The following is a 72,089-nucleotide window of genomic DNA, read 5'->3' as shown; positions in this document are numbered from 1 at the left end:
TCTATACAAAACTGTATGAAAGCCATGTGAGTAGGTCTTTTCATTGTAAACCGCGAACTTCTATAAGTTTCTTTTCCTTTATGACTCAGTAACTGTCATATTCAATTTTGTAATAATTATTCAGAAACCTCACAATGATCAGCATTCGTTATGTGTACTAAACACAAATCGTCGAGTTCATCACAGACACACTGAACAGAGATGTCAACAGTTGAGCCAACAGACCTGACGCCTCTTCATTTCATGAAAGAATTGGGGATGAGCTAGTCACAAAAAAAATTAAGAGGATCGCAACAAGCTGGTTCATCAATCATGGTTATACAACAATTGTTCATATTTTGATCACCTTTAACTCGGTTTAGCCCACCCTTACAACCAGGCACATTCGATCAGTTTATTTCCTTATTTCTAGGAAATACTCCTGACACATCTTGATAAATAAGGTCGGCAGAAGTAATAAAAGCAACTGGATTAGAAGAAGAAGAAAAAAAAATCCTAAAAATTATAGAGTGTATGATGCAGACATTTCCTCACATGAGAATCGCACGCAAGAGTGGAGGAGGAGGAGAATTCTCTTGGGGAGGGAGTTGCATCGGTTTTATCTGACGCTCCCCCTCCCGATGTCCACCTCCCCGGTCCTCCCCGAGACATGTGCGAGGGCATTGAGCGTGATCCATGGATGGAAGCTGCAATCCGTTGTGAGCGCTTATGTCAGCAGGGAAGAGCACCATCAGATCCCGGCAGTACCTCCGCCAGATGGCGTCTTGCCGCCATCATTTCTGACGTCCCGCGAGGTGGCGCACTTGCTTCCATCACTTCTGACGTCTGTCCGCGCCTGGCGGTTTGAACGACAGGCTCGCACGCGAACAGGTCCTTATTCAACGGCATCGAGGCTGACAGGAAACACATGCCGATGCATTGCCATGACTACCACTTACCTCTGACAAAATTTAATCTATCGAGCGCAAAAATATCTTTTGGTGATTGAACAAAATTAATGGCGGTGTATTTTTTGTTTGTTGCCGCTAGCATGAATGTTTCTATTTATGTAATTTACAATAATCTCTCATTACTTCATTATATCGCTCTGTCATTTATTAATTAATTTTTTTTATTTTATCGCCGCGCAGCTGATATGAAAATGAGTTTAGGGAGCATCAACATCGCCGGCGCCATGTAAAGCGCAGTGCTTGTAAATATTTAAGTTGTTTAAAGAGGTGTGATTCGATCTGTCTTTTGAACCCTTTGATGACCCCCGGAACGATTTGTTGACAAGTGAAATAAAGTGTAAACTGTCGGTCACACCAAGTCTGTATTGAAGATCAACAGTCCTGGAACACACACTAATGGTTGTAGTTGAGTTCCAGCTCTGTGTTGTTATTTCTACAAATGCTATGCACGTGCTAATGTGTATTGTAATATTGTAACACACATTGAAACACCACCCGAGTGCCAGAACTGGGTTTTCTACCTTAAAGCCCATTTCCCAGATACTTGCTTGATATGTAAATTGTTGCTTAAAACAAGCGTTGGGCCGTGAACTTGCATCTATATGTAAATTAGCCGCCGATGAATAATAATGTTTGCCACCTGCTGTCTTTCTTCAGAGACTGTCGTCAGCCAGCCATTCGACCATTTAAAGCAAATTACTATCAGACCCCGCTCAGTCCCTTTTCTTCCACCTCTACTACAATACTTTAATGATTCAGTTGTGGGCGCAAAACATCTGAATACAGGTTTGGTTTATTGTTGCTTTGCTGCTTGAACATAATAAACCTGTAAAAAGAATTTCCGGAGTCATCTTTGTGAAAATCACATCGACTTCCAAAGAGTGGGTAATGATCGCCGACATCTGCTTAGGAAATTAGTGTTTTACGCCGAGTAACTAAGGCTATATCACGGCAAGGAAACCAGCAATCTACGTAGAAGCCACAAAAAGAGAAAAAACAGCGTGCCAGAGACGAGATCTGAACCCAAGACCACTAATTCTCAGAGTATTGATGAAGGCTCTGACCCTTGCGCCACCGGGCGCCCCACACGAACTGGGGAGCGGAAGGAAGGATGAGACAGTTCAGATAATAAATGATGAACAAAACTGACAGTTGGGTGATGTCAGATGTGATTGGTACCGGCGAAGGAATCATTGTGACTTCAAAGCTGTTATTGTTCAGCAATGAGTTCGAGGCTGAGCGGAAGTCCATTGACCATCTTATCGCATCGGTCCAAGGTCATCGCAACCGTGATGTCACTGGAGGAGAGGTGTAGAAACGATTACGAGTCACGTGACTAAAGATTTTCGATCGTTAGCGAGTTCCCGATGGTCATTTGTTTGAAAAAGCTGAACAAGAACTGCAGGCGGGAATAACTCCAGGAGGTTTCGGATCCTATTTGTCTCCTGGGAGGGATCGCAGAATCTGCGTGTGACGTACGAGCTAACCGTCCATCATGACAGTTGGATGGTCAGTGTAACTCTCACTTCAACACTGGACCGTCGTGCCACTCTGGTTGATTATATTTAACTTATTTTGATTATTTCTCTATCAGTTCGAGAGGCAGTCAGATGTTGAGATTTTCTGCTGCCGACTTGAATGGGACCCGGACGTTGACTGATGCGCTAACAGTTCATTGCTCCATCCAGACCCGGATGTGATATTAGGTGTCACGTGGGATTAACTTGTTGACGCTTTCTGTGAACCAGATGTGGGGTCAGCTTTGTGCAGGTCTTAGGCCTCAGGTTGTTGTAGTGTTGTCTTTTACTCCCACTCAAAGCGGCAGACTGCAGGTTTTTGTTTTTGTTTGGTTTTTTTTTGTTGTTGTTTGTTTGGTTTTTTGTTTGTTTGTTTTGTGTTGTTGTTGTTGTTTGTTGTTGTTTTTTGTTTGTTTTTGTTTTCTTTTGGTATTTTGTTTTTTTGTTTGTTTTTTTGCCTTCTGGTTTGATGTACCTGGACAGGAATCAGGCTGCTGTTTCATCATCTGTTTCGAGCTCAGGCAACGAAGCAAAAACATCCGTAGCTAAAAGCTGTGATGACAGATCGTTTCCACATTATGAAGCTTCTTAAAACTTTCCTAAACTAATTCAGGAAAAGCTCCTTTAAACATGAATGCACCTCCGGAGTTTTGTGTACGCTTACAATCTTTCCTTTATTTCGAAAGTGTGCTCACTAAACATAATTTTTCCTCCTATGAAGTATCAGCAAAAAAGATTTGACAACTTGAGAAATAACAAGACAGGTCAGATCCACTTTCTGGCTTTTTTCAAGGGTGAGGGTTATTTTTTTTAAATTCAGCAGTGCGCAGAAGCATGAGTAACGAGGCTGAAAGACGGATAAGAAGACCTAGGATCCAGTTGAAAGCAAGGGCTTCTTGTCAGCTTGTCCTTCAAAGCTATTTAGTTTAGGACCGTTAAAGTGCGAGGCTGAAGGAGTCGCTTTACGACAAGAGCAGAAGGACTCCAAACGCACTTAAGCCGAGCAGTTGCAACAAAGGAGGCCTCAGATAAATGTGTTCCTTCACTCACCATGGCCCTCGACTCTAGACATTGCAATAACCGTCTCCTCTCTTTGCATTCGGATCACGCAGACTCGATGATAGGGAAACTTTGTTTCTTCAAACATGATCTTGTGGGAGGAAAGGGGCTCGGCAAGTCTGCACCGACCTTTAAAAAAATAATGTATTTGTGATGCTGACGGAATGTCTGGACAGAATCTGTTTTACATTCAATGTCTGGCTTTGAAAACATTATGTCGTTATTACGAAGCTGTAAACTGGAATTTACATCCAAACGATTTAGAAATATCGTGCGGTCAATCTCGGTTATTGAAACTAGATGAAACTCGAAAACGTTGACATCCTGGTCTTAAAAGCTTTTTTCATCCGTCATATAATATAAAAATGGCATTTAAAAACTTTGCCAAACATCGCCCCATAGGTGAAGAACGATAAGACCGGCTACAATCATAAAGCCACAGTGAAACAGTTATCAGAATCGGGGATCAAACGGCAACATCTACTTTCTTGCAACATCAAGCAGATCGCAACGACTGGTGCAGATGTGAAATGTCAGAGGAGAGAAAAGATTGTCTTTTTAAAGGATAAGAGTTGGGTGACATAAGTTTTAAAAAAAAAGAAACCTGTGGGTGGAGAGGGCGACCTCTAGCGTCAAAGAAAAAAAAAAATCGACGAGCATCAACCCCAGTCGCCGGCCTTGGAATCTTGGCTCCGAGAGTTATTGCTCCTGGTCAATATCACGGCGCCGGGGATGGGGAGGAGGAGGAGGAATCGAAATGCATCAGTATTACCTATCTGTTCGATGGGAACTCAAGAACAAGGAGGAGGAGAAGGAGGAGGATTTTTCGAGCCCAAGCGGCAGCACCCCCAAAACAAGGGGACTTAACGTAAGTGTGCCGACAAGAGCAAATTGACAAATGACGGCAGAGCATTTAAAGTAATGGCGGACCCATCTGTGTCGCCAGAAAAATCAATACCAGGGAAGAGAGGAGGGAAGAGAAGACAAAATAGATAATGGAAAAGCTTAGAGGTGTGCAGACAAGAAGAAGAAAAGAAGAAGGGGAGGGGAAAAAAAAGTAGAGCAAGTGGCAGTGGGGAGAGATCTTCGGTGGAGTCGTCGTCGGTAACCCCGAGGAGTCGACGATCGACGATCACCCGCCAGAGAGTCGCCTCGCTTGTGGCCTTGACCTCTCTTCGCTCGCATCTCTTGTCAGGGACTCCGCCCACCTACTGAGTTGTCTCCTCCGGTTGTGCAACGTGCAGACGCCACCCCGTGTGTGCTGTGTGCGTGCGTGTTCGTCAAGTGCGTTTGCTGCCTACCCGTTTTTTTTAAAAGCCTGGATGATGCTTGGTAAAGATTATATAAATGATATATATATAAATAATTATACGAGCGCTGTATTGTTACATTAGGTATCTATTGTCCGTAACCTTTCATAGGAGAGTTTTTAAATGGTTGTTGTTGTTTGTTTGGTTGTTTGTTTTTTTTTGTAAGCACAACAAAGTGCGTGTATGGTGTACATGCCGGCATATCTTTGCCTGATTACCAGAATTATCTTCTCTAATAACAATAAGTACGGCAATTTCTACTCGGTCATATTGTTGTTTCTATGAAAGTGTTCGTAGGAACTCCCAGCTTCTCCTCTTGCTTTTATTTTTCTCTATCTCTCACTCTGATGTCCGACGAGTTATGTAGCCTCTCTTTCTCTTGCTGTCGCCCACTCTAACACATCCCCCCCTCTCTCTCTCTCTTTCTCTCTCTTTCTCTCTCTCTCTCAGTAAACAGCTTTGTCCTGCTCGAGCTGAATTGTTCATTCTAATGTTTGCAGACGACCTGGTGCTTTTATCAAGCGCACCAGCTTGACTCCACAACCAGATAAATTGCCTCGCTAACTCATGCCACAAGCTTGAATAAGAAATCAATTGCAAAAAAAAAACTAAGGTAGTTGTCTGGAAAGGTGGGGTTTGGGGGAAAGACTGAAAAGTGGTTTTTAGGAGAAAGTATCCTAGAAGTAGTCAACAGCTGAGATTTTACATTCACGGCAACTATGAAATTGTTTCAAGGGACTAAGCAGTTAGTGGTCAAAGGTACAAATGCCACCTTTCACACAGAGCCTTAAAAATATAGACAATATGAGTAGACAGACTTTTTAATGCTGTAGTACAACCAACTCTCTTTTATGCATCCATAGCATGGAAATTGCTCCTTGTTGTAAAAGTAAATCTTTACGGGTATAAGAAGTATCTCAATGTCCCAATCCATCCACCATCAGGTATGATATATGGGGACATAGACAGAGTAGTAATATGGGTGTGGGTATGAATGTATACTATGTAATATATCGTTAAATCATAGAGAAGAAAACATAAAATGTTCCTCTCTGTTTTCAAACTGATGGATGCCACTCAGCAAACATGAGGCACAGAAAAAACGTCCATGTTGAAGTCACTATCCCACGTATACATCTCCTCTCCCACTCCCACACTCCATTATACTCCCTTATCTTCTACCCACTCCTGTAAATGACTTACGCCTACCTTCATTCATTCATAACCCAGTCCTCTCTATTTTCCTCGTGTTTTTGCGAGATTTATTCACAAATCCAATGTAAGTTGCTCCCTGCCTGTACTTCCAACGGTACACAGGCCTGACACAAAGAAGGTGCAATCCTCTCTTGCCCTCCTCCATCCTGCACACAAGAGGTTTGAAAGTTCCTGGGCTGCTGCTGACAGCTGGACGGAAACGGAATCCTCAGCATCTGGTTGTTTCTTCTCTTATCAAGCTTCACCTTCCTACGGTTTTGTGTTGGCTGTCAGAGCCACGGTTGCAAACTACTTCCTGTCGTCCGTTCGTGTGAAATGTTTCTCTGAGAGAAGAAGGTTCGAAGGACGAGCACACGATTCTTTGCCTGCTTCCGAACGCTGAATCTTCAATTTCGAATAGAAAAAAAAGAATTATTTTAGCCAAGTTCAAGCTTAAAGTGCCTTACAAATACTGACACGTAGACAAGTGCACGGATACACGATGGATGGCTGGATGGTTTGATGAATAGGTTTCCAGATGTAAATAGTTGGGTAGAAGAAGATACGTAGAATTCCTCAATGCTGTATTTAAATAAATCTGGTTTATTCGTGTAAACTTATGTTTATGGCAGTTAGGACACCAGTGACCTGAACATTCACTGAGAGACCCAATGATATTGAGGTCCACGTCTTCCATCTTCCAGATGCTGAAGTTTCATGTTTGCAGCAAACTCGCGGTCAACTTACCCTCCTGTTCTTCGTCTCCAGTCGAGGGCAAAAAGGCAACACCACGAGGATTGACGACGGGACTAGCCTATGGGAAAATTGTTCTAATCCAGGAAACGAAACCTATTTAGTGATCGGGTTGATCCCCATTTGCAACGGCTTAGTCTCCCTTTGCTTGGCGTCCCTGATTCTAGGTCTGTGGCAGCCCCATCAACGATGTCACAGTAGGAATTTGTTCGGATTTCGCTCTTTTGCCTGTAATCATCATCGTTATAAATGTCATATCCTTTAACAGCTGGCTCCGCCATCTCATTGTACTTAAGATAAAGTCACAGAAAATGAAAACATAATGCAAGCGAAACAAACAGTATTGTCGATTTTTTTTCTTTGATGTGAACCACCATTAGAAACCTTAGAACAGAGGAGATAGACAGACTGCGGGTTAATGCACGGCCACCATAGTCCATGGCTTAGCCAAAGGCAATAGGAATAATTCTCATATTGGCGAGGATCGGTCAGAATGTCCAGACTGATGATTGCTGCTGCCGCTGTTGGCATCCTGTGGATGTCTGTCATGCAGCCGCCATCTTTGGCAACGGCGGATGCCAAGCACTTAGAGCTGTTCCTCTCTTGGAACTTCTATTCCTTTAATGCTTTTTGCCTTATTGTTGCATTTGTTGGTAACCGTACAGAAACTCATGACCAAAACTTTTAATATTCAACTAGTACCTGCAGCCCAAGTATTCTAATGTCATCGCATCCTCCTGTGGGACATCACCACAGACAGGAACTTCAACAGACCTCTGAACTGAATTATAAATGATTTACCTCCAAATACTAACACAACTGTCGTTCTTGTCATTTGTCTGGGTTTGATATTCGATGTACAAAACAATATTTGCACTACATCTGTGCAAGAACAAAATAAGCAGTAAATGTTTATACAAGACAAAATAAGCGCTATAGCTCTATACATGAGGTAGTTTATTACTACAACCCTAAACAAAATGAAAATTTTAGCTTAAGTTCAATAGGATTGAGAATAGTCTTTAACATTTAAAGGCTATCAAGGTTTTTGTGTAAATATTCTGGTTGATAAAATTTTGAGTCCAGACATTTTCTATTTGCTTTTCTACCTTTCAGGCTGCTTATATTGATTCTTTTCGACAATTGACTTTAATTCTTTCAATTACTTTTCAATGAAGGCAAAAGCGATTATATTTTTTAAGAACCTCATTTTCAGGGCCGCAAGCAGTGGAGAGAATGTGCTTACATGAAGCGAGGTTGGCGAGTGCAGACTTTGAGCAATGAGTCTCGTGCTGAGACCATCATGAGCTTCTATCAGACCTTGTACAGGATTATTCCATTTGTCATTGCAACACTATGCGAGCTCGACAATTAACAGAAAAATAAACTTTTATTGTTCACATGCTGTAAGAATTGGTAGACCTACTTCACTAGATGAAGTGGCATGGAGTTCAGAGTGGCATGGTGTGACAAGCATTCATAGTACTGCAAGCTTACAAATCCTATTGTCTGGGTCTAGGGTCTATCGATAAATAAAGAATTTACATCTTGAGAGAGTGAGAGAAGAAAGAGAACATAAAAAGTTGAATTTTATTTCGTGGGCAGTTGGGAAATCAATAACATGGAGTAAAAAATACAAGCCAGTAAAATCATTACAATCCAATTACATTAAAAAAAATTAAAGTAACTTAATCAAAAAAATAATTAACAGCATCTGGGAACTTCCTTATTTCAACGCGAGAGATAGATCGAGAGGGACAGAAAGAGAGAGGGAGAGGCGAACAACGGCAAACAACAAACACGCGCACACGTGATCGTTGACTGGTTTCCGATCATTTCCGGTGACCTTGAACCCCTTAAGACGCTTTATCAATAATCAATCACCGTGATCGATGGCTGCTCTCGCAGCTCGGCAGCTTGAGTCTAAAGCTTGCGACAGCATTTCTACCCCAAACACCCGGGCGGCTAATTGAGGGTGGCAGTGCGTGCCTGGCTCCTGAGACTCCGGGCTGTCAACGCACCGACATGCGTGCGTGTTCCTGCGCATGCGCGTGCGCGTGCGCTCACCCGTAGTTGTGATTCCGCGACTGTAATCAATGTATGTCATCCATCAAACTGTTACTGCGCTTTTGTGTTACCTCAGACCTCATCAGCAGCCCAGCATCGAAAATTTTGAAGCAGGTGTCGAAAGAGAAAGGACTAGCGTCGAGCCAATGAAAGACGCGCTTACTAACCGTCACGTGACACCAGTGTACGTCAGGACTACGTGATGACACGCCAGACGTTGACAGGAAGGACACGAGTTCAAAATATTTTCGTTCAGAAGAAAAGAGTGGACGAATTCTGTTGTCACACCAGTGAAAGTCAACTTTCTCTTCAGACAATCTCTGTGCCGGTCAATGAATTCTCACAAGAAGCAGACGACACGTAAACGACTCTCCCCCTTACAGACTCCCACACACACATGCGCATGCCAGAGATTTCACATAAAAACATTGCACGATTCGTATCCACTTCACTGAGTTTTCCCCCTTCACATCACAGGTGATGGATGCACAGCTACATCAACCGCAACAAGCTGTCTGTAGTTTATATCAGTCAGGTGGAGGGAGGTTTTGGGATGAGGTTGGAATTCCCCATCTTGCATCAACACCAGGCAGAAAAAGTTCGGACAGCCTTGCCATCCCACCCGTGCTACCCCAGTGTGGAGTCGCCATGTTTAGTTCAGTAACCTTGTCAAACAGTGACGTCACTCAGCCTCGTGCGTAAACAACCGGAAGACAACAGTCTGGGTTGTTTGGTGACGTGTAGCTTCGGCCGATAAACAGAAGCCTTACCTTGTTTTTGTTTAAACAAAAGCTTCGAGGGGTTTCGCCGGGTGGGAGATGAGGTGATGGAGGGCCAGGTGATGGCGAGGTGGGGAAGACTTTGTCTCGGTGGAAGGGTGGCGGGAGGTAGTTGGAGGTACGCCGAGACACGATAACAGAATTTGAGGCATGGCAGGAGAGGGGATGGGCTGTGCGATAGAAACGTGTGTACAAACACACGCACCATGGGTAAGTCTGATGTGAATTCCACTAAAACAAGAAAGGTAGGTTGTTTGAAACATTCCGATTCTGTGTTCGCGCTGTAAATTTTTCTCCCTCTCTCTCACATACACACACACACACACATACACACAAGCACACATACACACACCTTTCGACATGGACTACATGCATTCGCACTTAGTACTGAAAAGCAAAACTCATCTACGCATGCACACACATACACTTACACGCAAGTAAACACACCTTCACACACATTCATGCTCGCGAAAGTTTTGAAAACACAAACCAGCTAAAGAAAACATGAACAAGAGATGAACATCACTTACCTGATGTTTGTTGACGAACGGTCAGCAGTTTGTACTTTGACAAAAGCTCACCTGCAGAAAAAAAAAAAAACTACCAAGGGACACCACTCAAGCCAGCCTCATCCAACAGACTGCAGTGAGGTGACAGGGGAAGGTAATACTAGGTATGCCTCGTGGTCCAAACAGGGAATGTTCCAGAAAGATACAAGTTAAAGACATCGGAAAAAGCACATTCTCAGCCAAAGTATCTTGTCCCTTATCTTCTGCTCGCACGCAGGTCCAGGCTGCTTGGGCCGTGCGGCAAGAGTGAGAAGACTGCAGCACGTGCTGATTAAAGCGTCAGGTACGCACGCGCCTTGCTCTCTTCCGCACCCGTGGACCCCTTCCTTCTTCCCATTGACCCACCCCGCCACCTACCCCACCCACAAGTCTTCGCCAGCCGGCCAGACATCGACAGACTCTGCAACCAGCCGCCTGGCATCCCAACAACAACTGGCCTTGAGCGGCTAGGTACGCAGGACTTCGCTGAAGATCCTCTGCATCAGAAGGTGAGGGGTGGGGATGCACTGTTCAGCCCTCGTTTGTTGCTCGAGAGCCGGCGATGATATACTTACCTGGCAGCTGACTGCCACGTCACAGGCGCTCCTGTTAGTCTCAAGGTTTACGGCCACGCTGATGGCCGATCCCTTACCAGAAAATCAAGGGAGACCAACTTTACTGCTAAAAGGGTATCTCTCGACCAAAAGCATTCTAGGGGAATGTATGACACAAAGCAATCTCAGACTACTTTCATGAACAATAATGAAGAGATAGCCCGGATGTCAGGATGCTCCAGGTTTGTTTATGCGAGAACGCAGACTGTTTATTTCATATCACACAAAGCCTTAAGTACAAAATAAATACTACCCACGCTATCATCAGATGTTTGATTTATAAAACTTAACACTTAATGGTGTTTGGATTTAGTCTGATGCACTTAGTAAGGACATGATGGTTTGGTCTGATTCTTTGCTTTGAAAAAAAGGGCATCGCAATATTCTCGGATTACAAGATCACTTTAAATACATTTTGTACTGTAGATTGCAAGAACTCTCACCCATGCTAAAAAAAAATGCAAATTCTGTATTTACAAGTTGAAAGAACTGCTAGACCTTCCACAAGCAGTTGATCTACGATTATGTCTCTGTTGACTAATTCTTATAATTTATTTACATAGTGTCGTTGTTCATTGTTGTCGTTGTTAATTAGTTTATTGTTTTAAACCGGACAACGAAATATGATCGGTTGATTCCTATTATCTATAACATCGAATTTTTTCCTCGTGTAGTCTTTTGTACTTCTTATTTCACACTCGTCCATTTTGTTTCACTGAATGACTTCGCGGACTCTTTATTGCTCAGAACATAGAATGAAAGGAATTTGCTAACTTCTGGTTTGTTGCCATGCCAACCTTTATCTAAGACGAACTAGATCGGTTTTGCCCTCTCGAGCAAATGGTTGGGAGGTTTGGGGAAATGTAATGAATGCTGATAAATGGTGCTGCCCTGCCGACAGAAAGATGAAAGAGAACAAGATCCGAGTTAGAAGGAGGAGAAAAAAGATTTTTCGGCGAACATAAGAGAGAAGCTTTGGTGCATCTGAAACTGTATAATCATTGTCTCGGATTTATATCCAGTTATGACCTCTGTTCTGTACAAGTTAGGAATCCATGCAAGTTAGTCTCAGAAAATAAAAAAGCGACCTGGCTTCTTACAAGGGTTTTGGACATTTTCCTGAAAGTGGTGTTGTGTGTTGAATATAAGGTTTTATTCATAAACTACGATGCCAAAGCAGGGGGAGGAAACAGTGAAGATATGTGCTGATATGCTGTGTTTCAACTGATTGCTTACTACTGACAATTATTGATGTTCTGACCATGATGATCAAACTCGGCGAAGGAAGACGTGTCAGAAGGCAAAGCGTCCAGCAATCAAGAGCAACATCACATGCTTTCCACCAGCTTCAAGTCACGTGGGTTCACGAATAAGTTTCACAATTATTATTTTTATTTATGAACTTCATTTCTTCTTTTTCTATGTGACACAACCAGAGACCCATATAAAGAGAAAGTCGGAGAGCTGATGTATTGCTAATCGTTGTCTATAACCCACATCCAGCAAAAGACTGAGCAAACAAACCTAATAAAAGAGAAAATGTTGGAGAAACATGAAAGCATCGTATGCTACCTAACACCCATAACACCCTACAATAGCCGACATACAAACATTATTCTATGAAAGTTACCAAAGTTCTCCAGACGTGTTTCCTGCGTGTCCATCACTTGCGAGAGTGTTTGCTTGTACTCGTCAGCCTCTCGGTTTTCACGTGCTGGTGTTGCTCATAAAAAGCATTCCGCACACTAAAATGTTTCTGGGAAAAGCATTTTAAGGGCAATAAAATGTCTCGTAAAAGTTACACCGCACTAGTTCTGGTTGTGATGCTTTGTGGGATTGCTTGGTGTTCGTGCTTGTGCTTTGGACGCAGCAGGTCATGCGTCTGTCGCAGCAGGTCATGCGTCTGTCGCAGCAGGTCATGCGTCTGTCGCACGGCATATTCCAGGGTGGGTTGATACCGAAGCAAGATACATCGACAGTGTAATAACTCTATCGCAAGACAAACCTCCCACGAGCAACATTTCTTACACTAGGGGTAGTCCAACAAACCGCCATCACTATCACGCGCATGCGCACGCACAAACACGCGCACGTGACCGGACTTTGAATCACAAAACAGTTCTAAAGGATTGCTGGCATCAGAATAACGGTGAAGTATAGATTTCTAGTGTTTACTCTTCACAATCTGGAAATGTGAATTCATGAAACATTTTTCGTGTCTAAACAATTTGTCAACCAAACACTCGCTCGTCACGGATATCGTGTCAACGTGTGTTTGTCGTGCTCAGAGATACATGAACACGGACATGTGAGTAAATGCTGAAATTTCGGAGCTTGGAAAAACTTGTTCCTTGCTGGAAAAGTTTTTGGTTCAAACAGTAAAAGGCTTGTCGTCGCATTTACCGTTAAACCTCCGGAATCTCTTTCTTCTCAGACGCTTAGAGGGACAATGATATGGTGTCAATACTGTTAAGCCTTAGGACAGGGTTACTGTAGACACTTTGGTATGTATGATGACCAGAGCATCAAAGGTACAGACTGAGTTGATGGCCTATCTTTTGTATCCACGATCCCCAAGACGAACTGTTGACCCTCAGGTCACGTGACTGATCCCCGGTGAGGAAGTCGTGGACAATTCTTGTTGAGGAATGGCGGCACTTCTTCACATGGAAGTCTGTCGATTCAGCTTGATTCTAGCGCATAAAAGATGCTCCTAGTGACGATCGTGTTATAATTCCTTTCTGAAAGGCAAGAAAATATCTCCATGACGATGACAAATGTGTGTATTTCGTTCTAAGACCGAGTAAAAGACGATTTTGCAGGAGAAGCCGTCTGTCAATGACCCTTTAATGTTCACTTTTATACATCGATTCTTTAATGGATGCAAAAATAAAACTTTCCATGCACGTGACGAACATGCACTTGGCAGGGTTGGTTAGGTCCGCACTGACAGGACCGGAAGTCTGCTTTCTTGACTGCACTTACCTGGTGAGCACTATCCTACTGAGGCAAAGCAACACAAATGGTTTTAATGTGTTTCTTTTATTTGGCACTGAAGTGAACTTACTTTTCTCGATAAAATATTTACGTTTCTGAAGTTTCAAATTATTTCAAGTCTAATCACAAACTGTCCTTAGGAACCTGGCTCTATTTTGGACAAGGAATTCTTTGAACACAGAGAAGAAAGATTTGCTGATTAATTGACAGTCTTAGAATACAGAAAAATAAAAACATACTGAGGTGATTTGGCTTTGAAAGACAAGTTAGTACCTGATGTAAATTCTCTTATCTTAATGTTGTGTGTGATGGCGCCACCTGGTCAGAGGAGGACAATTGCAGGCGGTCTTCAGTAACCATCGACGTCACACTTTACACAGGTGTCTGTAAACAGCCTGAAAAAAATTAAAAGTTTATAAAAGTTAGCCTTCCAAACAGATCTGGTCTGTGCGTGTTTGTGTGTCACTAGATGGCACTGTGTCCTAACATTTCTGTCTCTTTTTTTTTTTTTTTTTTTTTTTTTTTTGAGTGTGTCTCATTTATTGGCAATATTACAATACATAACCTAGCATTACCATCTAATTCATTTCCTTAGTTTTCTATGTAGTAAAGTATTTTTTATTTTTTTTTTTTTTTTTTTAACATTTAAGATACATTTTTTCCATTAACACATTACATTACATGACAACATCATCCAAATCATATTCCTGAATTATAACGAGCATACATAACAATATCACAAACATTAAATAGTGCCAGACATTTTTGCCCCAACATTTTTGTGCAGGACTCTGATTTAAAGTAATTTCAATATACTATCTAGTATCTAACAATTAAACTAGCTTTCTTTTTAACATATATAAACATTTATTCCTCATTTACCTATTAATCATATGGCATATTCTATGTTTAAGCCATTCACTCCATTGCACTATACCATATATAACAATATAAAAGACATATAAGGTAGTGTATATCAACATGTATGAAAGTCTAGTCACTGCTTAAGTTTTGGTCAACAAGTTGCATATAAGGTAGCCAAAGTTGTACAACTTTTTCTTCTTTCATTTCCAGGCGTGCATTAAAAATTTCAATTTTATATCTATATTGCAGTATCTGAATGAATGGTTGCAACTGAGGTGTGGTTTTTTTGAATCTGCAAGAGTATATGTATAATTTAGCAAGTAATAAGATTAAGTCCAGTACATCATCTGTCTTAAAGTTATTACTGCATCCAAATAAAACCAGGTGTTCACTTAATATCATCCTTGTCATAATCCCACATTTTGTTGACACATAATTTTGAAAATTTGCCAGAAATCTTGAACACATTTACATTCCAAAAATATGTTGAATGTTTTCTTTTTCACATCTACAATAGTTACAAAAATCATCAATTTCTAGACCATATTAAATAAAGCTATTTTGTCCCCAATATTCTATGCAAGACTCTGATTTGGAGCCATTTTAATTTAATATCTTTAATCTTGGCTACTTTCCTGAAGATATGTGCCAATCTACATTCTATTTAGTCTTGTATCCCATTTTGAGCAACAGTTAGGCACATGTGTATTAGTTACCATGTTATCATAGTACAGTCTTGCACCTTTCTGTACAGATGAATACACTAAGAGTTTTTATTTGAATCATAGGCAAGCGGTGATGGATCAGTTGCATTCTCTCTGTCTTGATGCATATATTCCTTTATGGCATCTATGCAACCATTTAGAGAGACAAAATTAATGTTTACATCATATATCCTTTAACATCTTGACATGATAGAAAATTTCCTCTTTCATCCCGCAAGTGTTTAATTAAATATATCCCTTTGTTTACCCAACTTCTATACAGAAATGGTTTATTCCCAATCTTAATTTTATTGTTACAAAAAATAGGCTCTGATATAATCTCTTCATATGTTTTACACACAACACTTTCTCCCAAATATCTATACGCTTTTAAAACATCCGTCCAGAAACTATTTACAGTTACAAAAGAGCCAACTGCTGCGGCCAAGTTTGTCTAGGTAATTTAACATTTTATGTGAGGACATAATAATCATTTCCAGCTATGACTGGTTTTCTTTATGTTCCGCAACCATGTTAGTTTTAAGAGCATTCATATAAGTTCTAACATCAGGTATGTCAATCCCCCCTTATATACTTTTTTTAATAGACACTTTTCTGCTAATTTATCCTTTTTACCCCACACAAACTGAAATATAGATTTTTGAATGTTGTTAACAATATGATCTGGGGGATTTGGCAGCAATAACACAAGTGTGTTAACTTTGACAAGATTAGGACTTGAGTATTGCTACTCTTCCTAATGGAGTTAACTGTCTTTTCAGCCAAATCTTGTACAATGTTCTAATTTCGGCTAGCTTACTATCATAATTTAACTTTATACATGCTTTTAGATTATTAGTAAACCAAATACCAAGAATTTGAACTCTCCTGGGTTTCCACTGCATCTGTAAATGGGGTAAATACTTAGCTGTTGAATTTGCTTTGCTTCCCAGCCATATTGCACTTGATTTTTCAGTGTTCAGAACTAAACCAGATATTTTTTCGAACAATTTTAATGTATTCATTGATTCTTCAAAAGACTGTCTATCACCCTCTAAAGTCAATTCTGTGTCATCTGCATATTGTACAATTTTAGTTTCGCTATTTTGGATTTTATACCTTTATGTATGTATTTTTTCTAATCATAATAGCTAGAATTTCTACACATAAGATGAATATATAAGGCGAAATTGGGTCCCCTGACGGCATCCTCTTCTAACATAGAACCATTCAGACAATGTGCCATTAACTGACACACTAGACTTGATATTTGTGTAGAAAGTGCTTATCCACTTACAAAACTGTGAACTAAAACCAAAAAAAATTCAAAACTTTCAGCATGAAGCTCCAGCTGATACTATCGAACGCTTTTTCAAAATCAAGACATACCAACAAACCTGGTTCTTTATTTTTATCCAAATTGTTCAATCAAATCGTATATCAGCCTAACATTATCCCCTAAGTATCTCCCGCGGACAAAACCAGATTGGTCTCATGAATTAGGGATGATAAAACTTTTTTCATTCTGTTTGCAATGCATGTTGAGCCAATCTTATATACCACATTTAGTAAAGTAATTGGTCTCCAGTTTTTAATTTGGTCTCTAGTTTATCTACTTTGGAATGCATATGATTACACCTTCTTTTTGTGTAGAGGATAATTCACCCTTACTAAAAACCTTCATTTAGAGATCTAAACAATGAAAGGTCCAGTTGTTTCCAAAAGACCTTAAAGAATTCCACAGTGAATCCATCACTCCCTGGGCTTTTCCCATTACCCATATTTTAACTGCCTGGCTCGCTTCTTCTAAAGTGATATTTCCATCCAACAAATTGAGTTCAAGTTGTGTAAGTTTTTGGTATATCTTCTTGGATATTAGTAAAGCTAAAGTCCTGAACCGCTCTCTCTGCGTACAGGTTGGAAAAAATTCTCGCACTTCTGCTCTTATTTCTTCAGTTTTTCTAATACTTTCCCATTTTGCTTCTGTAATTTCGAATTTGCTTACTTACATAATTACGTTTTCCAGTGAACAGAAATAATTACTTACTTTCTCTCCATCTGCTATCCACTTTGCCCTGGAGCGAATCAGTACACCCTCCATTCTTTTTTCTCTTAAACTAATGAGTTCACTTTTATTCTTTTCAAGTTCAAGGACTTCTTCTTCTTTTAACTTATCTTTAATTTCTAACGTGTAATTTCTTTTTCTAATATTTTTTCTTTATCATTATTTCTTTTCTTTTCTTGCTAGAGTAGGTCATTGTTTTCATTCTAATTTTCATTAGCATAGTATCTAGAAATGTTTGATCAGACACTACAAACTGTATTTCCATTGGGTGAATATTTGCTAAATTCTCCCTGTCATATGGGAACACTGAGTACTCTTCTGTCACTTCTTTAATGACAGTGTTTATTTGGGTTAGATAGTCTTTGTCCTTCAGATGTGAAGAGTTTAGCTTCCATAGATTAAATTCCTTTCCTCTTGTTCTGTAGCTAATGACAAAGTAATCAGTGAATGGTCCGTACGGTAGCCCGGAGTAATATTTGCATCCATGACAAATTTGAGAGTGAATCTGACATAAGGAAAAAATCTAATCTACTCTGTTGGAATGGTCTTTTCCTACGCCAAGTATATCTTAGTGCTTCTGGGTTTAGTTCACGCCATATGTCTACAAGATCCATGTTTGTCATCATCTTATCAACTTGTTCTTGCCCTTTAATATTATTTTTATGTTTGTAATTATGACAGTCAAGTTGAAAGTTCAAAACAATGTTCCAATCTCCTCCAATAACAATATTTTCTACTCCTATCTGTTTAACATATTCTTCTAACTGAGAGTAGAATTTTGGTCGTCTTTATTTGGCCCATAAACACTACAATTAAAAACTCTTTCTCTAATGTTTTATCATGCCATCACATAATTTCCTCCATTATCTTTATAGACTTTTTAATTGAAAATTCAAAGTTATTATTAAATAGAATTGCTACCCCCCTGGAGGAAGAAGTAAATGATGCAAATATGCAGGAGTGACCCCATTCTGCGGCAATCATTTTTTCCTGTTTATGTTCGAAATGTGTGTCCTGTAACAGGTAGATTGAATAAGACTTATTCCGTAAATAATGAAACACATCTCCTTTTTCGCATGTCCCTATCCCTGACAATTCATTGATGCAAAAGTGAGTTGTAAGTCTGTACTCATATTGGAATGAATAGAAAGGTACAATTAGCAGCAGCTAGAGCTAATAGGTACTTAAACAATATAAGCTCCCTTTTTGTACTTTTTGTTCTGCCTCTACTAACTGTTTCTGCAAACCTGCTCTAAAATTCATATTATGATTAGAAGGTGTAAAATAATACAGTATACAGCAGTGGCTAAATATATTTACCAAAAGTGACAGCATATAATGCAACAAGGATGAAATATGAATATTAGTGAGTAAACTTATAATAAAAAAGCATACCCATAAAGACATATGTGGGGCAAGCCCAGCACGACAAAAAACCAGCTTGACAAGAACTCAGACAAAAAGCACAAAAACATAGCAAAAATATAAACAAAAAATAAACAAACAAGCACAATAAACAGACAGTTCCTTATTATTGGTTGGCATATCTTATCATAGTCACCGTTAATTGCCATAGGCGGTGATCATGTTTGCTGGCACTGGTGGTGGAAATTTCTAAAATATTGGAAGAATCTAATACAAATAGCTTCAGGTTTGAGTACATGCGTTTTTACAAATCATGTCTACAACATTGGTTGGACAAATTTTAACAATTAATCGTTATATGTGTCTGGGTGTGTGCATACCTTCCCCAGTAGAATATTTCACAAGGAATAGCCACATTTTAACCATATATCATTGGAAGCAAGGAAAGGGAATCAGAGGAAATCTGAAGGCGTATCTCAAGGGTGTGCACATTACTGTTGATGCACTTACCAGTAAGCTGGTGTTGAGAAATAGAATTGTTTTTTGCACAAGTAATATCCTTTATATACACACTTGCTCATCCCCTGCACACCTCAGTCACTTCATTCACGGTTTGTTGATCTGGTTGGGGCGAACCTGCTTCCGCGGCTGATGTAGGTGTAGTTGGGGTAGAATGGCTGGATCTTGAGAGCTGAGAGGGAGGTGTTGATAGTCCCCGCTGAGCTTTTTCTTTATGGGTCGACTGCTGATGAATTTGCGGCCGGTGAACATGCTGTCTCTGAAGGGTATCCTGAGGGAAGCGTTGCGGGTTGCCCTCGCTCCTCCTTTGGTGTTGACTTCTTTGTTCGTTGTGTAACTCAGTTAGCTTCCTGTCTATGGGACTCGTGTCTCCACTTTTTATTTCTACCACACTGGAATCTCGAAGTTTTGCAAACAGCCTACCTCCTGCTGCCGACCATGCGTCAACCACTCCTTCTTGTTGTTTGAGACGATTAAGTCTTTGGATGTTTAAATGTGTTAGGTCCTCTGATATTACGATTCCTGATCCCTTCAATCTGCAGCGCGCTTTGATGACTTGTTCCTGTCTTTCCTGGAGACAAATTTTACTATCACCGGTCTCGTTTGCCTTGCTGGAGTCTCCCCACTCTATGCAGCGCTGAGATATTGTGAGTGTTGATGTCTGGCAGACAAGAGTAATGTTGACAACTTTAAGGAATTTTTGCTCACAATCCCAACTTGTTTCCTCCCTTCCATTATCCGGGAGGCCATGTATCCTCACAGAGTCTCTTCGCGAGTATTGTTCTAGATTGTTTATTTCTTCTTGCTGCTCTTTTGTCAGTGAGGTTAGCCCAGTGATTTCTTCTTTCATTTCTAACATTTGCATTTGAAAGATTTCTATTATTTTTTTAAATCATCATTTCTTTCCTTAGATCGAAGATAGTACTCGACAGGAACTCATTTTGTTGTCTATATGTTCTTTCAGTGAGCGATGTCCGTCCTCCACTTGCTTGCACAAAACTTCTGTAACTTTTTGTAACTTCCCCAGTCGGTCTGCTATTTCACTGTTTGTGATGTTGGCAGCGGGGAAAACTTGGGTCAGGAGGGTTTGTCGGTCACTCGACTGAGATCGACATGTTTGACTGACACTGTTTGCCCTCTCTCGTTGTCTTCTCTCTCTTCCTTCGAATTCTCCAGTTTTCTGAGCAGACGTGTTCACAATACTTTCGTTAGGGCTGGTTACCTGTTTTCTTTTTTATCATCGTTTATCTTTTTGGACCCATTAGTCTTTCGTACAAACAAATAATTTTAAACCACAGGAGTAAGAAACCCCACAGGGTAACCCCACACTGCTCTGCAGCGCTCTACTGAGTGATCACAATTCGCCGCCAATTTCACTGTCTTCACCCAGCTTCTACTTTTTTTTTACAATAATGTCACTGAAACAATATTATCCATGGGATTTTCTTAGACACAATCTACAGACTTGTATCCCAGATGTGCTGATCCACCAACACAGGCCATAAGAAGATTTTGTTTAGGTAAATAAATGCATTCTTTTACACCGAGGTACAGACGCGTCCTACCTCGACCATGATCATCGCTCACCCCCAACATTTCTGTCTCTAACTGTGGCCGAGTTCTCTCATTTTTGTGGTGGATGGTTGGATGGACAGATAGACAGTGTGTCATGTCACTAGACGTGGGCTAGTTCTCTCTTCTTTTGTAGACAGACAATGAAACTCGTTCTTAAAAATGCAAGCCTATTGTCGGCGCTAATTAATTAAAACTTTTTGCTTTGACAGGGTTTGAACCTGATAGGAGACTTTGGAACAGTGGAACCTGTCGCATACCCTCCACATCGCGGCATTGCATCTATCATTTGCTTGACATGCTTAGGAGGGAATCATGGTCCTGAATTTTTTTATTCCACTCGTGGCAGATAGACATGGCTTAATGGTTCGAAGAACAAATTCAAAACCAACTTCCGCGTGGTGTTAAGATTCCGAAAAGCCTCCCTCACGTGCAGCCAGTTAATATCCACCAACAAGCCTCGTGTTGAAAGACTGTCAACATCCACAAGCCCTCGGTTGGCTCGTCCGCATGTGCCACGTGTAAACAACGCCGACGACTGAGTTCGTGAACTTTGTGCAAGAAATTAGCGAGAATAGCGTGTTGACCTTATTTTGCCCTCACTTGGCCGGAGCAGGATTCTGGGAAAAACAGCGGCAGTCGATGGTAGTCCAACTAGCTCAATCTTCCAGAAAAGTCGAGCTTAGCCATGCTTTCAGACAAGAAGTGGATCGTTTTTGTGGATCATTAAAGACTATCCTGGGATCCCTCTGGAGGTGGGAGAGCTGTGTGAGTGGCTACATTAGTACAGCTTGAGACACACCCTGGGGATGTTCTATGTAATCAGAGACCTCACCCTGACAAAACTCTCTTGCACTTGGCTTTCACACAATTTATTTATTTATGTGTTTACACTTTGTATTGATCCGTTAAGTCGAAAGTTAAATTATTTGTATGCATTTTATATTTATTGAGTTTCGTAAAACACAGACATTAAGGGAAGTTGATGAGAAAATGAGGTGAGTATGTAACTTAGTGTAGCGGCGCTCTTTTACTTCGTCTACTCTTTCTTAGAACTATCTTTAAAATTATTTACTGTTTGTGTAAACTGTTGTGCTAGACCACGTGATACTTTTGTAATGAACTATACTAGCAGACATAGTGTATCTAACCATCTCTACTGAAAATCACATTGTGAAAATGCTGGAGTTAGGCAGCATGTAGGTAGGTGTTGTGTGTAAGCCAGCGCCATGCTGCCCACGTGATTTTCTCGCGAGAAAAATAGAACTCGACGCGTCACTGTTGTGGACGTTGTAGGTGACGTCACGCGGGGGATTTAAATTCGGTTTCCCGTTACCGTTTTCTCATTACCGTGGCGAGAGGTTGGGAGATCGGAGGTTGTTCTCGTGTGATCAAGCCTCGACAAGAAACATTTCTGACTCAACTTTTTGTGATTAGTTGCGCTCTCCTCCAGCCCTCCTCCAACTCTCCTCCAGCTCACTGAGCGTGGGCCATGAATGGAAGGTTCCTGGATGCTCTGCAAAACTGACATTGTGTCTTGTTTATACACCAGAATGCTCTAAATAGTGATAAAGAGAGATGGAATTTTTATTTGCTTATTACGAGATTTTCGTGTTTACATTTCTCACATAAATTTTATTGATGACAACATACGCACTGGACCACTTTTTTGCACCAAAAGTTGCGGTTTAACCAACACAAACCCAGACTGTTCAGGCTTCAGAAATATTTGGGTTAGATGTTCACTCTTCCAGCAGTCAGGGTTCTGTTGATATTGTGGTACAAGATAAAGCTTTAGTGACATTGATGCAACATGCGATCATTTCTAACAATTCTTCTTCTGGTGCTACTATTACTAGGTCGTTGTCATTCATCTTCGTCGTCTTTTCTCTTTCACTCCCGCCCCCGTCCTCTATTTCATTGACGATGTCGTTGTTTATCTTGCTGCTTTTCATACCAAACATTCATCATTCAAAGACCACGACACTTGATTATCGGTTCAATACTGTATTTGAGAACCTAGCACTGCCTGCCTTTACCACTCCTTTAACCCCCGCCTGCTCACCCGTCTCTCTCTCCCCTTGATGTATGCCCCGCTCCCTCACTCAGTCTCCAGGTTTTACTCTCTCACTCGTACACTTCAAGTCGTTATTCATGGTTTGGTTGAATGCTGAAAGCGACACATAATCACAGATTATTGCTCCTTAATAACATGGCGACTTTAATCTTTGTTCTATAATATGTAAAAACATCGTGTTGGCATGTCTGATGTACTTACAAACATTCCCTCCTCCCCAACTGCTGCAGGCGTCTGGACGTTGTTTATGTCTGGAAACACGACTCCTGCTCTATCTCAGGTGGCTGACGGGTAGCCGTCGAAAATCTGCGACTATTCCAGCAGCAGGCTACCTGAGTCCTCAACCTGAGGGCTACCCGCAGACCAGCCACCCAGTCCCCACCCGTGAAAGATCCCCACCATGCTACATCGTCACGTGGTCCTGTCCTGTTGCCCTTGTTAGCCATCAACGGACTGATACGTCACTTGTGTAAGGATGACATTGAAGGGTGGTCTCCCCTTGACGTGCGGGGGCTGAGAGGAAGGGGAGGCAAACTACTCTGCAAACCAGCTGAAGGCAGATGCGATTGGCAACCCTTCTCATCTTGCCGATCATCGTCTGGCGAATCGAGGCAGACACGGCAAGACGAAGGGCATCGTCAGACGAGGAGGCAGATAAATCGATGGCGATCTTCGGTTGGAGGGTAGAACGAGCTCCAAGTAATACCCAAAGTGATTTCAGCACCATCCGACCTTTCTAACCTCTTCCTTTTGCTAGTCGTTCGTCTGCAGTCTGGTCGTGATCTCGAGACAGGTTAAGGTCACGAAATGTTTTTTGTTTGTTTGAGCTCCTTCTCTCGTTCATCGTAGAGGAAAAAAAAGAAATATACTTGGATGGAGTCTGCCACTCCCACGTCCTAGTCTAAGTCTTCGACCGTTTTACAATATCACTGCCTTTCTTCTGATAGCAATATAGAGTGGCTGGCCGTGTCAAGGAGTAAAGACGGTCTGTGGAATTGTAGCAACATGATGTAGGTCGGGACCCTGGAGATAACACACAAATAGGATTGTCAGTTTTTAAAGATAAAGTAAGCGAGCCAAAACCTCGAAGGTCCCATAGACTACAAGAAGCTCCGGCATCGCCTGTGAATCATGTTCTTCCTCAACACAGCCATTGTTATGTGCGGCTACACGAAGTGAACACGTGTTACCAGCTGCAATGAAGAAAAGGAATAAGATGAAGTGGGTGGAAAGCTTCATTATCGGCTTTATTTGGACGGAGACACGATGACGAACAATGTTCCTAACTTCATTCCCAACCGGAGTCTGAGAGACGAGACGAGATGAGCAGCACTCAGTGTGATGACCAGCTTGAAGTTGGAGAGAGGGAGGACAGCACGTGACGACTGGCCACAGCAACCAGTCCAGTGAAGATCAACTTTTTAATAACTGAGTAGAGCAGTGAACGAGATATTATTTTGCCCCGAACTTGGATAAATAGCCTCGTTCAGTTCTGGAGACAGGCGCCAACAAACATCAACACACACAGATATCTCATTCGGGCTGTCATCTTTGTCGTCATCAACACCTTTATGGTCTCAGCTCTTCCACTGAGTTTAGAACATAAATATATTATTTACAAACCTGACCTCGGTGGTTTGACCTCTTTCTGCACGTGCTGGTGTGTGGATGCGTGTATCTCGAGAACGGAATATTTTTCACTTCGATTTAGGGAAATAGTATCTCGCGCTAAGTTTTATCCAGCAAGCAAATGCTCCTCACTAGACTTCTAAACGGACAAGTAGGAAGCTGCTTTCATGTTGGCAAGTTGTCTTTCTTTAATTTAAAACAACAAAATGACTCTTCACAATTTAATCAACTCACGTGTGTCCATCCTCTGGCGCGCGAACGAGTCAGTCCATGAAAGCCTAAAGGTTATTCTTTCATTCTTTCTTTCTTTGAGACACCGTGTAAATCGTATTTTACATCGCCCCTGTCATCACCACAGATGTTATTAGGTGTACACCATCTCTCTCTCATTCTATGTTCTCCCCACGGTGATTACTACTGTTATATCTCCCTGAAGATCTTCACCTCGCCCGTCTCCATCCAGTGACATTTTGAAAGAACATCGCGTTCCAACGTAAAGACCTGAAGACGAGCAATTTCCAGTCGAGGACAGGTCATTACATGCGGTGATTAACGAGACAGTTCCTGGTATAGACAGCTTACTTTTGTCTACATTACCCAGGTTATCTGTTATCTAGATGTAGAAAAGTCTTTTACATAACTTTTTAGGTAGATAGGTATGTAGATTGGAAGGTAGAATGGTAAGTAGATAGGTACGTAGATCGGTAGGTGGATAGGTAGGTACTTAAATAGGTAGGTACTTAAATAACTAGGTAGATAGGTACGTGTAATACTTTCAAAGTAAAAAAATGCCAAGATAATGAAATCATGAACTTTACTGAACATTAATACCTGGAACTAAAAGCGCTAAACTAATTTTAACAAGAGCGTGGGTTGATGTGAAGAGATTGACAATGTCTGCCTTGTCCACAACAAATTCAGCCACTGAACTTTCATAAGTTGCATCACCCAAAACATACGATTTAACTTTCCAAGGAGACTCAGCCCAGTAAAAGTTGGTGTTCCCCCTCGCCCACCCTTCTCACCCTTTTCATCTTTAGCCGCCGTGTCATAAAGTGAAACACCCGGCCAGCACGCACTGGCAGTAGTGGAGAAGACAAACAACCGCGAGACGAAACCTGAGAACAGAGGCTAACATACTTGAGGAGAAAGAAGCTGGATGTAATCAAGGACGGAAATTGCTGAGAGAAAATAGCTCAGTCCAAGGCCAGCACACAGGAAGCAGATGAACGGCGTCCCGTTACTGCCAGGACCTGGGTAGACACTCCGGGTACCGACAGGACGCATTGGGCAACGGTGACGTCAACCGCCAAGTGCTTACACTCATTACAGGCAAGTGTAAGGTAAGCAGGGGAGGTAAATATCTTCGCAACAAAGGGAGAGAATTAGCGCTGTTACAGGTGTAAAGAAACCGAGCATCGTTACTAGAAGAAGCTATCAGGTACCCAAGGTAGCAGCTCTGAAATCAGGAAGAAATCAGTTTACTTAGGCCTGACGAGACGGGGGATGGGAGAAGGGGGGCAATGGGGATGGTGTACCCGTCTTTAAGTAGTGATGTTGATCCTGATGCACTTGTCTTGAAGTTTGTAGTCTATATTACTCAATGAAATGTAGATATTAACAATCTAAATGTAAGCATATTATTATATACTGGGAAAATAATTTATGATTACAGTTACAAGGGACTCGGAGAGATCGTCGTCCCAGGGGCCTGTGCTAGCTCTCGGTGGCCCTTAGTTTAGTACCGTTAGTTCATCACTCATATTTTTTTCCAAATAAGAAAACACAAGCGCCAGATCCTCATTAACTAACTAAACTACTTTGACTAATGAGAGCAGAGTTCAACATTTTGAGTCGTTTTTTTGACTGGGGTTCTGTACTTCTCGATCACGTACTGTAAAGAAAAGTAACCAGACCAACTGCTGCAGTAAACCTGGACATTTCTAGAAGGTTTAATATTTAATGTGCATCTTGATAGAATGGTCTTGAAGCGCAGATTCCCTCTGGTGATCAAAGAGGAAGCTAAGAGCGGCGCTTACGAAGTACAGACGACAATTATTGATACGATACAGGCTTGGAGACTTCAGTTGTTGGTGGGTGATTGACTCTCCCATCATCATTTAGCAAAAAGTAAGGTCGGAGTTAAAAAGAGTTACAGATAATTTTTTTATATTTTTTTAACATCGTAGAAGTACTCGTGATCTGCAGTTTTTCAAAAAGATTTGTTGTTGCAATTTATACAACTACACTATTGCTACATTGCAGAAATATAAATCATCAACCGATCGAGATCGAAAGAGGCGGGTGAGGGAGGTTATTTAAAGCAAGCAAGCAAACAAACAAACAACTGGCTCTTAGCACTCTTGTCGACCTTTAAAGCGGCAATAACCTCTCCCAGTCCACATAATCCTTACCTCAGGCGCCCTTTGACCTTTTGTCACAGACTTTAGTCACATTGTGTTAGTGACCACCCGGCCAGAGGTTAACGAGGTTTGCTCCATGGTTTATGGCCCCGGAGGGAGCGTGCTCGTGCACACCTATGTTCTCACCTCAGCGAAAGGTCGCTTTTGGGGGATGGGAGACAGTCCTCCGAGTGGTGTACAGCTCGGTGATGCTACTTGGATATCAGCTAAACACATACATTCTTGCTTTGGGTTCTAATTCTTATTTTACAAATAATTTATGTTTGACTAAAATGTGTTAGAGTGTTTATTTATTTATTCTACATTTCTGTAGCTATGACTCTCAGATCGTTATGTTCAATATCTGCTGCCACCATTGTACTCCTTTTATACGACATCACCCAGCAAGGAGACACCAACACTTTTAGAATAAAAATGCGCGAGTTGGTTGGTTTGGTCATTCGTTTGTTGAATACATTGTGTGTTAAAACACTCCATATTTATATACTTTACTTTTATCATGTTCTTACATATAAATTATGGCCGGAGAGGAATAATATGGTGTAAAAGATAAGGATAACAGATGGTTGTCGAAGGAAAGAGCTAAGGGGACTTAATTGATGTGATGAAGAGCGCCAGCCCACAGAAGGCCTGTGGCTATAATAAAGGGGAGAGAGTCTCGCTCATTATCACAGCTCGTGATGCTCTCCACGTGCAGACGATGCAGTGTTCACAGATTATCTGCGCTTGTCGCCGCCATGTTGGACTCGGGGGGCGTGGGTTGAGGTGGAAATTAGAGATACTTTTCTCTTCATAAAAAAATGTCAAATCCTAAGCTAAAATCAGAAGAAATATATGAAGTACTGAAACTGTTTTAAGTCGCTTTAAGATATTCCCAGTTTGCAAGAGTCTTCATCAGAAATGGTGGGTTTCGTTTTAAGGTGCGAAAACCCTGCATAATTACAAAAGAAAAAAAAAGGATCACGACAATAAAGCATAAATAAAATGTTCTAAGAATATGGAGATGGTGTGTGGGTGTGGGTGTCCGATCCTCATCAAATCGGACAGGAATATTCTTTCATTATCCGGGGATGTGGAAGATTATTTGTTCTAAGATGTTGCCGGTGGCTCCAAATTTTTTAATAAAAATCACGCCAGGAAAATGGCGATGTAATTACTCCTGCGCTAAGTTTGATGATGATGTAATATCAGTGGCAACAAGCGAGATTAAAGGGAAAAGAAAACAGAGCAAGTTGGCAGACTATGGTGGCGGCATCACTTTTGCCTCCGTTGCCGAATACTGGCTGTCAACCTGTCAAGTTAAGGAAGGGACATCAAGAGCAATACTAACACCGTGAATGAATAATTTAGGAGCGATAGATCAAAGGGTGACAATAAAATCACAGTTCAAAAGGACCAGGCTGGGCGGAAGCTGGATGATCAGGACAGACATGTAAAAGTTTTGTATAGTTGTACATTTCCAGGCAATGCGCTTTGAAACGGTTTTCTCGACATTTCAACGTTGGGCACAAGCATTGGTTTTTACTTAATATGGCGTCTTCTCGATTTATGTGCCGATTGGAAGATATAGCAATTTCTATTACCGTCTTTCTTTCCCTGGTCATGACAATGTCAGTCGATGGATGTAACTTATCTCGGACCATATCTAATACAGTCGAATTTTCCCATTGTGGCAGGGTCACACATTTACCGCTTTATAAGTTCTGTTATTTTATAACTCTCTTTCATGTCTGTTTTTTTATTAAAAAAATGTTCGCTCTCTCTCTCGCTCATTGCGCAATGTGATTGCTGGAGACAGTATTCACGTGACTACTCGTGGATACTTTACTCTGCGGGGGAGCTCTGGAGCTGATTTAAGTCTATAAGGCTAACACAGAACTTTCAGCTGATTGAACATCTCCATTTTTTTTTATTTTTTTTTTACCCTTTAAATGACAAAAGCATCTCTGTAGCACACGGCGCCGTTGCAGCTGTAACCGCGTTGAAAGACATCCCCATGATGCTTCATCTTGACTTTTTACTCTTTCACTTTTATTTCTCGTCTAGTGTTCCTCCAGCATCATCCCTTCCCCTTCATTTCTCTCGAAGCAGACTTTTAGCCCGGCTCCATAACAATGAGGAAGGCGGAAAGCCGCGGATTTGTATTGTCCTTGATTGTATCTAAAACAGATGTCGGAGCTTTAATGGCTGTCGTTGTGAAAAGTAAGGTTCTTGCCATCGAGTGCTGCGACCCACTCGGGTGCCAGGCTCTCCCTCCTCAGCAGTCTGTCGGGCTGCAAGGCCATCCATCCATCCCCCCGTACAAGTGTCATCGACTGGCGGGGAGCTGTTGTCGTGGGGCGAACCAAACTCTGGCATCTCGCCCGCATAGCCATGATGCTGCATGTCACTTATCGTCTTCAAAATCGCTTTTCTGCAAGTCTAATGGTTCTGTATCTCCCTGTGAGTGTTTATGGAGTTCAGCTGCTACACGGGCCATGCAGTGCATCTTCTCCGCGGAAACAAAGTGTTTCTAATTGACTCATGTGGGTTGCATTTTCTTGAAACCATCGGTCGTCTGCTCATTGTGTGTCTCTGTCTCTCATTAGAACTTGCGTCGTATTTAAGTTCTTTGTGGGGGTTAAAGTTCTTTTGCTTCTTTTAAAACACGTTTCTTGATTTATTTTTTTTAACTTAATGCTAAATTTTCTTTGCAGCGGTAATGTCTTGCCTACAGTAGGTACATCTGGTCTACGATGGACACATCTTGTGTACAATAGACGCATATTGTCTATTGTGGACTCTGTAGGCACGTCTTGTTTTCTGTAGGCACCTTGACTGGTGTACACACCTTCTACATTTTTCCTGATAATGCTGCACTTCTTTCCACGAGAAGCCAACGAAGGATTTTATTTTTTATATCTTTTTTTTTTTGCCTTAAGTCTTTTCATGCATACGGTCTAGAAGCAAGGAGATTTTACTGCAGAAAAACAGTAACTTACGTTTCTAACGGATGCTCTCTCGACCCATGTGATCCAGTGGCCAACTGGGTCTGGAGCAAGTGCTGACTAGAGTAAGAACCAGCGCTGGGTCTGAAGTAAGTGTTGATTGAAGTAATTACCAGAGCTGACGGAAGAGACCAACCATCTCCGTTTTCGTTTGCGCCTGCGCTCTGGCTTATCTGCCCATCATGTCGATGGAGCTGTCCAGGTCTGAACACTGGAGGTACAACCGTCCTGCTGTCGCTTGCCCAAGTCCTCCATCGTCTCCACCAGCCTCCGCTAATCCCCCGGCCACACTCAGCCGCAGCAGTCGATGACGCCGTCTGCTGGTGAGCGACCGGGGAAGGAAGGGTCACGGGGGCGGAATGTCGGATGGAGGGTTAACACCTTCTGTCTCCGAAGAAGGTCAAGGACATAGTGAAAGTTCACCCGTTGACGAGAACAGGCTGAGGACGTTCTAGGATCATCCGGCGAGGAAGGGGGAGAGAGAGACTATGCGCATATTGACAAGAGTGAAACAGGCTCACAGTGGAGGGAGGTGGATAGGTCGAAGAGGGAAGGAGTGATGCACTTGTATCGAAATTAGCATCAGACGATCCGGAAATAAGACTGATATCTTGCTTGGTCCATCGGAAAGGTCACTGACCTTGCCTGTCTGACCATTTTGCGGTCTCGACAGCAGTTTCATCTGCCCCAGCCCGACAAATTGAGAAGAGATGCAGCTTTCTTGTGAACTTTCGATTGTCATCCTACGTTTTAAGTCTTCATTGCTGTCTCTCCACCTGTCCTGTCTTTTACCTCGGGTGGCTTGTTAAGAAATTTTGAATCACCTGTTTCTCGTAACGACATATATTCTGAACATCCAGAAATGAGGCCTGTACGAAATGTTTTCTTTTTCTTTTTTATTTTTCCATGACATATGTGCTTGTTAAGTAGTCGGTTCGTTCGACCGTGCCTCGTTAAAAGGTATCGGAGCCTATGGCTCTCCCTCATTATGACAATGTCACGGCAATTATTACCTTTCATTTCAGCCGCTGATGACGTATTGTTTTGTCCAAAGTGAGGTTATTGGTGCTTTTCTCTAATGTCTGGCGAAACTCAGTGCTAGCTACCATTTTACGAAATATGAATACCTCTTTTCATTCTTCAGATAGAAATATGAAATGCATGAAACATCAGAAACATTCAAGTTGTACATGGCTACGCATCAAGGTCAGGGTCAGACCATTGTGACGTATGAGTAGTATCTGTGTACAAACGTTGCTACGGGTTGACCTCCGTAAGTGCATGGTGTCTGTAGGCGCGTGTCTCCGAGAATGAAACTGCTGTTTGCTCAGATTTGGTGAAATAGTGTCTTGTACTAAGATTTATCCAGTTATTACAGAGAATTTCGTAACTGCTAGATCTTTAGCAAAAGCAAGCACTTACGTGGGAAGCCAAAGATTTGGTGAGACACAGTATTTCTTGACCCTACACCATTAAGACCCTCGACACCACTATCAGACTTCCAGAACGGACCAGACCTAAGACCACTTTTCTCCCACTGAAGTCAGTTTGTGTCGGTCTTCAGAAGGCGGCGGTGCTGTTCAAGGACTTCAACGTTCGTTGAAAGCGATCAGTGCTTTTGATCTTAACGGCAAGAGAACGTAAGACGTGGTGCACGCGGCTAGCGCTCGGCGCGTGAGTGACGTCAGCGGGGCTGTTGTCGGTTAAAATCTCGTAGCCAGTTCGCTGACGTGACCACCGAGAGTCGATGAGGCGAGAGTATTCATCTCTCTCGCGCCTTGAGATCCAACACTTTCTTGCTCACTTCAGAAGATTAGGTTAGGCCAGCAGCCTCTTCAGACAGGATGTGCAAGGCTTCGTGGATGTGCGCCTGGCTGCGACAAGAGGTGATCGAACGAGAAGCGAAAACTCACACAGCCACGCGTCTGAACATCAGAAATAAGCATAATCAGTAGCGACACGCTCAGCCAAACATCAAACGATACAAGTTCTGACTACTAGCTGATTAGTAATTGAGCCTCTCATCCCTAGCAGACAGGCGCACGTCTTTTTTTTTTTATTATTAACCAGCAGTCTCGCATACTTTTAAAGATGGGTGCACTCTGAATCACAACCAGTTACAGTTTTCAACTGCTGTTTGCTTAAATGTATAATGATAATGTTGTGGTATATTTTACAGAGTTGTATTGACATTTCAGTTTATAATCAGGATGCTTGTTGTTGTTGTTGCTGCACACCTCCCACTCCCCCTTTTAGAATGGGGATCAATAAAAAGTTCGATTTCTCTCTCAACAATAAAGCTCTTGGACCTGGTTTAAAGGGCAGGTGTTTACCTGATGCAGGAGTGTTTACGTAGTTCAAGCGTGCATGTATTTATATATAATTACTGGCTCAAGAGTACAAGTACTTGGTTCAGGGGGGGCATGTGTTTGACTATGATACCAGCTCAAATCCACGTTTTCTCATTGTTATTTTTCTATTTCTGCTTTAGCTCGTAAACATGTTAGCTGGTGATCACGTTCCAAATAAAATCGCTCATTGTATAGAATGTTTGCCGATTGTGGTATCATGTGTGTAAAAGACTTTTAATACAGGTAACAATGTAGCGCCTTGTGGTATCAGGCTGACAATGTGTATCACGTGGTACTATTTGCATATAGAGCGTGGTACGAGCTGTTTAGTAGGCTGCTGTACTTTGCGTCGTTGATGGTGGTGTGTATGTAACAAGCTGTAGTACTGTGTGTTACAGGATGATACAAACTGAGGTCCTCACATGCTTTGCAGGCAGCTCAAAAATTACGATAAACTGGATCGCGGTGCACTGCGGTGGAAACCATCTGTATCGCCGAAACATCGACTTCGCGCAAGCAATGGGACGCAACTCTTTCAGCGATATGGTTGATTAACTTTTTTCTTTTCTTGTTTCTTCCCTTTGACCGTACGCTGTTACGTACTGTTGCCACGGGTCTCAAATCCTGGTTCAAACTTCAACTATTCTTTGTTGGCAAAAAAAAAAAAAACCAACAACAACAACAAAAGTTTTTCATTTGCATTAAAGTGTTGACTGTTGTTGCTGCGTCCTTGAAGGGCGTGTTTACAACAAATCGCTATGCCTTTGTTGATTTTTGTTTTCGTGATAATGTTTAGCCTTCTCAACACGTGTGTGTATGTTTGCAAAGGGTGGGGAAAATTTGTGGCATATGGCAGCCAAATAAACTGTTGTCGCTTGAGGTACCTGCAGACAAAAGTCCTGTGGTGTTGCGCTCCACACACACTCTCTCTCTCTTACACCCACACACTCTTACAGACACACCTATAAAAGGTGTTATTGGACATACACTCATACATAGGAACATTTACGCCCACACGCCCATACACATGCTACCACGCACACACTAGTAAATAAATAGGTATGTGAACAGATAAAGAAAAGCCCACACGCGCAAATAAATTGAATTTAGAATTATAATGTACTGACTTTTTTATTTCTTTCTCACCGTTGAATTTTTTTTTTTTTTTTTTTTTTTTAGAGCATTATATCAAATTATTTAATATTATGCTATAAAATCATATTATATCATTATTATATCCTTAGGGAATCGTGCACCAGTCCTATACTTATGATGACGATGATGATGATGAATATTATTATTTAGCAATACCTTATTGAATAAAAATCGAGTTCCATACATTAGTCTGGCTCCCCCTTACCTCTCATTTCCCTCCAGGCCTTGATCTCTGTACTAGGAAGTTATCGGAGAGTTTTTAGCCTTGACCTGGTTTTGTTGTTGAAAGCAGGTGGCATTACCAGGAACAACATAGTAGAAGACAAATTACCAGCACTTGACCAACAAGTGTAGCAACGATCGTTACTCAGTAGCGATCGCAGAAGCAAGATCTTCTTTATCATTATCCGATTGATGAAGGTAAGGTTAAGGTACAAAATTCGAAAAAAAGCTTTTATTTGACCCTTCCCACTTAATTTTTTCATGAAGCCTTAAAGTTAATAATTCAGGATAAAAATTTTAAGTCAAAAATACTTGAATATTTATTTTTAATGCATCTGTTATCTACAACTAAGTTGATAAAAGAAATGGATCAAATTTCCCATTAATCGAGCAATTAGTATTAAGGTCAAGACTTACTCTCGACTGTTATGGATGAATAGGGCTTGGCAGCTTGGGGTGTAACAGTGGGTGGGAGTAGAGGGCACATCGCTTACTGAACGTTGGTTAAAGAACTAGTGGGGTGCTGATTTTCCTCTTCCGTTCTCAAAATGTATTCCTACATGCACAGAAAAAGGTCGAAATCGTGACGTCATCTGTTTGTATACAAATATGCCTAATAAACATATCCCAGCTCCTCCTTTGGAAATAATATTTCGAAATGAGCTTTACCCAGTAGTTACAAAAACAATTCGCACCCTACTAGTGCTTTAAGGCGGCAGCCATGGGTCTATTCTAGGGTAAAATGTGGCAAATATCCTGTTTGTGCTTGCCGACTGTAGGCGATGTGTGTTGTTGCTTTCTGCTGTGACAGAGGAAGCTTGTGTCATGGAGAAAGCAGACACATGCAACACACTTCAGGTTCCCATTGCTTCCGGAGATTTCCCCGATGACGTCAGCACACGAAATGGCGGGCCGCTAGTGATAATGTTCCTTTATCAGCTTCTTTGAAAGTGTGTTGTTTCAGCGCAGTGTCTGTCAGTCAGCACAAAGCTGTCGACCTCGCGTTTTTAGCCTCGCAATGCAGTCGATGGATCTGGAGCAAGCAGGAGGGACAACCCTGCCCCTTCGGACAGTCCGGGGCTCGTCCGCAAGAAGCATCGCCTGCAAGGGGAGAGAATCTGTCGCGTGTGTGGTGACAAGGCCGTGGCGCACAACTTCGACGTCATCACGTGCGAGTCGTGCAAAACCTTCTTCCGGCGGAACGCTCACAAACAGCAGGTGAGTATCTCCGTGATCATGCTTAGTATTCGTCAGGTGATGTTTGAGAGCGTGTTCTCTATGGCAGGATTTGATGTGCTGTACGAGTATGTGTAAAACATTCCGTAGGACTGCGTGTTCGCGTGTTTGAGAGAGCATGTGAGTCTGTTCAATGAGATCAAGCACTGAGTATGACTGTGGAGTGAGCGTTGCAATGAGTTAACATGACCGTGTGAGTGTAGGCAAGGAGAGAGTGAGGCAGTGCAAGTACAAGAGTACAATGACTTCCTTGTGAATTCCCCGTCATTAACCACCATCCCCTCCCACCTCGTGCCACTCGTCGGTCATATTAATTCAAATGAATTGCACGTGCTCGGTGCCTCGTGAAGTGGTGTCGTGACGCCTTCACATCAGAAACTTGATTAACTGTTCCCAGCTTGGCAAGTTCAGGACAGGAGCAATATCTATCTCAAGCACTTGCTGATAAGCTCTGACAACCCCATTCCTTCGTCCCTTACCCCAGCCGTTCTTAGCCGCTCTCTGCTTTTTTTTTAAATTTAAACAGTTCACGTGCACCGTTTCAAACACCCCGGACACATTTGAGTTCAGCCCAACGGGACTGATGCTGGAGCACCCCGACCTAGTTTGTCTAGGGCACTCCCATTTCTGGCGAGGATGCTGTTTTAGTAAATTCTTGTATGTGTTCGACTAAGTATCATGATAGTCATCCCCTTTTGGTGCCTTTATTCTTTACAAAATTGTCTACAAACCTTGCAAGTGATACTTATTGTTGACGAATTTATTTTACCATTTCAAAGCAGCAAAACATTAAGTGTCCTGAAATTAGAACTTCTTTGACTATTTTAGGAAGAAAATAGTTATCAGCAAGTCATCGGACTGATCCTTCACGTTTTGAGCACTTTAATACGATTCGCAGACTTTATCTTGAGTGACACGTGTCGTAGGGTAACTAGGAATAGGACTATAGTGATGGTGCCGTACTTCTGCTCTTTCTACGAGTCGAGCGGACGCGCTGTTAAACGGGCTATCATAAGGTGGAATGGGTAACTGTGGGAACGAGCTAGCGGTTGAGGTTGCGTTACGTCGGCCTTTGGCGGAACTGGACTGTCAAATGGACAAAAGGCCAAAAAGTCTTGCCGCCGTTTATTTCTCCTGGAATCAGGAGGCCTGGGAATCGAGGGCCGCTTCCCTCAGGGTGGACCTAGCACAGTCATTGGAATCATTAGCAATTTACTGTAAGTAACATGTACATGTTGGCCGTCATAATCCCATACGTATTTACAATAGACGCTTATTGCCCGTTGTTTTATCATTTCTGTCTGCGCAGAAGTCGTGTGGCTTCACGGGAAATTGCGAGATCACACGGCAGACACGCCGCTTCTGCCCAGCCTGTCGCCTGCAGAAATGCTTCGACATCGGCATGAGGGCCGACATGATCCTGGGTAAGTCTGGCATCATACTGGATGAACCTGGATAAGTCTGAGGTCATACTGGGTGAACCTGGGTAAGTCTTACACGATTCTTAGGACGTCCGGCAAGCTTCTTGGCAAGTCGGATGCGATCCTTGTGCAATCTGACATGATTCTCAGGGAAGTCCGATTCTTATCCTTAGAGAACACATTTATACGATACTTCAGGAGTCTTATAATCTTTTGGGGGTCTGAGACGATCCTTGTGAGTCTGGCGGGAGTTTTGCTGAGTCTTGTAATCCTTAATTTGTCTGATATGATCCTGATGAAGCCAGGTAGGATCCTTCTAGAGTTTTGTTTTATCTTTTGGGAATCTGATGTGATCCGTGATCATAATGATAAGGATCTTTGGAGAAATCATTGTTCAGCGTTGGAAAGTATATCACGAACCTAGTCAGACGAATCTTGTCATCAATGCTGTTGTTATTGATAATGGACGTGATAAAGTATTTAGGTAAGCTCATGGAAGAAAGTGTCATGCATGACTAGTCTTTCTTTCAACTCAATCATAATGACACGTGTAGCCGCATGTAGCTTTATGTCCTCTGTCTCTCACCTGCCAGATGAGGCCGAAAGGCAAGCGCGTCTGGAGAAGATCGCACAGAACCGCAAGAAGCGGCAGGAGGCTGCCAGAAAGGAGGCAGGGTACTGCAGCAAGACGACCAACAGCACGCGACAATGCTTCCCGGACTCCAGCAGACCGGAGCTGGATGGAGCCTGGACTGCGGAGGGAACAGCAGCGCCCTCTGATTTTCCAAACGACAGCGACAACAGCAGCCCCACAGATGTCATCGGCGGACTGTCGGTGCATAACCACCACGAGCTGCAGCCACTGCCTGGAAGTTCTTCCGACATTACCGCTGCTGCCATGAAGGAAGAATCCACCCTGAAGTCGGTGTCGGAGAAAAAAACGCAGTCCCGTCGCCCGTTCCAGCACGTGCCAAACGCCTGCTACCATGTGACCCTTTGATGTACTGGCGGCTGACGACAGAAGAACACACACTCATCACGCAGCTTACAGTGTCGTACAAGGTGAGAGGACCTCCACTTCTTTATAGGCACTCGCTAAGTTACATAGTCGCCTTCCTCTTCATCACTAAACCTTTTTTTTTTTTTTTTTTGTCTCTCTCGCTTTCTTTTTCGTGTTTCTTCCTTTTCTTTTCTCTCCTTCGATTGTTTATTTCGAATTTTGATTTCCTGAGAAAACTCAGAAAATAAAACATAAACAACTCAGGTAAAAGCTGCAGGTCTTTAACTCCACGAAATTAATGAAATTTCCATGCATGTTACCCGACTGAAAGTACCATCAGGGCTACGTATTCCATAGCATCTGACTGGATTTATCATTGCATTGTATGTAATGTTATGTATTGTCATAATATGCTACTAAATTTATCATTAGAAAGATGTATATCCTTAACCCCTGATTGAAGCGATGTATATGCTGAAATTCTGACTAAATCTTGCCATTTATTTAAAACCAGCCTCATACAGTAGGGTCGTAGCAGCTCCCGTAGGGACTCACATTGACACCCTGCTACAGATGAATGTGTTTTTGCAGGACACCTTACTACAGATGCCCAGTAGCCCAGAGGCGCTGGAGGTGCAGTTGAGCGAACTCAGTCTGGAGAAGACGCTGTGCTACTGTCAGCGATTTCCTCTGAAAATGGTGGAGTTCGTTAAGACAATGCCGACTTCCGGTCACTACAGGTCAGCATCTGACCTACGAGCGGTGTGCAGATTGCTTTTGTTGTAAGAATAGAGGAGAAACTTCTATATCTAGACCTCTTAGTGTTGTCTCCAACAAGTGTAAAGGTGTGTAGTATACGCTTAATATATCATCGTCGTCTTCTTCATCATAATTGTCATCATTGTCGTCGTCGTTGTCATCGTCGCTCTTGTTCATTCTCCTGCATCATTTCGACAAGCACATTGACTGTTTCTCAGTATTTTTGTATTGTAATTTATAATAATTTCAAATGGCATGCGATGATTGATGTCAGGTCCGAGACCAGATGGCGGCCTCCAAGTTCAGCGCCATGCTGGTCATGATGCTGAAGAGCTCCGCGTTGTTCTGTGAGGAGCGCGACGCGTGGATCAAGGAGTTCGGCGAACTGCCCGTCTCCACGTTCGCTCGCGTCACGCGACACGAGCAGGTCATAGGTCACTACGCCGATTTCTGCCGCAACCTCAAGAGAATCCTCAAGAACGACTACTCCGCCTTTGTCCTTCTCACCTGCATGGTTCTCTTCGACCCCTTGGCACGGACCTCTTCGACCGCCAGGCTGTCAACAGCCTCCACGACAAGTGAGTCGACGACTTGTATAAATCAAGCCCGAGGTTTTATTGTGACAAACATTAAAATGGGGGGGAAAATTTTCAAAGGACTGGGAGGAGTTTGGTACAACATGGGACTTCGAAAAATCGAGAGATAACTGACATTCGTTTAAATCTGAGATATAGTTGTTTGTTTGTTTGTTTGTTTGTTTGTTTGTTTGTTTGTTTGTTTGTTTGTTTGTTTGTTTTGTTTTGTTTTGTTTGTTTGTTTTGTTGTTTGTTTGTTTTGTTGTTTGTTTGGTTTGGTTTGGCTTTGGTTGGTTTGGATGGTTGGTTGGTTGGTTGGTGACTTGCCTTTGGGCGAGTTCTGTGATTTAAAACAGCCTTAGTTTCGTAGTGCATGATTTAATATTCGTGGGAGTGGGAACCGCTGTAGTAATAATAAGATTGATTTGAGTATTTGATCATGTTTATATAAACCTCTTCACAGAAATAAACTGTTCAATAGCCTACATGTTACTCTATTGACCACTAAAGATATTTAACCAGAATGCGGTGTAGAAAACATAGTTACAGGTTTGTGACTGTGAAAGAAGCAGCAAAGTGACTCTATATATAGTATTTCACCTGTCTTTCCAGGTACACCATCCTTCTGAAGCATTACCTCGAGTCCCAGTTCTCCTACGTGTTCGCGGCAGATTACCTGGCGGCGCTTCTAGACAGCATTGTGGAGGGCAAGATGGTGGCCGTTGAAATGACGGCAATGTTCAACGGGTGGAAATCTACCCTGGACCCACTCATGGTGGAAGTTATGAATCTCACGTAAAATCACCCAGCATCGCCAACTTCAGACATTTCTAGCTTTACATGCTTCTGAGAAATTTCAACCAAAGAACCAAAACGGAATGTGAAACTCGAATTAAAATAAAAATAAGTCCCAATGAAGCTAAGCCAGTCTGTGTTGACAGTGAAATTTTGTAAGAATGAGATACAAGTTGATCAACGGTTCCAAAACACGAAATATGTCGTCTGCATAAAAGGTATGCTGAGAAAGAATGTACTGGATATTCTTGTTTTCATTCTGTTGTACATTCGTTGTACTTTCCTAGACTAATGTCCGCGAAACAGGACACAACAACAGCTTGACGTCAGTTTTTGATGTTTTTTCTTTATCATCGCCTTTGTAGTTAACGTCTAATGGCTTAGGATGTTTACAGAGGAAAAAAGGATCTTGTAACCACCTGTAACACCATTCATAATTATTTACTCCTTAAACTTTTGATAAAAATATATGCATACAGCCGTAAACATAGAGTAAATGTGACAGAATAAAAAATATAAAAAAATTAATGTAAACAGCTTGGATATAAGACCCGAGCACACACGCACAAGCACGCACAAAGAAATATATTCACATAATAAGAACCTGCAGGACCTCAGCCCTGACGTCAGGGTTTTTAATATTATGGGCGGTCTCTTGTTATAACCGAGTTATATTACCTGCGGTCGTCTGTCTGCGTGTAAGTCTGAACATATAAAATTAATACTGCATGAATTAGTCATATATTCTATGCACGTACATTTAAAAAATAATGTTAAATACTTTAAAACAGTGATGCACAACCTTTTTCGGCCTGCGGGCCATATCCATTTCGGACAGCCGTGTCGCGGGCCACTTCACCGCAAAAATACAAAAAAATAGAGCAGATACCATTTTTTTATTAGAAACAAGTTGTACTTACCATTAACTATGTAGTAATTAGTGGGATATTTGAAGTTGTTTTCCCGAAACCAACTTCTGAATGTCCGGCTGCATCGTAGAGACACCAAGTCGGAGCACTGAATCGAAATGTTCGTCCATCGAAAAAAAGATTGAGAGACGCCCCTACGTGGGGATAAATACTTCTTCTTCCTTTTTTTTTTTTCGTTTTTTAAGGTCTTCTTTTATTACTAACATGCCGATTTCCTGCACTGTGGGCAGACGTTTCGCGGGCCGGATGGCACCGTGTCGCGGGCCGGATATGGCCCGCGGGCCGTAGCTTGTGCATCCCTGCTTTAAAACATCTCAAGCGCAATGATAATAGCGTAACAAAGTAGTTCTCGAGTTGGTTATTACGAACTGTGTGTACGAGACTTTTAAATAAACAGGCTTTGTGGTAGGTCGAGTGTAACTTTGGATGTGCACAAGGACACGGTTTGTAGACCGGGAACTGGACTGTCTGGGAGAAGAAACCAAGGGTGAAACACTCTACAAGAACACTTCGCACGATAGTTTCAGGTAGACTTCTGCTACAAGACATTAAGCCTTAGTGGGATGTGTGTGTGTGTGCACCCAATCTACCCCATTACAGTTGTGTGATGACTCCAAGGACTACTTGTAACCGGAATAGTTCTAGCGATATCAGCTTTTTTGCCTGAAAGCGCTGCACCCTTGAAAAGTCACCTTTGACCCCTCCCCACCGCGCTCTGCCTTTAATGTGTCGCGTGGAAACGCTCGCTCTGTCGTGATCACGTCTTCTGTAGATCCGGGTGTGGGTCCCACAGACGATGCCTGTTTACTGATGATCGGGGTGGTGAGGGGGAACCACCCTTCTGCGTCTACGCCTGTTTTCGAGAGAGGTCAAAGTTCCCCCGTCTACCGCAGTTTCCTCCCTAATTTCTACAGTAGGCTACAGACCAGCGATAGCAACTTGCTACAAGAGGGGAGTGTGTTCAACCGTCTCAGTTCACCGAGGTGGGTTCCTCTACCACCCGAACTTATGTAAACAGAAGCCGAGTCTGACTCGCTTTCATCCGCGCAATCGACGATTTTTTTTTCCGATTTTATCTTTTACGCTCCATCCAGTAGCTGCTTCTTTGCCTTGTTTATCAAGGTAGCAGATAACAGGTTACCCTGCCCTTTCAAATCGATCCGCCTGTTTACTGTACATGCTCAGCTGTGAATATTGCTGCCCACATTGAGTCCTGTGTTAAAAACTTGAGTTTTTACTTTTCTCAGTGTCTGAGATCTGTTTCCGACACTGCCCAAACGGCAATTTATTCCGATCATTCTAGTTAAACGATAAAGAACAACTATTTTAAATTCTATAATTATTTTTTAAGTCCAATGACATCCGCTTTGAAATATCGTGAGCGGAGCTAAGGGGAGCGGGTGGCTTACACCCAGTATTATCACCGACCCTTCTCTTGCGTCCCGCTGTCGCCGCGGCGAAGTGTGCAATCACCCTGACCTTTGTGTGTCGCTATTCGGTCGTCGTGCGCAGCTCTCGAGCTGTTGAATCATTCCACACTGCATTCTTTGGCACACGCCATACTAGCAGACAACCTGCTTACTAAACACTGCATTAGCTGCCAGTTGTCTGAAGGTAAGATACTCTAATTATTTTCTTTTCGTGTGAACATTCTGCCGACAAGCGGCAACAGGGGGGCCGCCATTTTTCCTACCCTTGACTTCGCTACGTGTAAACACTGCACTGGCAAGAAATCTGTGTCAGCAGTACACCGGCTCAGTCTAAACTGCCGTTGAATGGGTGTAGCTGTTATCTTCTCCAGCCAAACAAGTAGATTTGTCTGTAGACGAAGAGCACCGTTAATATTCAGTATGTACCTCTATGAACATGTCTAATCAAGCAGCATGCTGCCAAGTAAATAATTCTGTTAAGTTTAAGTCGAGTGGAATAGCTTGCGGGTCGGAAATATAAACACGACTGAAGATCGTGCTCATTGACTGTACCCGGCTGTAATATTCGTCCTACCGATGAATCGTCCACGGTAGACTCACGAGTCATGTATGATGCAAAGGGAAATGCCATTGCAAGTGAATGAATACTTGAATAAGTTTGTGATCACGTTTAAAAAAAAGATAATCTCCAGCTTTTCAAATGTGATGAATACTTATTATCGATGTTGCTTCCAGCATGAAAACGGTGGAACCAAGTAGGTAGTAATGACAAATACATCTAAAATGTTTGTTTGTAAAGTTTTGCTGAGGTTACCTAGATGATTTTGTATAATCAACTAATTTATCAGTTGTTATCGATAAACTCAGGCTGTTATACAACAACAATAACAGTATAATGAAGCGCTTAAACAGTTTTATTTGAACACTTATTAACCAAACCCAGCCAACCTAGGGGAAGTGGTTTGCCGAGTGGTTAGGAGATGGGCACTGCCTTCACCTGAAGTTAGCCCCGAAAAAAGTGTGGTCTGTAACACCTCACCCAACCAACAACCTGAAAAGGTTAAGGGATGACTTTTACCTTAGCCTAAATCAGGTTAATTAATAAATTCATAAAATCATTATTGCATGTGTAGTGGTAGATGAAATGTTTACATAATTGTTCAAATCCATATATTTAACTGTAAGTTTAATAATGAAAATATATCAACAAATCAGGCAACTAGCAATTCCGTTAACTTATTTCTTACACAAAGGAGATTTTTAGTGCCATATCTTGCTATTTTAATTGGTTTCTAATTTTGCTTGATTTTTATAAGTATGGATTTTTCTGTGGCATTATACTTTTCCATTTTCTTTATTGTCGGACCAAGTTACCACGTATAGGTGGACTGCTGTCTGTCTGCCAAGACCAACACTTAGCCTCTTGCGAAGTTCTCCGCTGTTAGTCTCGGCGAGCCTAAACAAATAATGGGACTTAATCGGACGCTTTGTACACACCCGTTTTATTAGTTAACTGGAAAAAAATCGTCTGCCAGCAGTCCAGTAATATAAGTTCGTATCGTAACGACACTAATGTTAGTCACACAGCCCTTCACGTTTGCAACGTCACAATGACGAAGTGGAATGTTCAAGGCCAGTCAGATAAGCTAACTAGGCTTCACCGTGAAGCACATATAAACTGTCTTAGCTTTTTCATCGGTTGACCTATAATAACAAACGATTCCGAATAGCAATGAAGTGCTCACTATCACGAAAATGAGATTTCCCCTGTTCTCTTCCGCTTTTCGCTCAATCGGTGTGCATATGTTTGTGTATATGCGAGTATAGAGTGGTTGTTTTGGGGTGAGAGAGATTTAATAATCACATTTCTTGGGTAAGAGAGATTTAACTAGGTCAAGTTTCGACTGTAAAATGATATGGTAGGGTCGTGACCGTACGGTTGTTGGGGAGTAGGGGGCTGGAAACCCCACTTACCTCGGACCATTTTTTTGTGAGAGCACTACCATCTTTCTCTATACCTCCCAACCGCCCGTCCCCATTGCATTATCTTTCCCAAGGTACCCACAAGAGTACTCTACAGCAGGGTTATCTGGGAAGTACTTTGAGTCCCTCGGGTATTGAAGTAATGAACTTGTGAATGCGCGTATCTTGGAGTTCGTACCACAACTGACAACAACTATTCGCTACCCCTCCTCACTGGCTAAGGTGAGACTGATATTTCTGGGATTTGAGATAAGGGCTTAGTTACTATTAAAGTCATTTCAACAGTGTTCAAATAGAGAAACAAAAACTACGTGTTTTCTAGAGACTGCGGTGGCAGTTTGTCCCAGTGTTGCTGATATGGCAACCTGCAACGGGGCGCTGGTTCAGACACCGAATGCTAGCGAGGAGGACGTGCCTCAGGGAGCCAGCTCCAACCGCAGGCAGCGCGCGATGCCCACCAAGACGTGCCGCGTGTGTGGCGACAAGGCCCTGGCGCACAACTTTGACGTCATTTCCTGCGAGTCCTGCAAGGCCTTCTTCAGGCGCAACGCGCTGAGGGACAAGGTGAGATTATGCCGTAAAGAAAAAAGTCACCGTGTTTGATAAATCTTCCTGAAAGCATGCTCATTTCGGCATTCATAAACGGATGCTTTCGCAGTTGCTGATTAGAGTCTATCTTTCTAGGGATAGTTAGTTGTAACAGAAAACCAGCTACACTCGTATCCCATGTAGCCCATCTTCAATCACACAACGATTCGTTTCCCTTAATAGTCCTCAGCTAGTCACGAGTGGGACAAAATCAAACTCTTAAAATTGCTGTTTGACATTTGCTGCTATTAAAACTGCTTATTTTTTCGATTCAAAAGAGAAACATATTTCCTCAAGTTGAATAACATATTTTTTATACTTGTTAGTAACCCAAATCTGTAAAAGTTCACGTTGAAAAGCCTGTTGTTTCTTTCATTACAATTGACTTTGTATTCTTTGTAAAGATACACAGGGGACATTTGAACACACACTGTCGTCTTACAAAATATACAAAAGATGGGCTGTACATATATGTTTCGATCGATAAACAAAATCGACTTCAAACAGTCTGAGGAGCGTAATTCGGAGACCTCCTGTATTGGAAAAACATTTAGATTAGTCTACTCTATATTTTAAAAAAGGGAAATATTCTTGGATTTGTTACAGATAAAGCCATGTTCCTACCAGGGAGACTGTGACATCACGGTTGACACCCGTCGCTCTTGCTGCTACTGTCGCCTGAAAAAATGTCTCGACTGTGGCATGAAGGCGGACATGATTCTGGGTATGTCTTACACATCGGTCATTGTCTCAGTTGTTTATCATGTCCGACATTAATCAGGCATAAGGGTGCTATTGTCTCCGTGAGTTGTAGTCTCTGCTCGATATCAACAACACTACTGGACTTTTTGTTCTTCACTTTAAAAAGAGTGAATCAGTTAGTACTATCAGAAGACGGGAGACAGGATGTTTGTCTTTCATTTGGTCTGGATCTGAATGCGCAATACGTCAGTGCATGCTAGGCAAATGACTAGCCTCAAGCGGTCAGCTATACTCACACTATGTTCCGCACTTAAGGCGTTAATCAATAATAATAATACCAATGCCAAAGAAATGTAATGCTACAGCCTTGAAAGACTTTCAGTTTCCCTGTTGCCCCTCACGTCTGTTGTGACCAGATGCGTGGAGAGGGTCGTGCGCAGCTTCATAGTCCCCTTTGTAACCGATCGCTTGGATGTTCTGCTGTTTGATTGCAGGCTACAAAGACGCTAGCTGATGTTACTCTTACTCTTTTAGATGCTATTGTACAACACCTCTGACACATATGTTCTTACAACACATGAATACCTCTGAACATGTGTTTGGGTCCTGTTCATGAACTTTTTAACACGATCCATCCACATCTTGCAAACTGCCTTCTTTAAATACCAATTAATCTAGTTTTTAGATCAAATGGTTATTGAAGGATCGGCAACAGTGAGTGGGTATTAGGAAATATACCGACATGTGTTGTGGTAGGAAAGATGGGAAATTTTATTAGTACAGAGCCTGCACACCTTCTCCATCCCAACGTTCAGCTACTACCTTCTGGCAGGCGTTACAAACTGCCAATCGCGCGAAGAAATGTTTACAAGATGTTCTTGTACCAGCATCCATCACTATCTCCAGTTAGAGACACAAGGACACATTGTTATTTTTTCTTAGGATTATTTTGTTGTTGGGTTTTGTGTGTGTGTGAGACATGTTAGTAACTGATCTTGTGTGAGATAAAAAAATGTTTTGTTCTGCTCTCTGCCCTGTGCAGACAGGATTGATTGAGGTTAGCCATTGAAGATCGTGCTGTACACCTGCATAACACTTTTCTAATTTGAAACTTTTTAGGCCCTAAATATTTAGTCTGATAAAAGATTTAGAAACTTTTTAATCTAATATTATTTAAAATAAAGTAAAACTGTTTCAGCCAGATTTCTGTTCCCGTTAGCACATTTTTTTTTTTTTTTGTATGCACTTGTGCAACTTCTCTAAATGTCATAGGAGCGATTTTTTAAAAAGTTTCCAAACTTCCTTCCTTAGAACACTTTTAATTTGTAGAAACATGTTGTGCAGATAGCCCTTGGCCTTATGGACATTCTGTTAAGCTATGAGCTGTCGGCCATCTTTTGCAGACACAGAAGAACTGAAGGCGCGCCACGAGAAATTTACCAACAACAGGCTAAAGAGACTAAAGATCGCCACTGATGAGCAGGTAGACAAAAGAATGGCATCTTCTGGGTACGTTGCTGAGGACTCCGCTGAGGTCGGCACCCTCACAGCTGCAGACAAGGCTGGGAGTCAGGGGGACAACTTGACTATCTCAACCAGCGTGGACAGGGAATATGGCGCAAACCAGCATGAAACGATCCAGCAAGCAAACTCGCTAGCAGCGAGCCAGAATGAAAGACCATCGTACAGTCACCTTCTGAAGCCATTCCAGCACGTGTCACTTGACCGCTTGCCCTCCGACCCCTTAATGTATTGGCATTTGACGGAGGAGGAGCGCGGCCTGCTGGGGGAGCTGACGTCAGCCTACGAGAACACCATTCTGCATCACATTCCAACCTTCCGACCCCACATCATCTTGGGTGTGCTGACACCGGCTTTCGTCCTGAACGGGTGCAGGAGCTTCGCGCACAGCGTCGTCACCTTCTTCAAGCGCGTGCGTGACTTCAGGTCCTTGACGTTGGAAGACCAGATGGCCGTTCTGCAGGACTCTGCCACCGTCCACATGGTACTCCGGAGCTCCGCCAACTTCGTGGTGGAGACGGACATGTGGATCAAGGACACTGGCTACATGCCCGTCTCGCACTACCTGCAAGCCATGCCGGCGCATGCGTCCACGGTGCGGATGTTAGCCGACCTGTCGGCGTCGCTCAAGACCATCCTGCGTAACGACGCTGCAGCCTACGCCCTGCTGCACTGCGTGGCGGCTTTCGACTCGCGCAGCGCGGGGGTCCGCGACCGGCAGCTGGTGAACGCGCTAGGGGAAAAGTACAACACGCTGCTCAAGCACCACCTGGAGGCTCAGTTCACCTACCTGTACGCCGCTGACTACCTGGACGCCCTGAGACAGCTACTGCCGCACCTCAAGACCGTGGGAGACCGACACAAGTATGCCCTCGAAGAGTATGTCGACTCCATAGAGCCATTAATGGCTGAACTCTTTAACTTCCACTGACCACCGACGACGTTTTACCGTGGTGTTTGGGAGGGTAACGAAGATGTGTATGTGGTCGTGTGTGTGTGCGCGCGCGCGCTTCTCTAGAATGAATCTGTGCGAAAGAGAGAGAAGGGAGGTGTGAGAGACTTGTTTATTATTTATTTTATCTTTATTTGCATGCATGCAAATTCTCAGAACATTTGCAATAACAATACGATGAACTATTGAAAGATAATATTTGTCTTTTCTAGTTATTCAACAGATGAAAACTTTCAAAATGAAAATGCGTTTAAAGAGACACACTGTTTGATTCCACTCACTACGTGTGCAAAGGAATATAGAGATATGTAATTATACAAGCACCCGTTGGTTGGGTTGGTTTGTTTGGTTAGTTCGGTTTGTTCCATCTTTGTGTTAAGAAAACACCGTTTTAGTTGTAAAAAAATGTTGGAACGTGGCATTTTAAATGTAGGTTTTGATAATATAATAATAATCGCGTGTTTAAGAAAACTGAATGCATACCGACTTCCAGTGTGTAAGGCAAAGGCTTTGCCTCCCTTTAACCAGCGCTGCTTTCTTTTCAGCTAGACTCGCGGTCATTCCATTTTCTTATGCAGAGCCTTAAAATATTTCAAATGTCTAACTTACGAAAGCGTCCAGGGACCAGGAGCTGTACCCATAAATCTCTACGTCAGCAGACCAACCACTCCCGACATTATTTTGCACACTGCAGGAGCCAGGTATCCAGCACTGGGTGCGGCTGACATCCTGGTATTCAGCGTGGAACACCACTGTGCTGTGCGTAACAAAGACGTCCCGCCTAGAAATGGTTGAGAGATAATGGTGGGGTGGAGCGAATGACATAAAGGTCTGATAACCATATCCTCCGCTGCCCTTTCATTCTTTCTGTCCTAATGTCTATTCATCTTCAGCCTTTGTGGACTGCACAAGTATGGGCGTACGTCGGTCCATATCTGGAAAAAATTGTACGTGAGAGTAATGTAAAGACTGACAAATTTGGTCAAACGTTTGTCCATACATTTTCCAGGTATAAAAACTATTATTTTGAAATGAAATATCGACAGACATTAAACAAGTTTGGAAAAGTTGTGTATGAAGATTCACAGGTAACCAATGATTCGTAAACACTTTGGTCATCGGAACTTTGATCAAGATGTTTGTCAATACAACGGAACATCGTGAAACTTCAGAGATTAAACGTTTCAACACTTTACCCAGTTTTTACCCGACTTTTAAGAATGCGGTTAGGGTGGACCCCGTGTGAAGATGGCGCTACACGCTTGATGCGAGTGACCAAGTGAGTCGTTACTGTTTTATTGTGTTTTCGCGACATGCGACGTACAGAAGTCCGGGAAATAAACTGCAACCGTCTTTTTTATGTTGTTTTCACCTGTTTGCTTCCTTTTTATTTATTTTATTATCTTTTAATATTTTTACATTTTTTATTTCTATTAAATATATATAAAGCTGTATGAACCATAAATCTGAAAAGGGCAGAAAAGTGTAAAAGGGATTCGTGTAAAATAGATACACATGAAATCTATATGAAATAATTTATCTCCAAAATTGCGACAAATAAAATTAAGGACAAATTATTCCAAAAGCACTTTCACGCAGGAGTAAAAAAATGTTGCAGTCTCCAGTAGTTAGCCCCGTCACTATAGACACCTCAGACAGGAAGTCAGACCTTTGAAACGTTGGTAGCCATTCGCCCTCCACGAACTTCCAGCCCTGTAAACAGATGCCACTGCAGAGGAAGAACAGCGTGCCCGAGACGAGGGCTGAACCCAGGAGAGCCAAGGCCGCCATATTTTATGAATTGCATTGGTGCTGTATGGATACCGGCATTGATTTGAATCGAGGATGTCCTATTCTGACAGCCGAAGTAAAATAGGAATCTAAGGAGGAAAGCCTCGGCGAGTTACACAAATGGGTGCTTTTCTGTCTCCTTCTTATGAATTTCCTCTAGGAATTGATGAAATTTTGCAGCTTGGTCGATTCGTGGCGTCAAGAGTAATTCTATTGGTGCAGAAGGTCAGAAGTCAGCAAATTTTTGTGTCTGTCATTGGAATGTTACATACACACGGTTATAAGAAGATATGAAGAGTGACCATTTGCATGCACGCACTTTCAGAACATAGATGTTTTTGTTTATTTGAGTGTCGGTGGTATGTAGACGGATGACAAAAAAATACAAAGAAGGCTTGCTCCCATATAACAGTGAATGATACCCGAAGAGATAACACTTGTGATCAGCTTAGGCATCAGGTGGGTATGGACGAATGGGCTGACATGGCTAGACATTAATCATGATGTTTGTCAGTGTATGACGACAGCTTTTGAATCTTGAGCCATGTCCCCTTGCACTTCTCAACAGTAAGCTAATACGAGTTGGTAGGTGGACAGTATTACCAACCAGGTGACAGGACACACAACGACTCATTGTAACAAAGTAGGGCAAGCAGCACACTAACACCACTATAAGCGCATGACAATAAGATATTATTGACATAGAACCATCACTTTTAATACTGTTGGGATTAGATAAATATGGCAAAGACAACAAATATTTCCATTCATTCGTTCTTTTTGACTAATCAGTTGTTCAGTTCAGCTAATATGTAGTTTGAATTTTTTTCTATCAATAACACTATTTGTTTATTTTCTAACTTTTTACGTTGTTGTTGTTGTTGTTGTTGTTGTTGTTGTTGTTGTTGTTGTTGTTGTTGTTGTTGCTGCTGCTGCTGCTGCTGCTGCTGCTGCTGCTGCTGCTGTTGTTTACCTCCCCTAAATATGAAATACGTACTAAAGACGAGAGCAACACAATGACTCTCGCGAGACAGAACCAGTTTCCTGAATGTTTTGTCGTGTAACCAGGCAACCATTGCACTGTTCTTAATATACTTGCAACAGCTGACCTCTCCCACGGCTTGTTTTAGCCGAAGAACTGACGGATCTACCAGTGAAGAGTAATAATTACATTTGCAGTCTCTGATTTCCTGTCGGTCCTTCATACACAAAGAAAACCGATTCTGATATCGCTTTTTCTGTGACCTCTTGCAAACCGTGAGAAAATACAGCTCACAACCCGTGAGAAAACGCAGCTTGTAAACTTCGGTGCTTATCGGAACTAGTTTTCACTAAACGACTGTTTACACCCGCTGGCAAGACACACACTCACTCTCTCGCCTGCGTATAATATGTTGTTATTGTTGGTCCTACCTCGTGTTTTCTCATGGCTGCTCCCCTTCAGTGAACGCACAACACTGGAGCATTCAGACTTCACGGTCCCGTTATACCTGTGAGCGTTCAATGGCGTCCAAGCTGTTGTCCTCCGCCGATCGGCTGATCGTCATTGAGAGTTTAGCCTTACAATGGTACTGATTGCTGGCGTTTTAGTCGCTGTACTGTTAGCCTCACAACTGGGTGACACTGTGGTACACAGGTAGACCTACACCTGCCTTGAGATTGTATTGGTGGACAGTGCTTTCTGCACGACGGTGTCAGGTGCGTTCTACTTAATATTTGGTTTCTGCATACATCTCAAGTAACATTTATAAGTGAGTCAGTTACTAGCAAGATGGCTTGTTACTATCATTAGTTTGAAAATCACTATCATTAACTGCTAAATTACTGACATTAGGCAACGAGTTACTCATCTCAGGCAGCGCCTTGGGTATGATGGTCTCAAACAACGCTTGTTTAGGTGGACAATTACTATCACTAGGCAATAATTACCATAAGTGTTCTTATGATAATATTTTCCGTCATCTCCCGGCTTTGTGACTGGGATGTGTTTTTGTTGTGGCTGCTTCCTTCTTCGGGAATTAGTGTTAATAATTTTTATTTGAATCATGGCCATACACTTTCTAGAAAATATATTCAAAAGTCTTCTTCCTCCATCTTCTATTTTTTCTTCTACCACCGCTATTTTTACCACTTCTTCTTTGCCTTCCATTACATCTAATTCTATTTCTACTTTTTCTACAACTTTCTGATATTAGCAGTTTATCTAGTTTTACTTCTACTACTTATTCTTCGTCGCCTCCGTCGTTGTTGGTGGCTTCGTCACAACATCTTTCAACATTTTCCAGCAAAATAAATATTACTTCCAGATGTACAGACTGTTATTTGTGCACTCTCTCTATTTTTTTTTTTTTTTTTCTTGTAGATTCTTACCTTACCCACGTACCCCGTTTTCATTCTATTTGTCTCCTTCACTCATCAGTGTGATTCTTTTATGTGTTAGGCAAGTGTGGATTACCGTCTGCGCCAGTAATGAGCCGTTAATGAGTGACGTCAAATAATTTAACAGTTTGAACTAGTTCCATTTCATCTTTTTGTCATCTTTGATTTTTTGGTGCGGCCGAGCGCGCGTGCGTATGTGTGTGGGAGAGAAAAAGTGGAAGTGTGTGTGTGTGCGCACACGCGTGCATGTATGTGGGTGGGTGATTATGAATCAGTGAATCTGTGGACTCGAGCTTGTTGAGGGAAGAGCAGACAGGAAAAGTCAGGGACAGGCGCACACAGCCTGCTAAGGTGTGTCTTGGAAAAGGATTTTGCCACAATAATTATTTAGCAGCCTGACTGTCACTGTGCTTCTAGTTTACCAAACACCAAACGGCGCCGCCATTCAGCCTAACTTCAACACGCTTTCTGCCCTTTGACCTCGCTTGGCCTGTCACAGGTCCTAAAGAGACTTTGTTACCAGGTGTTGTCCAGGTGGAACTGGCAAAGGAGTAGAGGTGAAAGCACTCGCAGCTCCATGCCCCAGTTCTCCAACAGATTTACAGCGTGAACAATAAATCTTTAGTTAAAGAGCAATATGGAGGTTTCAATTCGTGTGGTTTTCTTACGGGGACCGAGGAAGGTACTGTAACCGAGACAGCACGAGATTCCATATTGGCGGTTGAAACCGTTACAACAGTACAGTGTATGTGACGTCATGATTGTTTGACGTAATGCTGAAACACCTTTAGCCAGACATCCTTTGATCTTGAGTGCTGCCAACCTGTTTCCAAATGTGATTACCTGTGAGTCAACTACCTGTCCTTCATATCTGCAACGTGGATCACCTTGCCACGAGGGTGACAAGGTGCACACCTGTCTCCAGGTAGGTGTGTCCTGCCTGGCAAGCCTTAAACACGTACCATCTTTCGCGATTTTGCCTAAGTATACCATTCCGGCTCCTGTAAATGCTGTATGACATTCATGTGGTATGTGAGCAGCAAGGCCTGCGGATGTCTTTGCGCCACACCGACTATAATCGACAGGTAGGAGCGGCTTAACAACAAGAAATGTTTGCGCACAAGGTTGCCTATGTGCAGCATCTGTCGTGCCTGTCATCAAGTCTCTTTTTTTCCATTTACCCCTTTGCGCCTTGTTTCCTTCTCTTGCTCTTCGTTAAAGCTTTCATTCTACTTTGTTTTTCATTCCAATTTTTATTCGCTTTGTTCTGCTATGCACTGTAAGTTCTCGGAGCCATATATCTTTGCCAACTGCTGCTTTGGACAAGGGTCCTTGCAAGCAAAACCATTCAGCTGTCTGCGTAAATTGTCGCCTCCCTGCGAGAGTTGGCTCCAGTGAAGAACCTCGTGTGTGTTTTCTGCACCTGATGAAGTTTTGAGACTTTCCCTGAACACGCGTGTACGTGCAGATTGGCATGGGGACTAGAGGGACGAGACATGTAATAGGTAAAAAAGGAGAAAAAAAACGATTTATCATGAAGCTCTTGCTGAGATTCGTATGCTGCAGCTTCCCCATAAATATATCGGAATTAAACCTTGAAACCTAACAAGCACTGCGTGAACTCCACTCGTCGTCTTGACGTCACGCTTTTTACTGGCTTCTATCGATCATGTTCGCGCGTGCGTCACAGCTGGACTATGGCGAGCTTGAAAATGCAGCCCCCCCCCCCCTACAACCCACGAAACACCAGACTTTTAGTCTACCCCCATTCCCACTCCCACCCCACACATTCTTCGTGGACATCGCCATGTCACGTGCACGCACGAGATTTCAAAGAGATTTCAATTTTAGGTCAGTGCGTGATAGAAAATGATGAGTTGTGCAGCTGGACAGTATGAACGGACCACACTAACGCAAGGGAGATAAAACATTCGATAAGCACGACTTCCAGATGACTTACGCCACGTCACACTGGACCGCGAGATGAAGACGATCACGTCACAGACAGCCGTGAAGGTAAACAGAATACGTCACACAAGGCCTTGAACACGTGCTGGCTTTACACGTGGCGTTTGTGCACGTGCTGCCCCGGCTCTGTCGAGATTTGGCTGTGTGTGAAGGGCGCCAGGTGTTCTCTGACAGATGATGTCACTTCTTACCTCATCACATCAGGAGTCATATCGCCATTGTGCTCAGCAGCATAGTCTGCCTTTTTATCCTTTGTTTGTTTGTTTGCTTGTTGGTTGGTTGCTTGCTTGCTTGCTTGCTTGCTTTACTGAACTCTTCCTGCGAGATCCTGCGAAATCGGACAATTCCACATTCCTTGAACATTTGATGAACATGGCGCCGAGGTCACCAGACCGCAAGGATGAGCAAATTATCGTCACGCCATGCCATGATAAGGACCATAGTCATCTCTCAACACATCATGCCAATCCCTTTCTTCGGATTTCACCTGGATTATTTATGTCTGGGAGGTTTATTTGGCTTCTTAGTGACCATAGCCATCATAAGATGGCTGCTTTGTAACTTGTGTCATTTCTTTGTCGGTTGTAAAGCTTACTCATGAGTTGCAGACGACAGTTTCCTTCCGGTTGGGAAGCGGACACGTAAATCGTGTTGACTGAACGCTGTTTATAACTAGATTCTCCGGAGACTGCTCAATATCTCTTACAGAGAACAGAAGTCAAACGATTTCATCCGCAGTCTCATCACAGTCCTGATTGGTTCCCAATGACTTCTGCTAGCCACCGTCTAGTGGCGAAAGCTGGTTTGGTTTAGGACATGTTGCTCGGCACGACAAGATGGTCCTACTAGGATGAGTGGAGATATGGATTGGGCGTCGACGAAATAAACAGAAAAAATGGTGGCTGATTAACATCAGCAGTGGACAAGCCGCCATATGGCCGACCTTCGGGAAGGGCCACAGGACAGGTCACGTGGGCGCGTACACACCACTCATCAGTGCTGCAACTCATCATCTCCACCTAATGATTGATCACAGTGAAGTGAAACTGAGAGATGGTCCACTAGACTGTCGCTAAAGTGCTCCTTCTGCTTCAGGGAACTGCCTTCAAGGCAATTACAGAAAGGGGCCAGTATTGCATCAGTTCAGTCTCCAAAGCAGTCAACCAGTGTTGCTGACCATCATTCGACAATCTTTTTTGCGTCTCTCAACATCTCAGTTTTCATTAATCGCCACATCTCTGCTCACAAATCTTTCTCACCGCCTTCCTCTCCCTACCCACCTATCTAGCATTTTCTAAGAGGTTTTTTTTAAGTTTTCGAGGTTTGTTTTGCTTGTGTTTTTGCGGTTACCATCAGGCTATTAGCACGTAAGCTTCTGTTCAGATGAAGGATACCTTCGATAAATGGAGCTATAGGATACAGTCAGTTAGAAGGGTTCTGCTTATGGTTTCGAGCTTGAGGGGACTACATATCATGCCGTTTTTATGAATCACCACCCCTTTACCCCTTACCAGCCCACCCACTCTCCATCACCGGTAAGTAGATTACACAGAAAACTTTCACAGGAGGCTGACAGACCAGAGTGTCGTGGGCTGAGTTAAGCTTCCCACTCTGCCTGGAACAATCTAATTGTCATGTGCATTGTCAACGTGAAAAAGCCATTACAAGCACAAACTAAGAGTTAAATTGAATAGATAACATTTTAAAAGCAAATAAAAACAGTTTTAGGAGAGGAGTTTTAAAGGGTATTATCTTAACACTCGTTTTTAAAAGTGATGGAATGGCTTTTAGAGATACAGTACGGTGCAATGCATCTTTGTTAATCCTGTGCAGGGATTTAGGTGTCTGCCGACAGGAACATAACAAATCCTGCACATTCTGTTCTAACTCTCCATTTTTATTAAATTACCTGTCAAGCTGACAACATCACAAGTATTACAAATATGTACGCATAATATTGCCAGTAAAAAAGGACAACAAATACAACTGTAAATACAAATAGTACAACATGAGGTTCAAAGCATTGCATAAAATTAGACATGTTTAAAAATTAGTTTGATACCTAAAATCAACGACTTTTATCCTTAATCGCTGTATATTTTAGAGTTTTTTCAGAAAAATCGCAGGGTAAAGTAATTACGGGAAAAAATTAATATTTTTTGATTAATAAGATCTCCTTATACTTCCGGATGTAGAAGCTAATGTCACTAGCACTTTCGTTGTTGGCTTTTAAAACATGGGCTCATGATAAAAACTTTTAATCTGGACGAATTTTAATGTTAGGTGTGTGTCGCAGAATAGAGAAGAAAACAAACCAATAAAAACATTTTGGATTCCGAAAATCTTCTATAACTCTCAGGAGGGAGTTAGGAGCAAGACAAAAAAAAATTTTTTTTTAATCTTTGAAGTGGGGGTTGGTTGCTGTTTCCCTCTTTTTAAAGATATCATTGGTAGATAAATAGCACCGCCGCTAATCTTATTCTGTAAAACAAAACTGTCTTTTTGATGTCAAGGTCTGGCCCTACTTGAAATGCAGGCTGATGGGAGATATATATTATTTCCATTCTTTTTCGCGTCACCAATCTCGCCGCTGGACCAAATGACTGCCATGGAAATACTTTCATAATTCTCATGAGGCAGAGATTCACTTCTCATGCTAATTTTTTGCGTTTAAAAGACGCTTTGAGTCTGAGGACACACGTGACCAAGATGCTGAAGGAGTGACGGCTCTAGTCTCCTCGTCTAACCACGAACTTGTATTACTGGACTGCCGGCAGACGAATTTTTTTTTTCAGTTAACTACTAAAACGAGGCATAAGAGTGCAAAGCTTCCGGTTTATTCACATTTCAGATTAACTTCTTGGCAGACAGACAATAATCCAGAATACCGCAGCCACCTCATCATATGAACATACAGACTGGACTGTTGAAAGTCTGTCGAGACCAATGCTCTGCCTCTTGTAAAAAGGTCAAATCTTGGCGAGCCAGCATCCGGAATCACCGCCATTCGAGGATGGACCATGCGGACTTAAACTCACCAGAGGCTAATAGATTGATTTTTGTCTTTCCTTTTTGTGAAAAAAGTCGATAACTTTCAGACAATAAAGCTAGAGATTTTGCACCTCCGTCAACAGGAAAGCTAGCATCATCTCTTCTTCCTCTTCAGGTTATAGGAAGTGCAGAAGTTCATTTGCAAAAGTCTCGTTCTTGCAGTTATCGCAAAAAATTTGGTCTGCCATGTACATCCAGAGCCTCATCATCGTAGCCTTGGAAACGGAAGAAACATATTGATCGAAATTTTTTTTTTGGCACTTTAACACAGCATCTATATCCTCACCCTGTCTGTTGGATGACGAAGACTTCTTCACGGGTGGCAACCTGGCGACTGATTATCATTTCTGTCATCTGGTTTCTGTTTCTGTCTGAAAAATACAATGTGAAACGTGTTATTAACACTATCAAAAATATCATAGGTTATAGTCACTGTAATTATCCCCAAAATCACTAGAAAACACTTATACTCTCTTTATTTTTCTTTCATTAATTTTCCTTCTTTTCTTTGCTTCCTTCCTTCTTTTCTTTTGTTCTTGAAACACTTGACAGTGTTGCGACTCTCAGTTTATATAGTACTAGTATGCTAAGTAGCTGAGAGTTGTCTGCGTGGCCTTAAAGTCAGTCGCGTGATTTGACCTCGTAGGTCACCGAGCGACTGTTTCCTGCCCTCGTTTTCCTGTTTACGCGCATCGTCCGACGCCAGGACCTTTCGGAACGTGTGAAGAACACAGTGCATCCTTCACCACATCCAGTCGTCGGGGCTGCGACAACAGATCCATTTCCGACTCACTGCAGGATGCAGAATCTTCTGACTGTGAATTAGCGGGAGGCGGACAGTGGGACGAAAGGTCAGCAGTTTTTTTGTTGTTTTTTTTTCTTTCGTTTGTTTGTTTTGTAAATAACCATGTAGTGTACTTTCCCTTAATGCTGAATGATATCGAGAAAGAAAATAATACACAAATATGTTCACGTATATGCACACATGCAAATGGAGAGCAAACTAATTACAGAAAGGAGGTGACAGACAGAACAAACAGCTTATAAAAAAATAAATGTCATCTAGAAAGAGAATATAGACACATGAGACAGAGAACAAAAACACACTCGTGGATGCGACCGTTAATAGTTCACACAAATCAAAAATACAGTGAGGAATTTGAGCCGTGGTTGGATATTAGAGATTTGGAATTCTTCGTGGAATGATATGAAAACGATCTCAAATAACTCATTATTCTCCATTTTTCGTCAACGACATAATACCCTGATGTTTCTTTAAAATGTAATGATCCTGTCCTGGTGAAAGCGAAAGTAGCTGGTGTGTACGATGTATCAGTGTCATTTATTCTCTCAGTGCATAATCAAACCGAAAATGAAGCTCGCGCATCCTCCCTACCCACAGGTTTGCTGACGCCATCTCGAGCTTTAAACCTCGCCAGCGTGTCGGTCGTGGTGCTTCTCTCGTGTCTGCAGAGAGTGGTGCCTGTGGCAGTGCCTGGTGTCTGGCAATGTTTACTTTTCTGGACCGAAGTGGCTTGTCGGGACAAAAACATTTCACAAGCATGTCCTATAAATAGTCCCGTGTCCTCTCACCCGAGCTTTTTCAACGCCTTTCTATTTCCAGCGAATGGCTTCCAAGTCCGACTTAATCACATTTCTATTGTTTACTAGCCACGTGGGAACTCTGCCTTATGATGCACTCTGTCTCTAGCATGCTGACATTTTTATTTTCCTGTCGGGAGTCTCCGTGGCGTCCTTTTGCCTTCAGGCACCAGGCGCATGGGAATGAACCCAGGCATCCCTTGCATGTTGAAGTAAACGTATTAGCAGGTCCTGCGGGCTCAACTATTTATTTTTCCTTCATTATTTTCTTGTATGGGTCTCGGGGATGGCGAATCCTCATCCTTGCTGATACGGCTGGGAGCTTAGACCCGCTCCAGCGACCACTGTGATACTTATTTCCAAGCGTTTCTGGGATAACTTTCTAATTTACACAAAATACCGGGAATTACGAGCTGGTCGATAAAATTAAGCATCCAGTATGGCTTTCTGGTTACTTCCTGTCTTCTGCGCATGCGCTAGTCTGTGCCTACCCACGTGTACATTGAGCTGTCTACAACCCTCGGGAAGCATTGTATTTTTCTGTCTTTTCCTGTGGAACAGAATGTCGCCTGCTTCTGGATCCCCTCGGGCCTTTGCTTGCCCGTCGCAGAAGAGGGTACCTGGTTCATCAGTGGGAGCAGTGGCCTACAGGCGGGGGGACAGGGCAACACACGGCAAGTCGGTGAACCACTTATGTTGGGATCACAAGGCTGTGAGACTCTTAACATTTTTTTTTTTACCTTGCTTACGAGGCTGAGAAGATCATTTACATTGCAGTGTTCGCAAAAGCCTTTAAGGCTTGAGAATTTAACTCGGATTTGTCAACACCAGTGAAATGGATCCTGTCAAGGAACACAAAAGGTCGCGTTAAATGAAGAGTAGCTGCTAAGTAAGGGTTGTGTCTACACAGGAAGAGAAGAAATTTAGTGATGGAAAGACACCCTGAGCTATACTAATGTGGAAAGTTAACGGTTTCCTAATACAGTAAGATAACTTAACAATGCGTGTGTGTGTGTCACTCAGACACAGATGTGCTACAATGGTGAGTCCAGAAGTTATACTCTATTTAACTATCTTTTCACTACTTTCTCTCTCTCACACATACACACAAGTACATAAAAACAAAAAAAAAAGAGAGAACGATATTTAAGTTTGTGTGTGAAAGAGAGAAAAAAAAACAAGTTTGATTTTATGTTCTTATGTTTGTTTCACTTACAACCTTTTTGTTCAACATGGGTTCGACCAGGTACGTATGCGACACGCGTGCAGGTGTGTTACACAGGAGGAACAGGCATCCATTGATTTTTTAATGTGATTTTACTGCTTACAAAACTGGCGCAATGGCCATAAAAATATGCGCACCTCTGACGACAAAAACAAAAACACCATACAAATATGTGTTGGTGATGAAGTCACTCTAGCGTAACATAAACTGAAATCATTCAACAAGAAACGCTCGCGAAGAGTTTTTCTCCTTTCTACAAACGCTATTATATTCATTATTGTAGGTACTAACAATAGTTCTTTAATAATATCACTAATTTATGATACCATAATTAAATAATAAATATTTTATACTGTGTACAATGCGTAGTTCGTAAAAGACAAAGATTGAAAGCTTATGGATGCCTTTTTTTTAAGATATCAACTAAATTTTTTTGAAAGTATTACGACTCAGTCCTGTACACTTCGTTTTGTCCCGTAACCAGTTAATTTATGAAACGGGTATGTAAAGTTTTTCTTCAAAGAAAAATCGTATAATCTTCAAATTCGTGATTATGTTACTGAAGCAGTAAACCAAGTGACGCTCAGAAGAGAGCAGGTGAGTCAAGTCTTTCTTCTTGCAACAAGCTTACTTCGGGTATCCTGATCAGCTGCTTTCTATGGCATAGTAAGATTACGATGACGACGAGGAGGATTATGTTGATGATAAGAAAGAATGGGGAGAGAAAATAATAGTGATAGGGAGAGTGATAGTGCTATTTATAGTGCAGATTGTCGTAATATCTCCATAGTAACAACATCAATAACATCAAGCGAAGAGGAAAAAGAAAGACAGAAAGGCAAAAAAATAGGAACGAAAGAAGGACAAAAGAAAAAAATAGGACGAGAAGACAACACGGGTGTTTTTCCAGAGAACAAAATAATTTACGACACTTGACACCACAAGGTTGTAAAAAACAAGGTGGGAGGGAGGGCAAGCACTTCAAATTAAGATCAAAGAGCCTCGGTGTCCTTCAAACGGCACATTTGTGCACTCACACGGTTTTTACAGTGACGTCAGCACCTTATCGCAGTTCGATCCCTGGTGGCACGGGGCCGTCACAACGTACGTGCGAACCGCGTCACGGCCTCCCTCCGTGAAGCACTGATACCGTGTTCAAGTCCAGTCTTCCTGGGAACAAGTTTCTCGTGGCCGCCAGTCGATAGTCACACGACCGTATATCATGTCTGCGTCCATCATGGGCGTGCAGCAGGTCGCCGCAGCTGGCTGGCCACGTCCTGCCAGCAAGTTTGCGTCAGCAGTTGCCCGTGCACCCTGTGAACGTGCACACGTAGCGCACGCTGCTCAACAGGACGCGGCACGAAGGACGGCGGAAGGATCGTTCAGCAACAAATGCACGAACCTTGCCAGGCTCCATAATAAAATTTGTCGAGTCTAAAGCCATGAACTGGACATAGCGCCTTGCCTTTGTGTGTTTGTAAATCTGTGTGGTGGGCGATTTGGGAGTGGGGGTGTAGAGAGAAGGGGTAATAAGTGTTTTACGCCTAACCAGCAACTAAAGTTATATCACGACAAAGCAGTCAGTCCGTAAACAGATGCTACATGTAGAGAAAGAACAGTGTGCCCAAGACGAGATCTGAACCGAGGACAGCCAGTTCTCACTTTATTGGCGACAGGAGCAACCACTGCGCCACCGGACCACCTGGGCGAGTTCGTGATCTCACCTGTGAATTAAGGTCTCGTTTTCATGTCTGTGCGCAACGTGAAGAGATATTGAACTTCAGGGAATTTGAACATGAGCTAAACTCCTCAAATTTTTAATAATTTTGTATGAAGACAGCAACTTTTACTTCACTTTTATATGATAGTGAGCAGTGGATCAGCTAAGAATGTCATAGAGGTACAAAACCTTAATGTATTATCCTTTCTCATGGAAACTGAAGTCACACGGGTTCACTGTCGTGACCAACACTGCCTCTGCCAACAGATGTTTTCCCACTTTAAAAGATAGTCAGTCCGATGGTAAAGGGTTTTAATGGCTGCCATGAGTAGCTGGGATTTTGCCAGACGACTTTCATGACATCCTTCTCTATCAAAGTAAGTGCTGGAAGGATGCCGAGAAGGGTGTAGTGAACAGTGGAAACTTAGCAATAAGGAACTTATTTTACGGCGAATGTGTGGACCCAAGGACAGTGGTGACAAGTTGGCAATGAAGAAGGTGTTTTACAGTGAATGTAGTCATCGACTGCCCCATTTCCTGGACTCTACTTCTGTCTACCAGCACAGTCTAGGGTCTTCTCACTTTATATTTCATTCCTTCACTTAGCCAGCTCACAGATGAAAAGATGCATCCTCGTCTCCGATGCCTCGCAAGATAAAGGCAGCACGAAGCTTTCACCCAAAATCCATGGTGGCGACTACGTACATCTTGGAACGGATCTGTCCTTTATTTTTTTAAAGAAAATCAGAATGTCACTGGAATAATATGTCACATCTGATGCACTAAGTTATTTTACGATTTACTTTACATCGTGTAAATCCGCTCACCAAAATTGTTTGAATTATTCACTCCACTGTCGCCCACAAATATCATACTATAAAGTTATTGGTTATTACATTATGCTCTTAAAATGATTGCCACAAACCTTTTAGGAGAGGTCATAAGAGCACACTTCCGGTCACGCTGAAGAGGGGAAGGTCGCTTTAAGCTTTTCTTCTTCTTGATCTTATCTCCAGATGACAACAACTGACGCCGGATTAATGGCATCTCTGGCAGGCTTGCCCGACCATCCATTGCCATCAGTCAGTCAGCTTTTAAAAGCCTTCAAGAGTTGTCTAGAACTGTCCTCACATGGCGGTAGCCTGCTTCTGATGAAGTGTTTCTACAAACATATGCCTAACTTAGGAAAAGAAATTATTACAAGAAAAAACAAACATCAAAGCTGTTTTTCGATGACATAACAAACTGCAGGTGTTAATCGCTTAATTGACAATAAAAGTGGCGTACGTGTGTCAGATTTTTCACTATTAATGATGTACTTTTTCCTTTGAAAAATCGTTTGACCTTTTTCTTAAAGACCGTAATAATTTAACAGTATTGAGAAATACAGAAAGGATATTATATAAAGCAATTTCCTGAGCAGCATTAATTTGTTTCATAAATCGTGTAATCTTCTGTTGAATTGTGAAAATCAGAGCAGCAAAATACAGAGAATATAATAGCATACAGGGTAATTTCATCAGATACATATATCTATCAGCAATAAAAATAGAGATATTGTAGATTTATTTATGAAGTTTTGACTTGTTTATTATTTATCATATGTCAGCCTAGCGTTCCTTATAAACAGACAATTCTTCTGGCAATTTCTGCGTTTGATGGTTTAAAATATACAATATCGTGTCTGATAAATCTTGTTGTCATTTCCAGAATTCTACCCACCACTGAGACAGAGAGTTTGTTGTTAACGAGTATTTTGCTTTGTATGACAGTCAGACCTTGAAGTGTTTTATATAGATAATTTGTCTGCGGCAGGTATGGGTAGGTTTCATCCGCCAAAGATTCTTCTCGAGCTAATAATAACAGAATGCTCAGAAAAAATAGTTCAGACTTCTGTTGTCGATATGACACACTCATTGGATGGGAACCGTTGCCGCTGGCAACAGGATTTGTTTTTGATGAAGGGAGCTTGATGGCTGCTGTCTGAAAACAGACTACATTCTGAGATTGATTGCTGGGATGCGGATGCCTTGCATGATGTTTGACATGATGTTTGCTTTTAGCCTGGGAAAATACATGTGCTTAATGTTGTGAAATCCACTGCTCAAGTGAAAAGACCAGTTATTAGGCTTTTTATTTAAAAAAAAAGGCAAAGAAGCACTAACACTGAAGCAGCAAAAACGAACGATCAACAAAATGTATTAAGTAAACTTATTTCAATAACAATCTTTGAGGATTTTGTGGAAATAACTTTCTTTCGCAAAAAAAAAAGACGGACATAAAATCAAAATATGTCCACCACTGACTTAACACATTCAAAGCAGCATTGTTCTCCTGGATTAAACATGTATCTTCGGAATCATCTGCCATTTGTAATAAAGAAAAAAAAAATAAACAATTGGCTGAGGTCAGCGGGTCAAGGGTAGTTATCTCGACCTCGTCCTACATGTTGGATAAAGGGAATGGCGAATCCATGCGGTTGGCTTGGTGATGCTGTTGAGAAGGTTCTGGACAACTTGTGTGATCTGGCATTGACCATCCAACTATGACGAAAAAGAGATTAATTTTTAAGCAATGTTGCGTTGTCTATTAAAGCCTGCTACAAAGTTCTAAAGAAATGTTTTCGTAACCTTCTGAATTATGTAAAAAAGACAAATTATGATAAATTCACTCAAGAGAGGACTTTCAATTGTTTTGAGCATACATTGTTTCGTTTGAATCGTGTCGCACGTACTACTGAAAAATCGGATTCATATGAAGGTAGCTATGTCGCTTTGCTACGTAAGTTAAGCAGCCATGACAGTTGAAAGTTTCTTGTTTTCGAGGAATCTGATGGGATGGGGGACTTGTAGCCATCGTCTTCATATTGTGACTTGTTTTATGATAAATTATTGATGGAGACGTCTAGTGGATCAAGAATTATTTCCTCCGAGAGCAAAAGGTTTCGTAAGAAGAGACGTAGTGTCTTGAGTATGGAATGTGACGTGCGTGCGAGCGAGCGAACAAGCAGCGAAACACACACACACACGACACCTATACTTAAATTACGAAAAATACAGACCAGGCTGTAAGAACTTGTTTTTATATATTGCACGTACAGACTTTTCTTATTCTCGCACGATTTTAAAATCCTAAGTGAAGAGAATGAGCCATGACTGTCATGAAGTTTGTATTCTTCAGTTCAAATCATAGCCAGACTTCTCTCTTTTTTTTCCTTTCTTCTTTCGCTGCTGCTTCTGCTGCTGCATGAACTGCATCGAAAGAAAGGGCGAAGGTTAAAGAAAATTTTATTATTAGCTAGTGTTGTGGCCGTCGCCAGGACAGTTTGAGATTGCCGTGGCAACAGCTCCCAGGCGTGACCTCGCTACTTCGGATGACCCCCCACCTTGCGTGTATCAATCAAATCACTCGGAAAAAATCCCCATAAAAAATGGATGCCATCACGATCTTCTCTTGCTTCTCCCTTGTCACAGTATTGCATGAAAAGCAGGAAACTAAAGAGACTTAAAGGGGGCACAGTGTACAGAACAGGCTCCGTAACTCTACACGTTATTTCTTTGCAACAAAACTGTCGAAGGAAGCGTCTCGAGGTCTGTGTATAGGGCTGACGTCTGTGTGGACGTTATCTTTGTGGAGGCTGACATCTGTGTGGATGTCCTCTTTGTGGAGGATGACATCTGTGTGGATGTCCTCTTTGTGCGGGATGACATCTGTGTGGATGGTCTTTTTGCATGTTACATACAACTGTATAGTACAAAATACGTATCCAAACCCGTAAAAAGGGAGAACCAGAAGTGGACTCTGTGTCATTCCTTGCAGATCGCCTGCTTGAGGTAAACTCATAACCATTGGCGTATTCTCGTTCAGACTGAAGTCGGACTTTGTGTTCGTCAGACTGTTATTTCAAACCAGTGTTAGGTCGCCTCGAGGCTGTCATAGCATTTAATGCCCTTTCATACGCCTGTCTGCTTTTGCGCCAGGCTGTCGGTGCGTATCATGTTTCTTAAAGAGCAATTTGCCGTTTTAGTAGGGAAGGAACACGTGACACGATTACTAATACTAAAGGCTGATGCTCCTCCTTTTTCTGGTAGGAATCGTTATCAGTGTAGGGGATTATGTCACAACTGATGCCGACTTAGATGTCATCTGATGAGTTGGGAAAAAGAGAGCTGATACCTTGATCTCTTTCTTCTCACCTTCCGTCAGACGGGCACGATGACCTCTTCACCTTTCGCTGTTACGCGATCTTACGATACTTTAGCCACAGACGGTTATCGTTGTCTACGTATTTGCGCCGTTGAGTGTGGCACTGGGGCAATTTCACCTGAGCAGATCCTGTTCTGTCACTTTTGCGGGTGCATGCATGTCGTCCTGTTTAAACTTTCACCTCATTCAAATTTTTACTGTGCTACGTCTACAACCTGTTTTATCAGGTTTTTGAAACTTGAAAGCAGGTGCGACTGGTTTGTATGTGGTCCTGTGTGATCCGTGGTGAATGGAGGTAAGGACAGTTTCTCGACAAGCCGTTGCCATTAGCCTGACCTGTCGAGTCACACCGGCAATGCGGCGATGACTGTGCAGGTAACTGCCTTCATACGTGCAGCTTTATTATTTTGTTTTCGCTTTATTGAATGATTATTGTAGCCCATTATCAAGGTGTCACGTCCACCTAACACAGTGTCGTGACACCCGTGCATTCGTTCAACAAATCATAACAGATTGCCCTGGAGATCTTGATTGAGGAATTTTCTGACCGGCTTATGTACACTGTACATTACCTCCCACTATACATATGTAACACTAAACATGTAACACTGTAACCACTGTACATTTCATGTAACAACACTGTATACATTTAACACCCGTCTATGTTCAAACATACACCAAACACAAAGTGTGGATATACCAGGCGGGTGACTGACACCGACAGGGGGAGGAGAGAGATAATAAATGCAAATAACATGCACTATTTGCAGAACGACTCCGCAGGTCCTCTCAGAATAAATTTCAAACGTACACTACGTTAAGCATTAAATACTCGGAACCTCACAACATAAAGGACACCACTCACCCAGCTTTCTCTGTCAGTCAAATGTTAATTTCCTTAAATTGTATATCTCTAAAGTCAACATCAAACACGGCTAATAATTCACTTCCATTAATACAGTTCACTTTCACTTTCCGTCTTATCTATTATTTATTTGGAAGGGTCGAGCCCTTTGACGAAAATCCTGCTTTGAAATAAAGTCATAAATTAGTCACCGTACTGCGCAAAAATAAGGTTCAGACCTGAGTGGTATTCATCGCTGCTATAACTACTCTAATATTGTTCACAATACATGGTGTCGGATGACTGGGTTATGTCAGGCTATGCGTGAAGCGGGGTAGAAGACTCATGTTCCCTTCCGGAACGTGTTTGACCGGGTATGTTAGAAGACGACCTCGTGCACCCGGCCGCGTCACGTTGATGCTACGGTCAAAGCTTTCACACAAAACCTACCCGGAGAAAGGACCTGTAATTCGGATGCAAGTCTTTGTCTTACAGTTCTGTAGGCTACGGATTTCAATTGTCAGCTTTCAAACTCGCTTTTGAACAAAAACATTGTTCCCATAAACATTTAACCATTCGAAAATAACATGAACAAAAATTCTGAAATTATGCACATTTTACTATTTGCATAGAATAAATAAATCTAGTTAAATAAAAATAATTTTATAAAAATATGACAAAAAATCATACTCATCTTTATGTTTTTCACTAATGTTTCAAGAGAATATATAACGTTACCTGGGTTAGAAGAGGTTAAGGACTGATTCGGATACCGCGGCGATGACACACGAGCTCCATTCCTCGAAATTCCCAACAATTTTGCTATCATTTCCTGAGTTATGATGAATACTAATCACTCTTACAATCAAGAAATTTCTACAACTTGGGTCATACATACTCTGTAATTATTTCCCTTGCACACACTAAGCCTTCTTCGCCGAGTTATCTCCCATTCATACCCCAATGGCCGGTCGCATCAGTGACACAAGGGTGTGCGCGTGATTTTCGTTCGTCTGACAGGTTGTCAATGCTCGGTGCACACACAGACCAGATCAAAGGGTAGCAGTGAAGGGAAGACGCTTCGGTGGTTTTTAGTGAAGGGAAGATAAAGACTGCGACCGCCACGCGACTCTCCCTCTTCCTCGTTCCCTTTTTCCTGTCCTTCTTTCATTCTTCCCTATCTTTCTCCGATACAAGTACCGTCTAAATTACCCACTAAGCTTACATTTTGCACATGTCGTAATAGATGTTTTAAGCTCGAGATACGGGTATCAAATAACTAAGCTTAGAAACAAAATAAAGTAGACTAAACGATACCCCTGCGAAATTAACTAGGCTTAGACACAGGGTGGAGTTGTATAGCTGTCAGACACACGCACACATATCGTCTTACTCCTCTATTATACTCTTATTTATAAGCTCTTATGGATCATCGTCTGTGTTGTATCTTTAAAAACTATATTTCTTTCCAGCCTCAACCATGGATATAGCCTCAGACAGACAGAAGGACAGGCACTCACCCAAATTTCCTTTTACTGGTAGATGTTGTTACTACCGTTTCCTGGTAGCACCAGTTATTAACACTGTTTTAAAATAAGAAACACCAGATGCAATTTTTTTAGTCGTCTTCCTCTGGCCTTTCCATACAGCCTTTGTCGTCCTTGGGTTTGAATGTCAGTTGTTGTGGAAGCAGCAGGAGATCGTCTGCGTCTGCACATTAATTGATGTCGTGCTACTACGCGAGCTGATGTCCGTTGTCAAGGTCCTACGTGCCTCGTGCTCGCCTAGTGTGGAGCATCGCTTGTTTACTGAGAACAGTTGCCATTTTATTGAAGTTGCATCTGGTCTGAATCTGTCGTAGAAATAATTGAAGATGCATCAGGGATAGGGATGGGTGTTGGCCAGCTTGGCATACACTTGGCGGCGCAGACATTTCCGTCTCTTGTTTTACATTCTAAAGCGAGGATATTTATTGTCAGTCTGTGACTTGGATTTAAATAGAGTATACTCAGAAAGACCTCTGGACTGTAAATGCCTGTTTGCTTATTTGAATCGTATACTTATTTTACTCATTTGACTTTTATGAGAAACCGTGTCTATTGTTGCTGTGTGGCTAATGCAGTCATTACCGATGACCTGTCTCGTGAATACCCAAGATGTCATCTGTATATCGGAATCTGTTTTTCTACTAGTTGTTTACATGGTCTGTTGTTTCCTGCTTGTTTTTACTGTTAGACATCGGTTTTTTTGAATGCAGATTGGTGGATGTGTTTTCTTCCTCAAAGTCGCTAGAACCGTCAATATTTATCTTGACTTTTTAGCGCATTTCTAATAGCACCCTTATCCCAAGTGTGATCATCGCTATCAAGGTAAAATGTCAGCACAAAGTATTCATCTATTTATTGCTTCGGTTAAAAAAAAACTGTTCATTTGACCTTTACCCCTATCATTCTCTGTCCTTCTTACTCTTCTTCTCTTGTCCCAATTCGCCCTTCTTTAAAACTGCAAGACAAGAAATCATTTCTTTTTTCCTTTTTCTTCTTGAGTCACCTAGATAATTTAGCTTTTTACCTCGTGAGACGCGGCACATATCCATAGAGAGCATAAATCGGTGGGTCTCATTGGGTGAATGCCCTTGCTCGGGATTATTGGTCCTGCGGAACGATGTGTCTCGAGATCCTGACAAAGTGATTTGGCGAGGGCCTGACGCCGGTGATGCGGTACAAATGGTTATTTATACGTCCTTATACGTCGTCTTGTAGGAAGCTGTGGCGGTGCACAATCTCCACCAAACGCCTAAAACTGTGGATAAAGCTAGACATTTGCTGGACTAGAGTTTCCAGCTTTCTGCCGTGTCTTTCCACCTGAGTACGTCGCTCGTCGTGGTCTTGGTGATGGATGCTGGATGCGAAGCGTTTTGACAGTTGGATGAAGTCGATTCGGAACTTATGAGTGTCAAGTTGCTGTCATGGATTCCTTGCAGGTATAAAGAGTATTAGCTAATATTAGTCGCTGGCTCTGAATAAGCTTTAGGAGTCTAATGCCCTTGTAGGTTCTACCTAGACCCAGTTTAACTATCTTTCCTGCCTAGTTTTTAGTAAGCGTTTGAAGCTATCTTTGCGTTCCAGTCAGGTTAGGATGTACCTCTGTGCCTAATGGACACAGTTTAATACGTTGGTAGAATAGTTTTTGCAGGTATTCCTTCACGAGAAGGCAAAACCTAAGTCATAGAGATGACTTTTAAAACCCTACTAGCCTTTGTGGCCGCTGCCCTTTACCCCAGCGCTGGCCCCTATTACGCGTCTGCAGCTGCAGGGGTCAGAATCGCAGCTGTGTCTGAAATTTGCTCCAATATATAATCTTTTTTTGTTTACACAGAAAATAAAAAAATCATAAACCTCTGACGTTGGTCTCCCAAGATGCGATTGACTTAGGGAGAGTGAACGTCGCAGGGAAAATGGAGCTCCTTAGGCCGACAAATCCATCAAGATCACTGGGGAAAGATACATATAGAGATGAGTAATAACCCTCGGGTCACAGCAGGTGGCTTTGGTCTGTCTCAATTGTTGACACTTTGCTAGAATGGATGATAAGAAGAAGGACTGTATGGACCGGTTGATGAATCAGGTACGACGGTGAACGTCGAGAAAATGAGCAGACAGGCGATTGAGGACAAAATTTCGAGGGAATAAGACAAAGTCGAGTTGGAGCATAAGCGAAGTATCCACTGGACATTCCTGCGCATAAGAGCTAGGTGATTGAGAAGACCCTGTCTCAAAGACGATTGCCATATACGACTGGGTTAGTCACCTGAGATACACCTGAAGTCTGTTGTAAATAGTATTTCAACGCGAATGCATTAGTCATCAGGAGGACGCAGCAGAGTTGGTAGAAACTGGTGTTTATAGAAGCTGGAATGCAGCGACAATGCATAAACCAGCCGAGTGTGTGTGAGTGCTGAAGTCTGTGTATGAGCTAAGATGCGAGCGGCTACGGCGAGCAAGAATCAAAGAGTTGAGGAAAGAGCATGCGAAAGATAGATGTTCATTTTGCGAGGCGTTGAGGCAAAAGATAAACCTGCCTTTGCGCTAACATAACTTAAGCTATTTATCAGCATAATTTTCAATTACGTTGGCATTTACGTCTCCCCTTACTACCCTTCTTATTTCTTTTTCTTTTTAGACTCTTCCTTTCGATGTTACTTTATCAAATCACACATGAAGAGTCATGCTCTTCTCATCACCTTTGTTTAGAAAGCGTGCCTTTAAATAAGGCAGAATGTAGTTCTTGCTTCAATCATTCCTCTTCGAGAAACATTTCATAAAGTCGACCTTGTTTCCTGCGAATTTTTGTGAATGTCGATGCAGATCAGAGGTATCTATGTATTCCATCTACTTATATATTTGAACTAATAGGTGTAGCAAAGCGGATATTCCAATAATACAATGATTGTCACGAAATCTAATAGCTACGGTAGACATCATAGTAATATTTTCTATAAATGGAACCTCCCCTATCTGTTATCATCATATATGGCTGGAATTCTATATAAAAAGATGTAGGATATATACAAGTAAGGTGAGAGTGAATCTGGCCAATCCCGATATAAGAAAATAAATATTCGTGCTTATTCTGAGTAGAAGTTTTCATTAATTAACCCAAATGAATTAAAAAGATACTAGTGAGTATAGATAGCGAAGGAATCAGTACGGGTGTATAGTAGGAGAAACCCTCGCGAGATGCGCACACATATTTACGGGGTAGAGTCGGCGAGGAGAACGAATGCGAGCTCAAATCGTCATTCCAAGGCTTTGACCGTCAAAAGATTGACTATGTGTGGAGCTAAACGATATTATAGGATGACGTCGTCTTCTGCTGCTCAGCGGTCTATTGAATGCGGGGAAACGGGTGCGAGAGATGCTCACCCAATGTGCTGCCTAGCCTACATTGACAAACGATTGCCCAAACACCCTGAGATTGTGCCGATCGTTTCCTACTCCTGGGAGATTGTTGGCCTCCTTTGGGAGGTACCATGTCGTAATGGGTCGTCAACATTGGAGGAAGCCCCGCAATCGAAGCTCTCCCTGTGAAGGACAACTCTCGCGCGTGGTACTTACAATCCCCCAGAATCTCTCACTTTCATCATGATTAGTTATTACGGTGTAAGACATACTAGCACAAAGGCGCCCATAGCAATGTCAAAGATAATGGCCATCAAACAGACGAACTGACTGTAGTTATTGTCAGATGATCATTTTCAAGCGACTTTGCTACAGAAGATAGACGTTGCTGAGAGAAGCAGTTTATGCAATCAGTCTACGGTGGATCTTCGCGGACTTCTCAGTGGCATTATCAAAATAGAAGCTCATAGTAATAGTATCAGAAAATATGAACTTGTTCAGATATGATTATGATGATCGCCAATGTCTTTTTCACATGCCAGGCGGCATACTTATTTACATTTATTTAAGTACTGTAATCCGCATTGTGTTCAGCTAACGTCTACCAAAAAGCAGTTAGCGTTATATTTTTCTAGATTTTCAATGTTCTACCCAATCTAGTTGTTTTGGGCGACTTCTCTGTCCATTTCGGTTTTTCGTTCAACGATGTCCAACATTCTTATCACTTTAATATAATATAGGCTAGGAACTAGAAGTACGAACAGCTAATTCCATTTACGGTGTTCATTAA

General features: G+C 42.2%; 3 protein-coding genes and 1 long non-coding RNA gene across 14 annotated transcripts in view; 3 read left to right on the top strand and 1 right to left on the bottom strand.

Moving 5' to 3' along the window:
• Positions 1–12,091: 12,091 nt before the first annotated feature.
• On the bottom strand, positions 12,092–19,863 carry LOC112565186. Its single transcript, XR_003099365.1, has 3 exons — positions 19,297–19,863; positions 14,062–14,183; positions 12,092–13,532 (listed from the first exon to the last, which is right to left on the bottom strand). It is a non-coding gene; the product is annotated as an uncharacterized LOC112565186 (long non-coding RNA).
• Positions 19,864–33,913: 14,050 nt separating this feature from the next.
• Positions 33,914–47,803, top strand: LOC112563986. The gene is made up of 11 exons (XM_025238484.1): positions 33,914–33,919; positions 34,733–34,939; positions 36,267–36,381; positions 36,972–37,375; positions 37,970–38,140; positions 38,412–38,695; positions 39,325–39,507; positions 41,917–42,050; positions 44,172–44,413; positions 45,044–45,161; positions 46,543–47,803. The coding sequence occupies exons 1-11, from the start codon at positions 33,914–33,916 to the stop codon at positions 47,589–47,591; spliced, it is 2,913 nt and encodes a 970-aa protein (XP_025094269.1). The 3' UTR covers positions 47,592–47,803.
• On the top strand, positions 37,971–39,639 carry LOC112563482. Its single transcript, XM_025237384.1, has 3 exons — positions 37,971–38,118; positions 38,412–38,715; positions 39,325–39,639. Exons 2-3 carry the CDS (start codon positions 38,424–38,426, stop codon positions 39,339–39,341), a joined length of 309 nt encoding a protein of 102 aa, XP_025093169.1. The 5' UTR covers positions 37,971–38,118; positions 38,412–38,423; the 3' UTR covers positions 39,342–39,639.
• Positions 47,804–57,475: 9,672 nt separating the features above from the next.
• The window catches only part of LOC112563481 (cGMP-specific 3',5'-cyclic phosphodiesterase-like), an 82,989-nt gene continuing 68,375 nt past the window's right edge, over positions 57,476–72,089 (top strand). For 5 of the 11 annotated variants that reach the window (XM_025237381.1, XM_025237379.1, XM_025237378.1 and 2 more), the window contains exon 1: positions 57,505–57,652. The gene's annotated coding sequence lies outside the window, so the exon portion shown is untranslated. Of the gene's footprint in view, positions 57,653–58,964; positions 59,116–59,161; positions 59,446–72,089 lie in introns of those variants that run through there. The other 6 variants (XM_025237373.1, XM_025237383.1, XR_003099066.1 and 3 more) reach the window with 6 other exon arrangements.

The sequence above is a fragment of the Pomacea canaliculata genome, linkage group LG5 (assembly GCF_003073045.1).
Source record: "Pomacea canaliculata isolate SZHN2017 linkage group LG5, ASM307304v1, whole genome shotgun sequence".
NCBI lineage: Eukaryota > Metazoa > Mollusca > Gastropoda > Architaenioglossa > Ampullariidae > Pomacea > Pomacea canaliculata.
This window is presented reverse-complemented; position numbering and strand designations above follow the sequence as displayed.

Bases quoted from the DNA above. Each gene is read 5' to 3' on its own strand.
- LOC112563986 (XM_025238484.1), top strand. The intron at 38,141-38,411 runs GTGTGCAGATTG...GATTGATGTCAG, and splicing joins CAGCATCTGACCTACGAGCG to GTCCGAGACCAGATGGCGGC. The intron at 42,051-44,171 runs GTAAGATACTCT...CGTGTTTTCTAG, and splicing joins TAGCTGCCAGTTGTCTGAAG to AGACTGCGGTGGCAGTTTGT.
- LOC112563482 (XM_025237384.1), top strand. From the start codon at position 38,424: ATGGCGGCCTCCAAGTTCAGCGCCATGCTGGTCATGATGCTGAAGAGC.